This window comes from Blennius ocellaris (assembly GCF_963422515.1).
Source record: "Blennius ocellaris genome assembly, chromosome: 1".
Classification (NCBI taxonomy): domain Eukaryota; kingdom Metazoa; phylum Chordata; class Actinopteri; order Blenniiformes; family Blenniidae; genus Blennius; species Blennius ocellaris.
Genome location: NC_137650.1, coordinates 29612612 through 29682177, shown reverse-complemented (window position 1 = coordinate 29682177; position 69566 = coordinate 29612612). Strand labels below are relative to the sequence as shown.

Below are 69566 nucleotides of genomic sequence, written 5' to 3'. Positions count from 1 at the left end.
TTTTTTTTCAACATAGTGTTTTGATTGAGTATAACAAAGGCAGCACACTCTCAGCCAACAAACTGAGTCCTGAGTGAAGGCGTGTAAAACTGTGGACCGTGAGTTTCATTGCTGATGCTGAACAAGGAATTGAATTAAGTTTTTCCCACTAAAAGTTACTCTGTTGATTACCTTTACAATATCAAGCTGTTTGGTCTTTAAGCTGTTAGGAAATAATGAATTTCACCTGTGTTTTCCAAGGTCAGATTGAATTCTCGATCTTATCCTCTCTTTCCCCCCCAACTTATGCTAAAGTAATCAGGTTTGTTTCCCCTGTGTCACGTAACACTGGTAATATCCCCAACGGACTCTTTATGAGTGCAAATAAAACTCTTCAACGTCTCCTGTAACTGATTATAAATCAGCACCTTTGCCAGGATGCAGGGTGGACCTGCTGGCTCATCAAACACTGCTCAGAATACTAAAGACTCCACCCATCCCTCAGCACAAGTCCACACTCAGACACATTCTTCTCCGCCTCTCGTTCTGGAGTTAGTATCTGGGGCAGGACGGTCAGGGTATCATCCTCCCCTCAACGCAGCCTTTGATCCCTTCCAGCGTTTTGCCAAATTGCCAGAGATGAAACCCTGCAAATATGTTCCCACACTTTCCACCGGATCCTTTTGCTTTTCCACGATAAAGCCCTTTTATCGTGTGCAAATCTATTTCGAAATCGAGGAGCAGTGGAATCAATTTGATATTAAAGGAGGTTTTTTTTCTCTCTTCTTTTAGACATGATGAAATATGAATATCATCTGAAGGATGGCAGGAAGTGAAGCATCTTCTTTTCCACCAGTGAAAAAGGGTGCTAATAAAGGACACATCTCTGTTTGTTTTGAGTTGTTATGAAAGGACCTGTTTGTTTGGCTATGCCCTCTGTTGTCAAGGAAACAGACACCCCCCCCTCCTCTCCCGAGTAACTGTTCATGTTAATTGTTTTATTCGTCCCACTCTCCTCCTCTCATTTCTGGCTGCAGACACAATCAGGCAAGTGTGGACGGGCTCACATGTTTTGAGTCTTCTCTCTTCATGTCCTTCGGACTCTTTCCACCCACTCTGATACTCCTTTTGTATTTCCCCGTGTCTCTTCGTCTCGTGTTGGAAGAATCTCTCCCATCCCGCACTTCTCCCCTCACTCATCCCTCGTGGCCGCGAACAGCTGTTTGGCAAAATGAGAGAACCACAGAGGTCTTCAGAGAAATTATTCACTGTGAAATCTCGAGGTCAACACTGCGCCAAGTTTGAAGCTCAGTGCAGAGTCAAAAGGAAGATGACACAACTGTTGGCAGGCATACACAATATAAACGTCTGAATACAGCTCATAAAAGATGGTAAACGGTGCACTTAAATAAACTTTCAACTCTTTGTGCTGAGAGCATTCCTGGAATAATTTTCTGATGAAGTCTTCTAGTTAATAAGTCTTCATTTCCCTTGGACTGAATGTATGTCCCAGTGGTATTTACAGCTTTTTTTGTTTTTCCACATACCACAAACGCCATTCATGGTGAATGATGAATGCAAATCACAGTCACTGACATTATTCAATCGACTCATGCTGTGCCATTGAGGTTTACAAGGCCTTGTTTTTCTACACTGTGTTAAAACTGTTCAGAAGTGAACATATAATTTATTTCTCCTGAAGGAAATGTATGCAGTAATGATGTAAAAGCGATTTCTGGCATGTCAGTATTGGACTTTTTTTTTTTTTTACTTACTTATCATCCACAGTGTACACCTGAATCAATACTACGGATTTGGTAGAATCGTGCCTTTTTAGCTGCAACACGAAGTAACATGTCAGTGTTTTTTATAAACCGTGGCAGACAGCTTCCTATAGCTTTAATGTATTTACAACAGCTGCACTTGCATTAGCTGTTTGTTCACACACATACTCCGAAGTTTGATATCCATTATCACTGTTCGCTTCCATCTGCTGTGGCTTTGCTGGGTTTCCCAGCTGCCACTAGTTGCTGTTAAGTGGAGTAACAAATTGTGTAACTGGCACACTGTGTAGCGCTAAATGATGTCACCAAGGCAAATGTTGAGTATGGCGAGAAGGTGAGAAACTCCAGAAACATAGTACGTCACAGCCGACATGTGTTAAGCCAAGAACATCTTTAATGTGAGGTGACAATGTGACTCACAGTTCTACCACCTCAATTATCGACTTAAAATTCAATAGAGTTTATATATATTTAAAAAAAAACTAAAAATAAATACTCATCAGACTCACCCATCTTGCTACATTTCTGTTTTACAGCAGCTTGGTGACTTTAGCAGTAACATGTGATTGTTCTGTTTATTCTCTCAAGCTCAATAAATTGGATCCAAAAACATTAATGTCTCAGCAGCAGCTGCATCAAATGTAGAGAGCCGCACGCTGTCTGACCTCGTGGCCGCTGTTCATGGTGTTCGGCAGCGAGCCGTCTAGCCGTCATTTGGGCGGCCGATTTTCGGAAAAGATGGCCAGAAAAATAACGGCTGGGTTGCTCAAAGCCGTCTAAAATATGTGTAAAATGTCCATCACTACTTGTCACCATCTAATTTTGCCCAAATCCAGCTTTTTTTTTTGCCAAAATATCGAATTATTTGCTCAAGTACATGACTCACAACTGAATTCCAGATTGTATTACACCCAGTAATGACCAGCATGATTAGTCAATTCATATTATGTGTCATATACGTTTTGAAAGGCGGCTTCTGAGTGACTCGTAATTCTCTGACTCATCCTGATGCATTCATATGCTCGTGCAGAGGGGAGGAATTTGGACTAAATTTCCTTCCAAAATGCTGAGGAATTACATCTGCAGAATCCACACAGGTGAGACCTACGATCAATCTGATTTTTCATTTGGATAACTGCCCATCATTCACGCTTTTTATTGAAGAATAAAATATTCTTTCTTGTGATAATGATAAATAAGTATTGACAACCATGCTTGCTCCATCAGCAGTTTAATAATGTCTAACTGTGGCATTCTAAGGCCTTGGGACTGAGCTATAGGCGGAATGCAGATAACAAAAATCATCTAATATTAGATTCAAAACTAATGAGAGGATAATGAAAACTATTTCAGAGTTCAAAGTCTACAAGTGCTAAGTTTAGGGGTGCAGATAGAAGCAATGTGAAACTACAGGGTGCATAAAAAAGTGCACGTAGTGACGTTTGGAGTGAGGTGAGTCAGGTACAGGTCCCGTACAAGTGAAAACCATTGCAAAATCTACATGTCACAGTGTAGTACTTAGTAGTCCAGAAACATTAGAATGCACCATTTAAAGTTTATCCATATGTATATTTTTTATAATAGGACCCCCCCATTCCCCAAAAATGTTGGGCACCCTGACTTTATGGAAGACACCCAAAAATCAGCATAATGCCTAAAACCATGACGTTTTTTGTGCTTTCACACATAAAGAAATACTTTTTCAATCCCAGAAGGAAATTCTTGATATCTGCAGGTTACCATTTGTTTAAGCCAGATAATCTCTGGTTGATGGACGATTTCATACATGCACGACATGCACTGCTAATAGCCTGCTTTAGTTTCCCGTCGGCAATCAATCTGACAGTAAAGTCACTCGGCTGAGTAGAGCTCGAGGTACCAGCAGCATCCCTTCTTTGTTCAGATGCTGGTAAAGCAGCTTTGCCTTTGTTCAAGGGCTTAGTTACTCTTCAAAGACTCTGTTCATGCCACAATTAAAAGGGGTTTGAATGACAATCAGTGGTTGAAAGTTTAAAAAAAGAAATAATCTTTTGCTGGCACGTGTGGCACGGGTGTTTCAGAAGTCTGCTTGCACCTGTAACCACACCTGGCAGTGATGTGGTTCAGCACACCTCTGCTTCACAAGGACCAGGGAGGAGGTAAACTGGACGTGTGTCGTCTTGTAAAGCTGCAGGAACATTAAGACAGTGTGCTTTATGAGTCAAATATAAGTGTCAACATTATTAAAAGCAATATGACTTAAGTATAAGAATTTCATGTTTCTTTAGGTGTTTCTTGGACCGGTTTTGATGATTCCAAAAAAAATGCCATCGAAAGGTTTTTAGAGAAGAAGGTGCACTCAGATAATAGTAATTCCAAGAGAAGTGAGAAATATGGGTCAGGCTCGCCTCCTTTGAGGGTGGAAGTTATTCCTCCTACATTTTGAAATCTCCTTTGTCATATTAGAAGCAGTTCATGGGGAATGTCTGACAGTCCACTGAAACCTTCAAACCTGCTCCGGTTGCACTTCGATCACAGAGAGTTACACCAACAGAGGGCAGCGATCATCTGCTTGGTAGTCATGTCTTTTATTGGGGTCACTTTTTCATTGAGTCAATCACAGTATGCACTTTCAGAACCTGTCAAATTAAAGGAAGCAAAAGAAATGAGGAATCGTGATTACAAACTACACACAAACCGTTGTCAGTTTTTTTTCCCAGGCACAACATTTCTTCTCTCCCTCTCTGATCACAGAGGCTTCTGATGACTGAGCTCTTATGCAGGAAAGCTTTTTCTTTTTTTTTCTTTTTTTTTGGTAAACCCTCTGGCCTGGAAAGACATGTGATATTCCAGCTTAATGGAAAATGACTCATGTCCATGTGAATGATATGACAAAACATTCACGATGTCCTGCAGGAGTTGAGGGTTTTCCTCCTTCTCCTTTTGTGTTTTAAGAGTCATTTAATATGATGTTCTAGCAAACTTCATTTTGGTCACTCAGTGGGTGATTAAAAAAAAAAAGAGAATTTCTATTAAGAACTGTCCTCTGGAATCATTTCTGACTCACAGGAATAGTGTGTACAGTCAGATCAAAGGTTAATTCAGTCAAAACATTTAACATAAAGCAAAATCTGTGAGATCTTTCCCATCAGTAATGCAGTTGTTGCACAGATATTGAGTGGCAGACTGGTGACTTTCTCAAGCGTGTTGAAGCCCTTTATGTCGAGTGAGGTAATGCAAAGGTGAAATCACGTCACCGATACAAGGGCTGGCTGTAATACATTTTTTCGACGGTCCACATCGTAATTCACGAAACATGTTTGGGTTGTTCCAAAGTACTTGTGTTTTATGGGACTGCAGTGTTCCTGACATAAAGTTATTCCCACTAAATCATGAGTGATGCAGAGTGAGTGGCTGGGCAACCGAGAAGCAGCCGACTTCAATAACTGCAATGTGGGTGCAGTTTGTATCTCAAGTTAACACATCAAAAAGTGACACTGAGTTGACTGACAATGTGCTAAAGAGTACTAAAGCCTCAGATTTCTAGGTTTATGGCATTTAATGAAATCATTCACTGACTGGTTGAATTATTTGGTCTGTGTTTATGTTTAAACATCATAAAACACAATTCAAGACTTAAGAGTAGGGTCAGGGAAATAAAACTACCAGACAAAAAAAAGTTTTATTTTGTAATGACTATTAAGTGTTTTAATCTCACAACTCAAATTTTATTTGATGGATGCATTAATGCAAGTGTTTTGATTACCTTTCACTCCTTCAAGTTATATTGGTACGTTTTGGGTCATGCTTACCAGATTATCCATGAGTTGATTGATTCTTAGCTACAAGAGTACAAAGGAATTTCCTTTATTCCTTGTTTTGTTGACATACTTTTCATTGTTTTACATTTCTAATGATATTTTCCACAATTTAATCTCACCTTTCTTCATTTCAAGAAAGTTGTGTGTTTTAGAAAGTGTAATTTCTCATAGCTTGTTTGATTTAAGAACAAATATGAGTGTAAAAATACTTTCCTGTGTGTTTATGGTCGTGATATTTTCTTTGCTTTTGCAGTGTGTATATACATATTTTCATTAATCCAGGTAGGCACTATCATACCCCAACATTTAGTCAGACTAGCCAGCCTAAACAAGCAAAAACAGATGAAGCCACTTGAATAAGAAGTGCAACATCTTCTCAGACCAAATCCAGAGGACCTGATTCAGAATTGTTTTGAGACGACTTTTAACTGTGGTTTTCTGGAATCTCAGCTGACTTGAAAGTTTCCCTCAGAAGATATAAAACTGGAATGAAAAACTTCCTGAAACACAAGAAGTAATTTTAACCATTTAGTTTGGGCCATGTTTATACACACAATACACCTTCCTACAATTCAAATACATGTATTGTGATAAATCAGTATCTTTAAATCGACTGCATCTGTGATTGTCTGCCTCTTTGCCCTGTGATTGATTGTGATTTTTCTCCACTGTGAGCTGTGATTGGCTCCAGACACCTGCATCCATAAGTTGGACAGAGCAATGTGGAAGATGGATATTTAACTGTCAGGGCTTTTCATCCAACATACAGTAGAAACATTCAGATAAAACCTTGACGTCAATTATGCTTCACGACAGTAAATGTGTCTTTGAATACATCTTATTTATTATCATACCATTCGCATGAATGTTCACTAAATTCCAGCAGCATGATTCTATTCTTCATGTGTCCAGCCTGCCAAAGGCCGCTGTGACTCAGACACGTACCTTATGTGCTTGAATTTGCTTCCAATCTGATCCAAGTTGAGTCAAGAGTGCGTCCACCCATCCCCAAGAGAGTAACCACACACTGAGAAAGTGGCAGCCTGTCAGGCACAGATAGACACCAGATTTCAAGAATGTCTGTGAATCTAATCCATCTTCACATTTGTATAGAGAAAATGTTTGGGGCTGTCATCCGGAGATTGTTTCACTCTCCTCATCAATTATGGTGTGATTATTGGAAACTGGACTCAACGGCCAGAGAACATCTTCAGCCAATGTTTTGCCCAGCAGCTATTCAGACGAACAAGGGGACTTTTCCAGGAGCCACACGTGGTTCAGTATGTGGTACAATGTGTGGGGACAGAGGAGCATGTGCTGCCCAGGAGACATCAGAAGTCTCGTCAGAGCGGCGGGGACATCGTATCTTCATCCTCAGTCGCCCTCTCTGCGTGACTCAGATAAACCAAAACACCAAACGCACAATGGCTGTTATTCAGCCACATTTTTCCCGTTATGCCGACACCTCAGGCGTGTCAGCAGCTTCTTCTTTGACCGTCTCAGCCGGCCTCCGCATATCTGATGATATCACGGCTGGAAATGTCAGGGGTTAAACTCCTCAAGCTCTGCAGAGATGGTCTGACAGCACAGCACAAGCTCCAATATGGAGTCTGTCAACATACCAGTAGAACCAGCCCTGACCATAATAAACACCCAGTGGACCACAGTCGACCCCCTCTGCACTTTTGATGATGAAATGATCTACGTTTCTCTGGTCCAGGCCCAATTATCTCCACCATCCCACAGGGAGGTTTTGTGTGTGTGTGTGTGTGTGTGTGTGTGTGTGTGTGTGTGTGTGTGTGTGTGTGTGTGTGTGTGTGTGTGTGTGTGTGTGTGTGTGTGTGTGTGTGTGTGTGTGTGTGTGTGTGTGTGTGTGTGTGTGTGTGTGTGTGTGTGTGTGTGTGTGTGTGTGTGTGTGTGTGTGTGTGTGGGAGGTGAGTGGGATGTTAATGATGGGGTTTGGTATCTGGGACTTGTGAGTCACTTCCAGGTCACTGAGCTGCTCAGACTGCCTCCCCTCGAATGCATGACATAGCATTTTTTTTTCAGTTTTTCTCAATCTATTGTTGTAAGTTTTTTTTTTCTCCTGTGAATATTTTAATTCTCTTCCAAAACCCAATGCTGGGGTTTCAACACCTGATCTTAGATAATGAACCTGTTAGGTAAGCACTTAATTTAATTTAATTTAATTTAATTTAATTTAATTTAATTTAATTTAATTTAATTTAATTTAATTTAATTTAATTTAATTTAATTTAATTTAATTTAGTTTAATTTAATTTAATTTACTGTGATTAAATTAAATTAAATTAAATTAAATTAAATTAAATTAAATTAAATTAAATTAAATACATTGTTTTTATAGATGTGATTTTTGTACAAAATTAATGAACCTTCAGTCAGCCCAGAAAGTCACTCTGGTCTGAGATCCTGATTAATTTAGTGAGTGACGACTCTCAAACCTGATCGGTAATAAACTCATTACACCTTTGCAGGCCCACTGTAAAGAACTGACTCAACAATATCTATCAAAATATATGCAAAAACGTTTTGTAAAGTTTCCAAAATAAACTATCATGGATATAATGTCACAAAATAAAAAAGGTTGAGGCAGAAAGTAAAATGCAAATGAAAACAGGATGTCATAACCTGCAATTCTCAGTTATCTATGTTTTAAATGCAATTGAACATTTAAACAAATGAGATGCTGAAGATTGGAAATCTTTCATGAAAAAGTCTTTTTTTATATATATATATAATAGCTGCAGCACCTGTCAAAACAGTGAGACTGTTGCATTTTCCTTTAAATCCACTGTGGGATTTAAAGAGTCCAGTTGCAGAAGACAGATTTGGTCCCACTCGTCTCTGATGTGGGTAATTACTGCTGAACCATCCTTAGTTTTCTTTGGAAGACATTTGTAAACAGTGAAAGTTCTGCAGTCTTGAAAGAGGTGTCGAGAGGGGAGCATAGGTTATTATAAAAACACTTTCCAATGTATAAAATGCTATTATGTGTGAATGCAGGGGTGTCCAGACGTGGCTCAAGTAGGCCTCTGTTCTATTAGTTCGGAAAGACATGCTGGACAGAAGGTACGATGACATCTCAACTTTTCATTGCTGATAAATCAGATCATACCTTTCCTCATCGGTCTTCAGGGTGCGATATTTGTGGTTTCCAGCAGGTCCTATATTTCTAATGCCCTTTTTGTGATTTCTACTGCGCCTTTTATACATTTTTGCTTTAATTCTGCTGAATAACATTTGACGTGTGCTGTAAGCCAAATACAGTACAAGTTTTTTCAGTGTCACCTTATACAGTGGCATTTAATGGTTGCAGATGTGCCACTATTCATGTATTTCTTAATATAAGTCACATGAAAAGCCCAATAACTTAAAAAAAAGAAAAAAAGAAGTGACTTATTATCTGTAAAATAAGGTATTTGAATTGTTCTGGTTAAAGAACTACTGTGTACTGTGTTTGCTCAAACAAAAGAGACAGTATTTCTGGATTATGTTCACATATTGCTTTTCCTTTGCTTAATCAATAATGTAATGACAACTATAGATATTTGCTATGATTATTTGCAGTGTGAGGAAGGTGTTCTCCATCTGGGCCAGTATTTCCATCCTACCTGTGTGAGTCAGAGAACCCGGGGGACTGATTTATACATTAAGTGTTGTTCAGCTACAGTTTCCTGTTATGCTCCGGTCTTTTACATGGGGAGGGGGTAAGAGAGGAGAGTTTTGGGTGTGTCAAGTGATGAGTCATATGATTGTAAACAGTACGTACCAAGTACGAAGGTATTTTTTTTCCGATATTGCAGTTACATTTCTTGCATCGTTTATAAAATAGGAATTGTTTGCATGTTTGCATATAGGCCGACATGAATGAGTTAGGAACAATGCATCTCACAGCACGTCCTGCCTCTGCGACCTCCCCGGACATTCTTCCCTCGGCAGCCATCGTCTGACCTTTGACCTTTGCTTCCACAAAACAGTGGTCGCCATAGAAACCTCTTAACCAGGACACAATCAGGAGGAGCGGTGCTTTTTTGGGGGGGGGGGGTTAATGAGAGCTTCCGGATGGCGTCCACAGCAGGAGGGAGACCTCGGCGTCATTCTGACAAAAGGGGGTTTTCCATGTTTTTTATGACATTGGGCGTATTGTTCCAGTGTTACTCTGCTGATTTGTACATTATCATGCTGCTGAGCTCACTGCATTTATTTTTTCCTGTCAGAGGCTCTGACTAGTTTATTCCGTCTATTGTGTGTGAGAGATCTGGAAAATATTTCCAAACACCCAAAATGTGTCTTAGTGAGGTATTAAAGTCAAAACTTCCCACAATCCATGGAGGTGAACCTCATTGGGGTCAGATTTCACAGAGTTCATTTCATTTCAGTGTGATGCTGCCTAATTTGATTCTATATATTTTTGTCCTGCTGAATAAAGACCTTACATATCTCACATTTATTTATTCAATTACATTGTATTAAGTTTCTCTAAAACTATTGGATGTTTGTAAATGTTCAACTGCTGTGCTCTTTTATCAAAACAATTATAACTTTTTATTTAAAAATGGTAAATATTATTAGTAAAAACAAGGTTCATGTCACAGTTTTGTAATTTTTCCTATGCACTTCAGAAACACTAAGGATTTTTTTTCAAAACACTAAAAGTTCAGTAAGTTGCACATGTTGTTGCTTTTGATTGTGATCTGACTGTTTCACCTCTGGTTGGTACCATAGCCCTTTTTTCTGGAGTTTGCATGTTCTCACTATGCCTGCAAGTTTTCTCTGGGTACTTTGACTTCACTTCATAATCCAAACACATGCTTATTTTGTTAACTGGAGCCTTTTGATTACTTGTACGTGTGAATATGTGTTTGTGAAATTCTATATTTTCAAATATATGAAATGCATACATACAGTCATATTTATTAAACTTTTTTTTTTTTTAAACACAATATATTGTGGAACATGAGTGGTCAGGAGTGTATAAAATGATTTCTTTAAGGCTGATTTTTGTTCTGTTTTAATAAAAACGACAAGGTTAGATGATTCAGTTCCTATTGAAAGTTATAGTTAGTGTGAGGTAAGGGTCAGGGTTAGCCTTAGAACCAGTTTGAATAGGAAATGTTAGTGAGAACACAGAGTAACCACGCAACAGCAGCTGCTCAACTATGAGATCAGTATGTAACAGAGCATACTCGCTAACTTGAAGTCAAGCCAAATTGGAAAAAAGCCATTTCCTGCTGCAGGCCCCCAGACCGAGCTGTATGCATCCAATATTACAACATTTCAGCCTCAACTTGACAGATTATGGTGCAAAACATAAGCAAACTCCAATCATTATTCTTTCAGAAACATGTGAGCCATGAATCCCCTGATGGAAATGTTGGATTACATCTGTGTCCCGAGGGAGAAACTGTAATAATGAACATCCATCTTGGTCAAAAAGTAGTTGAAAATTCTGATCCCGAAAGTGAATTATTCTGCAGGTTGGAAATGTGACGGGTAAAACACACACACTTGGCGAATGATACCTTCTGGGGGTGTTGAGGCATTAAAATGCTTGGTTTATTCCAACTGCTTGAACAATACTGACACAGTGTAGTTGTGTTGCTCTTCCGCCATAATGATTTCTATTTCCAAGGAGCGGGAAGGTAATGGATTGTGACAACGTGAACAGTAAGTTGAAACGTGTGGGAAAGGGAAGTTGTTGAAATTATTTGAAATAAGTGTAGGCAAATATGAATCGGATGCATGTGCATGTGTGTGTGTGTGTGTGTGTGTGTATGTTTCCATTTACTGTATTTCAATACATTTACTCTGATCTGCTTGCTGCTGGATTGTAATGAAATCTCCAGAGGCTTTTTCCCTGATTTGCCAAACAGTTCCTTAACAACCCGCCAACCTTTCCACTGTGCCACAGCTCCTCGAGGCCATATCCTTCTCGATATCGCTGAGTTGTTAAGGGATGCAGTAAAGAATGTGGGGTGATTGGAGAACATGCGCTGCAGCAGATTACCAGGTGATGACATGGGGAGCGGTGTACATGCAGTGCGATGACTCACACAGTGTTTGTGCAAGGGACTGAAAAGGAGGATGGGGTGGTTGTCACGTCATGTTAGTGAGCTGTTCCAGTAGTCATGGTTGTAGGAAACTATTAGTTTTCATTTTATCATTTGACAACATCAGTACATTTGACCCATTAACGGAGAACTGCTGTGACATATTGGTTGCACATTTCAATGTGGGTGATTTTAGTTTGGGGTCTGTGAGTGACGTACGGTAGTTATTTTAGTCTGCATGAGATGAATTTAGTATTATTATTAGTATTTCACAATGAAGATAACCTCAAATAACAAAACTTAAAAATTATAGACCTCAGAAAATTACCTGAGAGCCGTTGTGGGAGAGACATTATGACAAATGACTTTAAAGTATTTTGTATGTTTTGAGTCGAATATTCCATGAATAATTGCGAAGTTGTTGTTTGTGTCAGGGTGACACACTACTGAGGTGAATTGGTGCCATGCAGGGAAATGATTATGGAATAAATTTTTAACCTTGGCAGGTTTATGTGTTATGTCTAACATTTTAACACATATTTTTGGTGAAAGAAGATAAATCTGCCTTTAAGGCATGCTGTGTTTTCTTTTTCTCTCTCCCTCTTCACTTTGTCCCCGTCACTCAATCATTGCTTTGCTTTCTTCTCGTGCCCCCTCGCTGCCCATTGGATGACCCCGCAAGCATATTTTGACCATAAACAGACATAAGATCTTGATAAATTCCAGATGACTCACAGAAAATGCATGCAGATGCAAAAATATTTTATCTGATTAGTTTAAATACAATCTCCACTTCTTTTCGCCTTTAGGATGTCTGTAGTCTTTGTCTTTAGTCTAAAACTCTGAGTGCTGCATCTTTAAAGCTGATTTATTCTTTTCTCAATACAGGCGTTGATTAACTCAGTGCAAATTGCTTTTCACTGTCTTGACTTGAAGTATTGTGAAGTCATTGTTTTTGTGAGAAGTCATTTTTAAAGACACATCAGGCTGTTGCAAGCCAGTTTAACAGCTCTGCACTGAAACGGCATGTTTTGGCACATCAGATCTGATCTCGCTCGATTCCTGTCAGGACAGACTCCCTGCAGCAGCTGTGTCTTCATGATCATAACTGAAGACATGTGTGCTGTGGTGATGTGAGCAGAAACCGCCGCTCGTGCACCAGGGACGGTGCAAATGCAATAGGTAGAGATAGAAAAAAAAAAAAAAAAGTAATCCTGTTGAACAAGGAGAGGTGGTGGATGATGAAAGGAAGCCAAAAAGAAAGACATTAATCAAAGTCAGAAAATATTTTCAAAATAGAGAAAGAGAACCAGGCTCCAATGAAAACATCAAACCTGATCTTCGAGCTGGTCAGGGAAAAAGACCAAATGCAGATGAAAAGGGAAGAGATCAGAGTTCAAAGGGAAGGGAGGGGGAGGAAGGGAGGATGAGGAGACGGGGGGCTTTAAGTCAAGGCTTTGTGAAATGTTATGTCCAAGTAATAATTAGAACTACAGCTACTCTCAGGCAACGATGCCACCATATGTCCGTGTGTTTCTGCGTGTAAAAGGGTCGAGGTTGTTTGGGTTTGACCTGCTAGGATGTACCTATGATGGGAAGAGGAACAGGAAAGGAGGAGACTCCAATGTATCGGCTCAACTATATTGTTAGGAAATGAAATGAACATTCCACACCTTACGGATTTGTGTGCAAAGTTTGTTTGAAACTCTTCGTACGCTCACGTGTTCGCATGTAAGAAACGCTGTTAAGGGGCCGAGGGAGCAGGCGGGGTTGTTTCTGAGATCTCGGCCGAACAGCCTCCGGTTCTCAGTTGTGCTGAACACGACCGTAATTTTTAACAGACCTTACTTTTGAAGATGAATATGATCTTCTTGGATCATCGTCATTATAATCATCACCATCGTCTTTGGCGTTTCCTCACGCAGTCATCAGCCTCCTGTAGACATTGTGATTTTATTACCGGTACATGCAACACTGTCCAACAAGGCTCTCGTGAACGCTGAGACCACCGTTGATCACGAGTGTGCTTAATAATATCCCAAACACAACCAGAAAGACAAGGCTAATGAAGAACAGAACCACAATATAATATATCACCACTTTTATTGCTCTTTAACGACTTCAAACTTGTCAAATGTGCACTGACCTTCAGAGGGAGCAGAATTTTTCTAGTCACTAAACAATGACCTCAAACTTTCAGTCATGGCTTCCCATTCAGGATTTTTAACCTCCCGAACAGAAATTTCTGCACAACCAACTGCAGAGCATCCTAATGCATTTACAAGTTGTGTGAATGAATGTGGGCAAATGTATCAAAAATATCTTAATTAAATGCTCCTCAAAATATAATGAGACGCTATATTTTTGTGTTTTGGCTGCTTCCATCCCGGGTCACCACCACAGAGGGTCATGTAAAAAAATTTTAAAAGACTGTTGGATGAACTACTGCACGTAGTCATGGATACCAACAGACCAAAAAAGTGCACGTGAGGATAATTAGAGATGATAAATGGCCTGTAAATGTATATTTGTTGTGTTGACTGTCTTCCTGTGTTTGCCCAGTTATACACCGGTGAGCCGTCCAGGGTGAAAACTGCCTTCACCTTTAGTTACATGGGATCAACTCCAACCAGCCATAACCCTAAACATGACAAACTAGTATCCCAGATGCATTGGATTAATAGTGACTTTACAATTTATTCAAATTGACACAGTTTTGGCAGACCTGCTGTGGGTTTATTGTTGAAATAATCATCATCTGAGTGATGAAAGCAAGGCTGCCATGATCCAGTGAACCCTGTGATTCAGCCAAATTGATCTCAGAGCACCATTGTCTATTAACTATTGTCATGAATATTAGAACTGCTTGAATGCCCCATGCATGTCTGTGTAATATTCACTTATTGTGGAAAAACATGCCTTTTCTTTGTCATGGATGAAACTGATGAATTAAAACCGAGATAATGGTTGCTTTGTGCTGCAAACGGTAATTTTATGATCCATTGTGCAAGAGGAGCCAAGGGTGAAAACCTTTAAAACGGTGAAAATATTAAGAAGACATTTAGTGCGTTGCTCCTCAAATCATCCTGTCAACATTGAAATCAAAGTTTGCCAGAACCTCCTTTTTCCTAACCACTAAGTCGGTTGAAATCTCAAGTAATCAAAGTCTGTCGAGGAACACTAGAACAAAAAAACATAAAAAAAAAAAACCTCAGATCTGTTTCACAAAGAAACTTTCTGAGGCCTTCATATCAATAATAATGTCTGCACAACATCATGTTTCACAAGTAGCATTGTAATTTTCTTTACTTATTAAAACCATATTCCACAAATTACAGCTTGCCTTACATCACACAAAGAGACATTTTCTTGATTTGTTTCTCTCAGAGTGAAATCTATTGATCCTGTTTTGGCCGTCACTCAGCGACACAGCCCGCCTGCTGTCATGATGTGTTCGGTTTATGGAGGTTGCGCTTTTGGTCATCGAGGGATGGCGTGTGGGCAGGGTGGGAACATCTGGATCTGAAACGAAGTTTGGACACTGTCAGAGAGCCAACCGCCATCTGGCTGCCAGTGAAATAAGGATGAATATCCATTAGATCGACTCCAGCCTGGGGATATGGGAACAGTGGAGGACAGGACACACATACACACACACACACGCGCGCGCGCACGCACACACACACACTGTAATTCTCGTTTATTTTTCATTATAAACATTTCTGAGATTTTAGCCAGAGGAACTACACTCTCATTTCTATGAGATGTTGTGACTTCCTTTGTAGTCTTCGCCAAAGAAAATTCATCCTTACGTGACCCATTTTCAATTGCTCCCGGTCATCATGAGCATGACAAACATTACTAAGTCTGTTGTCATTGGTCCCCTGCTGCCTCTTAAAGGGGGGCAAGGAGGCCTCAAGAGGCGTCGCCCTCCACCCCTCTGATTACTCCCGAAACACTCCAAAGACAATAGAAACTCCATAATGTTTTAGGTCAGTCACTAATGCTCGTGTCCAAGTCCTAAATACCCGTGTTTCATCCAACACTGATTTCCCAGAAAACCGCATAAGGATTAAATCTGTGCAGGAAACAGGACTGATAATAGAGATAATAGACATACACACACACACACACACACACACACACACACACACACACACACACACACACACACACACACACAGATATCAATTCCGTCCCGGAAAACTGAAAAACTCACCATACGGGTGTAAAATGAAACTAATTCCTCACTTATGTACTTCATTACTGTACTTAAAAAGTTTTTGGCATTTGTTTGAATTTCATGTGTCTTGTGTCACACTCTTGAAACAACCACGTTCCCCTTTTTCACTCTTTACACAATCATAATTGGTGGTTGCTTCAGTTTCAGTGTTTCCCAAGCATTTCTCAATCTTGTGGCGACTGTGTCTCGGTCGGTAAGAGCGGTCGTCTTCCAATGAGAAGGTTGCAGGTTTGTTTCCCCATGTGTCCTCGAGCAAGACGCTGAACACCAAACTGCTCCCAGTGGACGGATTGAGCACTTTGCATGACAGTGTGTGTGTGAATGTTGGTGTGTGTGAATGGCTGAACGTGATTAACAATGTGAGGCGAAAAGTGAAATCCATTTTGCTTTTTTGCATGAAAGACAACATTTTCCAACAACTTGAATCCAGGAAAAGTTGGGCATCTTGTCTCTGCAATTATTTATACTGCACCTTCAGAAAACTACCACTTCATGTAATAAACTGTGTTTCACCTTGTAAGTGAGAAGAATTTGAGTTTTTGCACCAAACACTAAACATGATCGCATATTGATGTGATTTGAGGTTGTCAAAGCTCCATTTCGTTGTATGTATTTGAACTAGTTCTTTAAAACCTGATTCCAAAGTGCTTCTAAATATTTGGGTTTTTTTGTGTTTGTATAAAGTAAAGCTGCCTGTTTCCTCTCACTAACTCCACATGGACCATACCCACACTACCCCAGCATAGTGATTAAAATTTAAAAAAATTTAAGAATTACCACATTCCTGCAGTGAACAACATCACTTGTAGTAAAAACTTTCAGTTGCATTTTTCTTTCTTTTTTCAAAACTATAAATATCTTTCCCAATAGGTGAGGAATGCCTGACACTTTTCCCACCTCAGCCAGGAAGCATGGATCATTTGAACATCCCGTGTGTGTTTCCTCACTTCCTTTTCCGAGGCCGTTCTCCACGTGAGATTTCAGAGGGATTTGTTTATTCACATGTCGACCTCACCACAACACCGTACTTTGCAGGGGGTAGGGCGGTTCAAAACCAGACGGCACCGACGGCCACAAACAAGCACTCAAAGCAGAGTTCGACATAATGAATAACTTTTGTTTTTGACTTTGGTATTAATTTCTGGAATTTCCCCACGGTTTGCTTAAAATAATTTATAGTTATTTGGCTTGTGCGTCTTTGAAACTAAAATAATATGAACAAGGAACAAAGCAACTCTTGCTTTCATGCCAGTTCTTGAGTCCTATGGGATGTTTGACGCAACTATAAATTTCTCATGCCGCTTATTCAAACATCATTATGTTTGCAGGGTGAATTCTGGGAATGGATCCCTCTTAGTGGCTCTATCCTGTGATGCGTTGCATCAGAGTTTGTTTCCATACAACCACACAGCACACAACACACACACACACACATCTCTTTGTGCAGTCGCTAAATTAATCAGCCAGATTGTGAGCGGATATTTGACGTGCATCTGTTTCACCACAAAGGCGTCCGAAATGCCTCCATGAGCTCATTAAGTGAGTTCTGGCTTCACAGGGAACTGGGACCGCAGCCAGAACAATATTCTCATTTTCCTGCAATCCGACATTTATCATCTTATAAACACTCCCCATTGTAGGAACCCACCCTCCCATTTCAATGACCCATATTTTCTCGAGCTCTATCTCTTTTTTTTAATTTCTTAAACTTTGATCTTTGCGTCACTTTACTTTAATGATTCATGGAGAAACGTGTAAATAACGACTTGTGTTTTCTCCCGTCCTCACTAACTTGTGAGGCCCTGTGGAGGCCCTCTATAGCTTTTCATCTCTTTGTCAGTGATGTACTTCTCTGTATTGTGTATTGTATTGTGTAACAGACAACTGTCCACACTCCCTGAGTTCAGATGCAGGACAGACACCCCTCATAGTATTTAGTGCCCAAGGGACAGGGACAAGTCAGCACAAGCAGGCTCTTTTACTCCTTTTCATACTGAACACTGATAAAAGACCGTCACTGTTGTGTGACGGTAGCCTAGATTAGATTGGCAGAAGCCCAAAAATACACATATACTAGTACACACGTACGTTTTTTTTTCCCCAGACTGTGTCTTTTCTTAAGAGAATAAACTCACATTGATTATTTTTAATTGCATTTATTAGTCCGATTAACATTGATCAACAAACCAACACATCTTTAATCAAATAGCCTTTTTCAGAGAGAATAGTAAGAAACTCAAAGTGCTTTATGAAAAACACTAACTATTGCATGATTGCATACACATGCATGCACAACAGCTGGATATTCATATTTGCTTGCATGCCAGCCAACTATTAAATAAATAAATTACATAAATAAAAGCATACAAGTATGATTGCATGTGAAACAGTAACAATAACATGAAGCTTTATTCTTTCTCTAAAGATTAGGAGAATCTCTTTGACTTACTTTGGTTAAACCTGCAGCACTTTCATTAAACCCACCGATTGGTCTTTGTCTGGACTTCACAAGAAAGGAGCGATAGATATGTACTGTGGAGGATGTTTGAATAGGTTTGAATAGATTCTTATGTAATAAGCAAAACACAAGGGGAGTTGTGCTGTATGCTGAATGTTTGTGCTGTAATTTTGGAAACACAAAAACTATTGCCTTGATAGCGTACACCACTTTTTAATTGCAATGTCAACCGTTTTCAGTGTTTTCAACTGAGATGTCAATAAAATACTGGAAACAAAAAAAAATCAGGATGTGAAATTTAATAAGTGGTTGCTGAGTTGTCAACTTCACACACAGCAGTGACAAAATACAACTGATATCTCATGTTGAGAGAGAGAGAGAGAGAGAGAGAGAGCGAGAGAGAGAGAGAGAGAGAGAGAGAGACAGAGAGAGAGAGAGAGAGAGAGAGAGAGAGAGATGCTATATTACTGTTGTATGGGGCTTTACTATGTTATAACAGTCACTTTAAAAGACAAAGTTGATAAAAGGACAAACCCACATTTTTAGACGTTTCTTTTTCTTTTTAGATTAAATTGAGGTACCATTAAAAAATGTGGGTTTGCTGATCAGTAATTACAGTAATTATCCATCCATACATCTAACGATTTGGTGATGAAAGCGGTATGATTCATGTGTGTGTGTACGTATCTGCACCTCAGTATATACAGACTATACAGTCTGGACAGGTCAGCCATCCTTCCAAATGGAGAGAGACAGTCACACAAAATTTTATGACCCAAATGTCAGGATCGAAACACTGGACTCCGCGTCATAAAGCATTACGTCTTTCTCAATGTTAAACCTTCCATTTAGGGTCTGAAGTTATATCTTAATTAAGATTTTAGACACTCAGCATGATGGGTCAGATCAGGCAATTATTCCAGGAATGAATATGTCACTGTGCGAATGAATGTGCTATGTATAACCAGCGAACAGAACAAATAAGAAATACACACACACTACAATAACTCCCTGCTGAATCAGAAAATCCAGCATACTAGGAATTAGACATCTAATGAACATAGATTTCCATTATGAAATGTAGAGAGGGGGGGGGGGGTCACATTTTGAGTTGAGAGTTTGAGGTCTTCTTCAGGCTTTGAGGTATCGACGCTGAAGTGATTCACTGTTCAGATCATAAACTGTGAGCCAGAGAGATAATTAGAGTCTTTCCAGATGTTGGTTTCTCCCAAGTTGGTGGTCTTCCTCTTACACTGGCAGCAGCGTCGGTACTCCGCAATTTTATCGACCAGGAGCTGACCTGCAGACCTGATCACAGGGACCACAATGAGAAGACACACGAACGAGCTCAGTCGTTTCTCCGGATGAAACCGAACCTTCATCAAACAAAGCACAGCTTGTGAAAACAAGGAGAAAAAAACATATATTGGAACTAACGTGGGCTTTCCTTCATGTTTTCAATGATGTAGCTCAAATGAAATATTATTGTAAAGTAGTTGTATTAATCATTTAGACCGGTAGTATTTCTCATAATAGCACAGAAAGCTCAGTGGGAGACCACTTTGCTTCAGCAAAGGATCTTATATAAAAACCAATTTATATTAAAAAAAAACAACATAGAAATGGAAATGGTTTAATCTATTAATATTCTAGTAAGAGGCATATAAATGGTTCAGGTATTATTTTCCTTGGTCATTGTACAACCAGATGATGTTTAATATGATTAATATGTATATGACATGACGAATTTGTGGCATTTAAAGTGGCGTACAATTTGAGGAACTTTGAGTGTCTGGTATACTACATCAGCACATATTAAACATTTATTTGCTCATGTGCATGTTTCTATAATGTAATATGTGAGATGATTCATCTTCATGGTTTTCTTTCCACTGTATTTTGTCTGATGTCATTTAACTCAGCCAACCAATGGGGAAAAACCCGAAATGAAGATGAAGATTTATATAGTGACTTGTATTTTTTCTTTCCGTAACTCCCCTTTTCTCTCTGATGTTATTCTTACTTTTAAAGAACAACTTTACAGTTTGTGTTAACCGTCAACTCCACGCAGCAGCCTCACATTATTTTATTATCGGTTAAGTTTCCACTGAATGAGCAGATACACTGCGAGTTAACGCTGTAAAATCAGGACTTTTAAATGCTCCTTTGTGTCTCTATACATATACAACCCCACAACTTCTGTTACATACAAAGACTTTTATGAAACACAAGTTATAAAGTTGTTGCTCAGTGCTCACGATAGCGTATGGTGAGTGTGACATAAGAATTTATCACGTGAGTCTTGACTGAAGCTTGACAGTTTGACTGCAGCTTTCATCGAGCAAATCACATCCTGATTATAACAAAAAAAAAAAAAAGGTCTGGTGAGGGTAATCTCCCGTCCTCCACACACCTCAGAAAGCGCCGCTCCTCTTCATCCCGCATGTGTTTGAGCTTAACACTGCGACACCACTCATTCTTCAGAGACTTATTGATATCCCGCCTCTTCTCAAAACGATTGATGCGATCCAATATTAGTCTGAACAGGAAGAAAATTTGTATTTTTACTCTCTTCACCACATGACAGTAATCAAATTCTATCATTTGGAATTGTATCCACTTACTCCTTTTTGCTGTGTCTGAGCATTTCACTCTCTTTCTCCAGCTGAAGCTGGCGGCTGTGCAGCTCGTTCTTCTTTCTCTGAGTCGCTGTACCGAAATTTACCTGGAAAACCTGCCGGCATATGGAATGCATGGCATTCAATTAAATATGTAGAAAATAAGTTTTAAAATGATACGGTTGGAGAGACGACAGTTTCTGTAATACAAGGCAAATCGATGATAAATGAAGAATAACACCATGAGTGGTATCACACACAACACAAAGAATAACTGATAAAGATATAAATCACGGTGGGCCTGCATAAGAAATTAACCTCACCATGGTTATCGCAGCATCTCTGCTGATATCTAACAAGACAAGCCTGATATTTCATGTTCATGAAGGCAAAAGTAGTTTTTCTTAGATTAAATCCTCATTGCATTCTGTTCCACACATTTGTGCACACAATAACAAGTGTATGCCCGTTTTCCACAACACTTGGAGTTTTGCTGCATGCATGAGATCACTGCTGAAATGCCAACGTGGGCGACATACAATACAAAGGTGACCTTTTGTGCTCGGTCCCGGCTCTCTGCAATGTCGGCTGCTGTCTCACATCGGCTGAGCCTGGATCCATCAGGCTGGCACTCGGCAGGCTTCCAGCACTTCTTCACCCCAACCTGAGGAAGTAGAAATCAAACGGGCTCATTTCAGATCGAATGTAGTTGGTGATGCCGAGGGTTACAAGAAAGAAAAAGTGAACACGGGATTTAGGGAGTTTCTGCAGCACAGCCTGTCTGTAATCAGTCCCTTGAAATGGCATATCTGTCTTCCTCTGACCTATAATCTTCCTCAGTCTAAACAAAACAGTGCATTTCAAGCTGAGGATTTTTCATGAATCCACAGAATTGATTTGCAAAAGAAGTATGGACTCAGTATGGAGAAATTAATTAACTTGTAATTATGAAATCCTGAGTAACCATTTATAATTAAGTTCATTTAAAAATGTTACTAAGAAGACATTTAAAGAATCATTCCTTAAAAAAACTAAATATATAAGAGCTCAAGGGAGTAAAATGTTTTTATTTTTTGAGTTGAATCCAGTCCACTTCTTTGTTTTTCTGCTTATTTGCATCCCATCAAAGCATGGATCACTTGTCATGCCTAGACTTTCTCCATTCATAGAGAAATTTCTGTTTATAGAGATTAACATAGACGAATAATAGTGGTTATTGCCGTAAAACATCAAATCAGAGGTGGACAATTAAAGGGGGCTGCGTGAAAGACTATAATTAACGTGGAAGGCAGATGCATGAGTCCTACTAAAGTCTACTCAATATGATTATAGCTATCTAACCATCTTTTATATTATGTCATCTAACTCAGGAGAGGGGTGGGGATTTGATAACTCATATTAAGCTTGTTACATGGTTCTCGGCACATTCTTTGTATGTTTTGTCTGATAGTGGTGACACCAATTGAAATCTTTTACCAATGCAAAGATGAATAAAAGCACCGATACAAACACAAACTACATGCACTCAAACAATAAACACAAAACCATCAACATAAAAGCAAAGTTTTGGATGTTTATGATCGATTTGTAATGTGTCTTTGACCTCACGTTGGCCTGTTAGTGATTGAAGGGGTAACTTCTTCCAATATGACTGAAACTGCTTGTTTTTTAGTAACAATTTTACAATTGTCAGTAGAAGCTCATCAAAGAGGCAATGATATTTAGATATTAATTAACATATTTCTATTGAAAAATTCACTAATATACAGCATTTTCAGCTTTTCCCAGTCTGTGTTGCATAATTCTGTGTTTTTTACGATGATCATTTTGGACTTATTCAAGAATAGCTGTGTTTATTTGGAGTTTGATCCACAGTGTAACACAATATTATTAAAGTACATTTTGTATGCTAAATATCTCAGTGCCCTTACATTGTCAAAAGTGTTAGTCGGTTGTTTCTTACATTCAACATAATTGATTTAGAAAATTTTTATTTTTACTCATTCATCCCAACACTGACATAAATGGCTGTTTCTGCCATCACAATACAAGGACGAGGAAGCGTTTTTGAAATCGTATCACTCAAGAATGTTAACTACTGTGTTGTACTTTCTTGCCTGAGCATCCAAAGCCTTCTTGTAATGGTGTGTTTTCTCCTGTTTCTGCTGAAGCTGTTGAGCCTTCTGCGAAGTAATCCTGTGACGCACACACACACACACACACACACACACACACACACACACACACACACACATACACACACACAAACACACACACACACACACACACACACACAGACGTGATTTCCAGCAACACAGCCCTACTTCACACTCCCGGCGGTTCACCACTGTTACTCACTCCTGGATGAGCTGGACCTGGTCCAGTCGCGCCACCAGGAGACGGTTCTGTTGGTCTTCAGCCTCGTGTTTGCGGCGTTCTCCGATCTGCCTCTCCAGATCGTTCATGTAGTGATGTTGCTGGACCCTTCGGGGAGGTGTGAGGGGGCGTGTCGGGAAGATGAATGAATTCTGAACGCCACCCAGTGAAGATACTCAGCGTTAATGAGGTGTTACTACAAGAACGTAAGGGAGAAATTAAGTGTTTGTTTCTAACTAAAGGACAGACTTAGCAAGAAGTACACATGCGTAATCACTTTTTATTAGTTTAAATTGTACTCAAATGTAAGTTGGAGTTTTGGTTTTTGAAAATGCTCAAGTAAAAGTCATTTCTCAAAGACGCTTTTTGTGAACCACTTTTATAATATTATAAATAGCAGGAATTCAATTTTCTATATCTGGATGAAATACACATTCAAAGGACATTTGTTTAACAATGTATTTAAAAAAATTACATTCTGGCATTTTGGTTTTGCAAATAAATAAGAATTAAATTCAGGACTACAAAGTCAAAATGCAACAAATATTGAGATTGAAGTGTGTGAATCTTAATCCAACGGTCGAAGTTCATATTATGAATGTAAGACGGTAGATTTTATGTTGTAAATCCTAATAATTACAATGAATGAAACAAAGGGAAAAGGTTTCGCAGCTCTCGCTGGTACGTCCCAAATGAATGAAGCCAAACATACAGGAATAAATAAATAGTACAACACAGGCAGAAAGTATTGGAGGTTCATGGGAATCGTCCCTTGTGTCGTGCGAGTGTGTAAAATAAGTGTATTAAGTGTCAGCAAAACTGCACCTCCTGATTTATAAGTCTTTAATCCTTTCATTCTTCTGCATGTACATTTAGCAGCTGCTATCCAGTGTGGTATTTTTCATTATTTGCACTGGAGTTTGATATTCTTGTGTCAGAGAAGGAAGTGTACACACTAAAAATTCAAACAAGGTTCACAGGGAAGTCACGCTGCTGTTTCACATAAACATCCTCCAACTTATTGTGGAGAAGTATTGGGAAACGCAACCTCAGACAGAGTTAGCAGGTTCAGCAGAGACCACAGTTAGTCGGCAATGAGCTCGACTTGTTATTCAGTCATGGGTTTATCTTACATCAGGGTAATGAGTAACTGCCTTTAGTCCAGAGAATCTGAAGAAGACGGGGGAACTTGCTAAAATTACAGTTCAAGGGAAATGGCGTTACAAAGGTTATACCGCCACTTTCACATTCATTTCTACTCACCAGGCACGGAGGGAAGGGACCCTCCTCTTTCTTCTCTGACATCTGAAGGTTGAAGGTGGCGACCTGCTTTGCATGCTCACGTTGTTCATTCAACTTTGCCTGGCAGAAAAATACATGTGACAGCAAGAAAAATGAAAATGTGCTTTTTTACTGGGTTAATTATAATAATTTTAAGGCAGTTTAATTGCTAGTGTCTTGTTTCTGACTACTGTTTTTTTTTCATAGATTTTTTTTGTTGCTGAGTATTTTAATGAACATGAAAACATTTGAGGAAGAATGTTGCACAAGTCATTTTGAGTTTGTCCATCTTCAAGTACAATATCGCAAATGTCCCATGGTGGAGCACATCAAATCAAATAAAAGTGTTACTCAGCTGTCTGGCACCAAACAGTCTGGGAACATACTTTAGTTTTTTTTTTGTTTTTTTTTTGGAGGGGTGGGGTATTTTACAAGTTTTATTGCCCTATTACTTTGTCGTGTCCATTGTTTTACTAGGATCCCACTTGTTTACAGAACAAGAACAGTAATGTTTTATCATTATTATTCTTGAAACCACCGAAAACAATTGCTCTCTGTATTCCAAAGCAGATATAATCAATGAAAATTGAAAAATTCATGGGTAAAAGACAAACAATGACGTGTTGTAGTGGTCTGCACCGTTTTATCATTGTGAGAATAATCCTGATTCTATTTACATGTCCTCTCTGTTCATGATTTCTGTGCGCCCTCTGGTTTGCTCCCACAGTCTAAAGACTTGCATTTCGGGTTAACTATTGACCGTAAACATTCCCATCGGTGTGATTTCGAGGGTGTGATCCTGAGTTGGGGAGCGTGGTGTAAAAGATAGATGGAGGGGAGGAATATGGGATCTCATTTCAAGCTACATTATATATTGGTTATTACTTGTAAATGAATTGATTTTACTGTAATCAAAGCCTTTTCACTTTATCGTTGGGACACTCGCTGCAGCATCAGGAGATGACGGCCGTCATCTCTCACTAAAGTGAGACGTGTCGGTCATCAATCATCGACCTTTGTCGACGGGAGAGTTAAAGGCTGCTTGCTGAGTTTCAAATCACGTTTCTCATACAGATTACTTTTAGACCTGTGAGCACTGTGATGGACAGTCAATATAAGCAATGGTTGGATGGCTCCCTCTTTTAGTTCATACTCCTTCATTCAGGGTAAAATGGTGCTATAAGTGCACACCTGTTGCTCCTCCATGTACTTCTCGTCTTTCTGTTGCTCCTTGAGCAGCAGGAGTTTCTCCTGAGCTTTCTCCTCGGCCTGCTGCTGCTCCCTCAGGTACACCGGCACGTTCCTTTGGGCCCGCTGCATACAAAGATAACACAGCTCCTACAGGGAGCAATGCAGCAGGACGATGGTACAGAGATCCGATCAGGTCACACTGAAGAACTACACATTGCATGTCAAGACAGTAAGTGTAACATTTAGCCACAGTCAGAGCTGAGAGCAGAAGTGAGCGTCATGTCAATAAGACCGACAAAATGTCATTTGATGTCAATGCCCTCTTTGCTTTTCACCGTGACTCGACACAAGTTATGCACTTTGCACTCTCACCTGTCCGGCACGGGTGTGACCAGAGCAGGTCGCGTTCCCGTCCTGGTTCTCCAGCTTGGGACTGTGTTGCGCTGAGTTGGCCGCGGTGCCACTGCGAGGGAAAACAGATTCATTAACTTTGAGTCCATAGAGTGAACTCTTAATGCAAGTTTTATGATGATATTTCACAGTGACCTGTGTTATGATTCAGTAAGATATTATAGTAAAGAGATAAATTGCGGCTATTGCATCTACACTTTGATTTCTCTTTGATGAAGCTGATGTGTTTACAGATGCTCTCGGTATGTTTTTATTCTTTACTCAGTGGCTCTGCCTGCAAAAAAGGAGTTGCCTTATTTCTTTAAAGTCTCAATTGATCATTTTAATGTTTGCTTTTTGTTTTATTTTGTTAATCGAGACAATTGTGAGATTTTGGTTATTTCTAGTAAGTTATGTTTGTAAATGGGCGTCTTTTGGGCTAGAACTCATTATTTTGTATGTTTTTATGTTTTAGGGCACCTGGTTTGAATTCATTGTGGTCATACCTGGAGATTTCAACTGTGCAATATGTTTGGACTGTTTGTAAAGCTCACTTGATACAAAAAGTTTAAAATAAACAACAGATTTTTTTTAAAACCATAAAGAAACACGATAGGCTTATAGCAAGTGGTCTGAATCCACGACTGTAAGCCAATCCAACTTACCCAGAAGCAACAGGTACATTGATTCTGGGGTGTGTGCGTGTGTGTGTGTGTGTGTGTGTGTGTGTGCGTGTGTGTGTGTGTTTACGGTACTGAGAGAGGAGGAATCTGTCCCATGGCTAGTTTTGCATCATTAATGCATCTGGAAGCCGCTTCGGGGGCATGGGGACAATACGAGACCACCACTGAGCTCTCGGCTGTCACTGACTCACTTTCCTGAATGGACCTGCAAGCTGAACCACTTCACAGTGTGTGTTTGTGCTCGTCTGTGTGTGTGTGTGTGTGTGTGTGTGTGTGTGTGTGTGTGTGTGTGTGTGTGTGTGTGTGTGTGTGTGTGTGTGTGTGTGTGTGTGTGTGTGTGTGTGTGTGTGTGTGTGTGTGTGTGTGTGTGTGTGTGTGTGTGGAGTACTTGTCTGTGGCCTCCATAGGGGGGGTTGGAGGAGGTTGTTCCGACAGGCTGTCAGCTTTCATCTTGGCAGGCTGCAGAGGCTGGTGGGATTTAGATCCACTCTGCTGTGGAACGTCTGTCGACACACGAAAACACTCTGCGTAATTTCACAGCTCATCAACGTGATTGCGCCTACCTCATTTGTTGTGCCGGCAAATTCAAATCAATTATTATTCTTCAATCTATAGCCTGTCTGACCCTGTTTTATCTACTTAATGTTGACAGAGCTAGAACTAAAAAAATAAAGTTTGCTGCTTTTTTTTTTTTTTATAGAGCCCATTAACAGAGCCTTCAAGTAATTTTGTATAACATGATAATAAGAAGTCCACCTCAAACTGTTGGTACAACCATGTAATCCGCAAAGGTAGCAACAAAACAACAGAGCTCTGGAAACAATGCTGACAAGCCTGTCTCACGTCTGTCTGGTGAAAATGACGCTACAGGAAGGAGCTCATTGCTTTTGCTTTGGATAATCATTGGAGACAATCAAAAGCAGTTGGCGTTGTCGCAGAATCACAACAAGCGTCATGTTTATGCAAAACAGAGCATAAATAATGTGATATTGTTGATGCCAATGGTGAGAGTTATATTACCTTTTGAAACGGTTTATCACTCCATCTTGTATAAAAAGAATCTTTTTGGCTAAATATAAAATGATCCCCATTCAAAACCGATAATGATTATGATAATAATCATAATCATAATAATCATAATCATAATCATAATCATAATCATAATCATAAAAACCAACAACACAACAATACCTGTTACATAAGTAAAATAAACATATGTATGTTTTGGAAGTTTGGTCCAGTTCTATTTTTTTTTTCTTTGCATCAAAGATTTGAAAGCGTTTTAATTTAGATTAATTAAAATACAGTCAGACCCCCTGCCCCGACTGTCAGTGAACTGTGAGAGCGTCTTTCACCTCTTGCATTCCTCTGGCCTGGAGCTGGAGAAACTCGATGTCCGTCTTTGTCCCCAGCTTTGTTGCATGGAGGAGGACACACAGTGGGCAGAGTGATGGGGTTGGCAGTCTGTGGCCTCTGAAGTCTGGAAAGTCCACCAGACATTAGAGAAGCACTGCTCCCAGGTCTCTGGTGGGACACAAGTACACATAGCTCATATACACTGTAATAAACATGTACAAATAGAAATACAAAAAGAAAATCACTTGCTTACTCACCTTGTTAAAGGCTAACAGCAGCTTACCGCTTCCATCCATGGCTTTGATAAAGTCTCTGTTGAATTTCATCTGAACCTTTGAGGCACAGAGGATCGAACCACATAGAATTGAAAAGGAGCCGATACAAACCCCCAGTGTGAATCACAGGATTAGACAGAAACGAGCTGACCTTGTTGTTCTTGAACGAAAGCACTCCTATTCCCTCGAAAGGGAGGAGCACATATTTTTCCGAGGCCAGAGTTCTGAGCAGCATCAGGAGAGTCTCCCTGACACAGCCCTCCACCGCGTCGCGACTGAAAGGCGACTCCTTTGACACGGCTGCAAAGTTTAGTTGCACCACTGGTATGTATGTTGCTACAACAGAAAACCAAAACACAATGTGAATTTTAGAAACATTATTTCAACGTGCATCTAAGTCTTGTTTAAGCTTCATAGTTGCATAGTTTGTATCTGATCAAATGAATAATCAGAGCACAGCTTTCACTGAAGCAACACGTGTATTTTCTCACATATCCAGTTTGTCATAACAACTAAGCACCTCCTGATGTGTAAAACTCTTTTACACAGTTTTCTCTTTCTCTTTCCAAAGTTAGTGATGGCACGACAACAAACCGTAAAACTGATTGTAGATCAATTTTCCTCCAGATGCTTCCAAGGTGGACAATTTCTCCTTCAGGACAATACTTGAAGAGGATTTTTCCCATCTTTGGGAGTTGTTTTGGGCTGAAAACTTTAAATTATGTATTCTAGCTGTGTGAATTAATTGAATACAGCTTATGAAACATTTAGAGCTGGCACCTGATCAAAAAGTGTTACCTAATTGTTGTTGACAGATATCACAGCCTGTCCTTTCTGGGCTCACCTGCAGCCAGCGGCCGGGCCTGCTTCAGACCCAGGGACTGCATCAGTTTTCCGGCCAGGATGAAGACGGGTCGTTGGACGAGAGTGAACTTGTGTCCTATGTCCAGCTCCTGCTGGGAGAAGGTGAACGTCCCCAGTCCTGCCAGGTGGACCCCCTGTTACCACAGGCCAAACCATGAGACAGATGGATGGATAGATGGATAGATGGATAGATGGATAGACAGCTAGACAGATAGACAGACGTACCTTATTTAACATCATTTGACGCTCAATGAACGCTGATACATCGGCCCAAATACAGTGAATATCTGGAAAACAGCCATACATGTGTCGCCACGGGATTATTTAAACACTTTATCAACACAGTGTGTGGGAAAATTTAAATATGCATAAAACTAAATAAAGGACTTATCCCCACCGTCTTTAGAGAGCTGTGACAGAGCAGGTGAAGTCTGTCTGTCCTTCTCTGACACCAGCCGCAGTATGTCCGTCATCTCTGCTCAACTTTCCAAAGAAAAAAAACAAAAAAACAAAAAAAATAGTGGAGGTGGAAAGATTTTTAAAACATTTCTCTAAATCCAGTCGTCACCAGTCGTTGCCCAGCGCGGCTGCAGCAACTTTCAGAGATCAGGACGAGCCAGTGGTTGCCCGTAGCGATACCCCCCCCCCCCCCCTCGCCCCTCAACAGGGCGCACAGAGAACCGGGTAACCACGTGTCCTGCACAATTAAAAGAAATAAACAAATAACCTCATGTTTTTGTTTTCCATTTCTGTCAATGATGTGAATGATAATTACTGTGAGCAATAAAGCTGTAATCTCACCAAAAAAAGCTATAGTTTAACAAAATAATTTACACCCCCATGCTTTTCGTCGTCGTCGTCGTCGTCGTTGTTGTTGTTGTTGTTGTTGTTGTTGTTGTTGTTGTTGTTGTTGTTGTTGTTGTTGTTGTTGTTGTTGTTGTTGCTGTTGCTGTTGCTGCTGCTGCTGCTGCTGCTGCTGCAATCATTATCTAGTTTCTCTGGAAAAGTATATAACGTGACAGGGAACATGTCCTGGCAAAGAAAAGGATTGCGCAGTGTCAGTGACGGGAATCTATTTATAAATATCGGCAGTAGTCCTCCTGACTAATTCATAAACCATTAACAAGCTGATTTACGTGTCGCGGAAGAATTTTAAGTGGAATGTTTACGCAGTGTTTATATTGTACTTCTGCTTTCTGTTTCAGTTACGACACGCGGCCAGTGCAGCTGCTGCTGTTATATATAAAGATCCCTCGAAGACCACGTTCATTCATAACTCTCGTTCCAAGAAGACACCAGGATGAAGATGACACTCCTCCCGGTCCTCCTGACTGTCCTCCTGACGTCACTGGCAGGTAAGACCAAGATACCATCATCTCAATATTTTATATACACTTTCTAACTCACTTGACTGTAAACGTCAGTCCAGATTTCTGGTTCAGTTTATAATGCAGTACACGGAATAATTAAGATCAGACTTTTGTTGTGTTTTAAAAAACTGCCTGATGCAATCACAACAACTTTAAGTACAACCAGAGATAAAGTTCATACTTTATCTGTGTTTGCTTAAATTTTACAAAAATAATACAATTCAATATACTTTAAATCAGACAAACAGGTTGATACCATACTTTTTGTTTCCCTATATACATTAGATATGCATTATAAATGAGAATGCTGGATAATGTTTTTAAAAATCACATTTTCATTAAGCTATAGGTGTGGAAGCCACCTTCCACACAAGAGTTTAAAAAGGCTTTTGGTTTTTCACTTTATCACCTTTGTATCAAACATTTAACAGGAAATAATATATATTTATGTAGTAAACAAAAATAAAGTTTTGAATATGATTTCTGTTAATCGATCTTAAATCCAATCTATTAAAGGTTGGAGCTTTACGTTAACGTGTGAAGATGAACCTTTCCTTTATCCATGTTACGTGGAATAATCAAAGGTTATTTTTTCCAAGCTTTGACAACTTAAGTACACACATTTCTGACTTGGTACTAAGCCCAAATGTGAATTATACTCTTCTTGAAAAACACGTGTCCAAAAAATTTCAATACATGAAATTAAAGGTCAGCACTGGTATTATTATTTCAGTCCTCCTAGTGTTCTATGAGTCATTTTATATGTAAATGTCACACACCCATTATCATCAACCCTGCCATAAAGAGCAAGTTGCACGTTAGGACGAGTAACAAACAGGTTGTGGAATTCAAAACTACTTTTCAAACGTGTCCCTTTGGGGAAAGTATTCCTTAGGCTTTACAGTCCTTTACTGACTGAACATTGGGGCAGTAGGCGACTGCACTGCAGAGCACCTCTGAGCTTCTGGAGGTCAGTGACTTTGCTCAAGGACCCACAATGGTGACCTTCCAGCACTGGGATCCAAGCCTGTGAGCTTCTGCTTGGTGTTCTTACAAAACCTTCCTAAATTAATGGCCTGAGCTTTTAACTAATCAAAATGATTGTCAGCTTTTTTATTGATTCGTCTCTTAACGCTCAACTGAACCAACAAGAGTGTGAAACCACAGACAATGTTATTTTTAAATAGCAAATATTCAATATTCAGTTCAGTTTTATGTAGTTTCAGGGTTTTTTTTTAATCTAAGTGAAGAAAAAAGGAAGGGATGCTTTTAATAAATGAATCATGTTAATAATCAAATGAGGTCAGAAATCAGAATTTGTATCTCAATAATTGTCACTGTGTAATAATAATAATAATTATTATTAGTAGTATTATAATTATTCTTATTCTTATTATCAACAAACACAATAATAACAATATTAATAATAACAATATTATTATTATTAATAATAATAATAACAATAACAATAACGATAATAATAATAATAATAATAATAATAATAATAATAATAATAATAATAATAATAAATTAATTGAGTTTCATTATATTCCCTTGAAGGGCTTGTTGTGATTAAACATGCACACGTATGGCACATGTATGTACTGAATGTCAATGGAGGCCACAAACTGTCATAACTTGCAGACGTTTGGATGTTTTCAAGCTGCTTGGTTCCTCATTCATCACAGATGTGTCTTGTGTCATGAGGCAGCACGGTCAATATGCATCAGGCAAAATACCTGAGAAGTTTTATGTGTTTTTTTTTTTTTTTATTGATTATAAATATCTCTCCAGGATATTACAACAGTTCTTTTTTTATTATTTTAATATGTATATCTGTTAATTGTACCATTGTTAATTGTAAATGTATTTACCGTCTTGGTCATCGTCAGACAAGAACTTTAGTAATAAGTGTCTGACTTGTTTTCAGCTTCGTTGTAGTCACAAGGTGTTTCAATGACAAAATCAACATGTGATATTTCATTTATCCTGCCTGATAAAGATACCAACATGTTCTTTCCACGACCCATCGACATACTCGGTTCAAAGTCATTTACACGATACGTTGAGCTGAACACGTGTCCTTCACTTGCAGGTGTGCGTCCACTGACACCCCAGGTTTTATACGTCAGGACGGGAGAGATGGTGGCGCTGCAGTGCCCCCGGCCGAACCAGTATGACGGCGCTGGTGCCGAACCGTTTTGGACCATCCAGGTCACGAACCAGACAAATAACAGTTCATCATCAGCAGAGCTGAGGCAGATGGGTGTGCTGCTTTCTGGGACGAATCTCATTATTCTCAGAGCTTCTGAAAACCACCAGGGCAATTATTCTTGCTCTTTTGGGTGAGATTTTAAAAATTCTTTAAAAAAAACATTCCTGGTTTACAAGAAAGTAATTTCACTTGTGGATTTGTGCTGCGGAAGCTTTCGTGTCTGCGTAAATAGGATAAATATGATGCTTTGCAGTACAAAAGACCGTCCCCTTGAACTGCATGTTGACATAGAAATACAGAAAGACATGTTAATGTGTTAATTTTCATGATTCCGTTTTACAGTGAAACTTTCTTAAAAAACCTTTTTGACTGGTATTACAGGAACAGCAGCTGCCAGTCCTGGTTCAGGCTGACTGTGTACCCGGCGCAGTCCAGAGAGTTTGAAGAATGGAGGCAGTACCCTTTAACGTGTTTCACCCATGAGTCCTGCAAGCTGACCTGTCCTGACGTAAATATTCCCTCAGTTGATACCCCAAACATGAGCGTCTCCACCGTCATCTGGCACAAGGTAATTCAACAGGACTTGTTTGTGAAGTTTTGTAAGTATATTTTTTGTTAACTGATTTGCTGCTCTGATTCGGCTGGATTTTCGTGTCTTTTCAAGGATGGCGACCCATCGCAGAGAGTCAGTTACTTCTCCAGTGTGGATGAAAAAGACGGCGGCGTCTACACCTGCACCAGGTCTTACCTGTATCACGGTCAGACATATAACATCACCCTCAGGGTGGTGCTTCAGGTCACATCGAAGAGTAAGACAAACACTACTTGAGCACTTTTACTGTCACGGATATTAAAGTCATCAAGTGAAAATTTTAATTGTCTTCTTGGCGCACAGAAAATGTTCAAGAATCAAGAATCACTCATCCACAGAAAAACCAGGTGCTTTATGTCGATTTAGGTGAGTTGTTATCTTTTTTCTTTTTTGTTTGTTTGTTTGTCCTTAATACATTTACTGTCGTTGTACCAATGTAATGTTCATTGCAGAAAGAACATATGGCACCAGTTTTCAGTTGTAATTTTTTTATTTTTTTTTGTGTGATCTTTGCTTCTTCCACAGACACACCAAAAGTCATCAATTGCACGGCCGTTCTGTATTCAGAGTTTGATGAAGTGTTTTGGTTGAGAAACCACTCGTTTGTGGAGAACAACGACAGCCTGCCAGTTTTCTCCAATTACACACGGTAAACATTTCAGACACGCCTTAACTCACGGCCGTTACATTTGGAAACGCTGATGCATTCAATACACACATATCGTCGTCATCTTCATCATCATCATCATATTTTCAATTTTTTTTCCCCTCTCTCCACACAGGGATCGTGGTTCAGAGGAAACGTGGATGACAGCATCTCTCGTCTTCAGAAAAGTTTCAGAGGAGGATCTGTCGGAGCTTTACACCTGCAAACTGGAATCTGACCACCAGTCCCCGACATTCGTCACCATCACCCTGAGAGCAAAAGGTACGGTCCTCTAGATATACTGGAGGTCGGTGGTTTGCGTTTGGTCTGCGGTGGTTTGTGGAGATTTGTAACTTTAATCCTTGTCAGCGCCACAGAAATTTACGTTTTGACAGTTTTCCACCTCAAGAACATATCGGAATCATTCATATTTACTCAATTATAGAGCATTTTTCCATTGGAATGACGTTCAAATACATTATGAAATGATTTTGCTCTTTTCATAAGCTTTTAAATAATGTATTCATTTTGTATTGCCAAACTAGGTTTTAGTCTGTTTTCTGCTTAGTAATGTTTTACTTTATGGCAAAGTATTCTTTTGTGCTTTCATGTCTTATTTGTATATTTTATATGATACTGACTATTATACTTTACTTAGTAAGCGATCATCTAAAATTTAATTTAATTTAATTTAATTTAATTTAATTTAATTTAATTTAATTTAATTTAATTTAATTTAATTTAATTTAATTTAATTTAATTTAATATTTACCTCACATATAGTCAACTTATTTTTTTATTTATAAACTTGAAAATTTTATGTTTTCATTGACTTGCTTCATTAAATTTTTCAACTGCACACATGGGAAATTTAACTTAATATGTTAATATAATTGCACGGATCTGAGTACCTGTATGAATTTTAATCAATCAAACTTTATTTACATATCAGATGAGAACTATTCAAAACGTGGATGATAAACACATAAACACATTTACTGTTCTAGGAAAGCACTTTATAAATTTTTTTTAACCAGCTTAAGAGATTCTTTACAAATAAAGACAGATGATTACTAACACGAAATTCAGTTTAGACATCTATTCATCATTCAATTGGTGATTTGATTTCATGTTTATTTTCCTACAGGCCGTACTTCCTCCTTCCACCTGGCTCTCTGCATCATTTGCTTCCTGGTCGTGATCATTGTAGCAGCAGCTCTTTATCTAAAATTTAAAATCAACATTACTCTTTACCTTCGGGACACTCTTGGTTGCTATCGCAGCACTGCAGGTATGATTGTTTCGATCATAACTGTTGTTTTATGTTGTATGTATTCACTTTTTTCTCCACATTTGTGAAGTGGTCCTCATTTCTGTTTTCTCTACGATCAAGTGGACCTGTAACCTGCTGTACGCCAAACAATGTTAAGAGGTTGTGTTTGTTTGTCGCTTGCTTTATCAGAAGGAAAAATCTACGACGCTTTCTTGATGCGTTACAAGACAGACGTCGATTCAGTACTCATGGAAGAAGACAGGAAATGGTTGGTGAACGTTTTGGAAGAGCAATTTGGTTACAGCCTCTGTCTCTTCAACCAAAACATTGTACCAGAAGGTAAAGTTTCATACTTTGACAGAGGCTCCTAAAATGACTTGTATATTACATCAATTTATTTCATCTCACATTTTATCGCCAATGCAATGATTTATACCTCTAAGTGCGTGACTGCATGGTCTCAAGCAACGCATCAGAAATGATTCCCTGTCAACACAGTCCACTGTACAATCAAAAAATGCAAGTTTAAGCCGTATTAAGCTTAAATGTTGTACGAAATTAGATCAAGTCTTCACTTAAGCTTTACTTGTTGAATTTGGGTTGTACGACTGATAAATTACAGTTTAACGTGAGTCTCTGTTCGTCTTGCAGCGGAAGCAGAGGCCGTGTTGGACTGCATTGAGCAGAGCCAGGCGGTGATTCTGGTTCCCACCTCACCGGAGTCTGAAACGGACTCTGACGTGCTGACTGACCTCCATGCGGCCCTTTTAAAGCGCGGCACTCGCTTCATCTTGATCAACACTGAGACCACAGACACGCTGAGAGAGAGCTCACTACCAGAGACTGTCAAAGTCCTCACAAGCCCCGGGGACTGTGTCACCTGGATGGGCAGCAGCTCAAAGCGGCCCTCTTCTTCTTTCTGCAAGCAGCTCCGCTATCATCTACCTGCCCCACAACATGCGCCGAGGCTTCGCTCTCAGAGGAACAGCCACGATGCCAACTGTTGAAATACGACGTTCAGCACGTAGATAAAGTATCACAGTGCATTCTTTTCAGACAAGGGCAAAACACTGATTTTTATCATATTTACAAAGAAGAATATGTGTTGATTGTATCTGTTTATTGGTTTTTATTGTGATACATTCGTCACTGAGTTGTTTGAACCTTTGCCACTATATATTTATATTATTATACATTATTTGTATTTATAATTTATCTGCAGAATAATTTAAAGATCATTGCTGGGAGCTGTTGTTTTTACTCTGATACGCTCCTTTTTATGCTTCCAACATCTCAATTATCATGAAATGCCATGCACTGAGAAACCTGAAAGTGAGTGAAGAAGCCTGGTTTGAAAATTAAATATGAAGTTCTTAAAAAGGAATGTGACAAAAACAAGTTTCATAATTTACAAACATTTGACTTCCATAGGGCAAAATGCTACTGAACTGGTGATAATGCACTTTTCTGTCATTTCTGCTATGTCACCATACATGTTAATTATTTATGAAGGGAAATGTATCCAAGCCAATTATTTTCCATATATTCTTGCAGGATTATCTGTCTTCTTGGCTTCATAAGTCTGGTCGTGTTTCTTGTTCTAACTTTGTGTTTTTCTCATAACAAAAATAGAAATAGGTTAATTATTCAGTATACCTTTGAGGCTTGTCATTTGTACTAGGATATACAAATAAATAAATAAACCTTCCTATACCTTTGCAAACCCTTCTCTTCCTTCCTCAATCTGTTTAGTTTAGTTTTGTTTGGAATAAATGCATATATTTAAATAGGTGTTGTGGTATCATTACAAAATAACAGCTTTTCACAGCTCAGGTGTTGAATTTGAGAACTCAAAAACACAACTGTTTGTAATTTGCACAATCATGAATAGATAAAGGATATTTGCTTGATGGTCAAATATTACGATCATTATATTATTTTATTTATTGCAGATACAGTTTGCCCCAATTCTTTCTGGCTTTTGCTGCCATCTACTGGACACTAATTGGTAAGTGCATCTATCGTCAAAGAACTCATTACAGTAAAATATCGCAGAAATTATGTTTTTTACATTGTCAAATGTGTCTCATCACTCATACATCAATGTTAAAGCAGCATTTTACTGCCACGGGAGTTACTTTACTTGTGAACTACTTCACAAAGTTCTGTTTACTAAGGCAAGGGTGAAAACCCTGAAATAAGATCTGAGTTTTGGGACTGAAGACACACATGATTATCTGACATTGCAATAAATATGCATACCAGGCACTGCTTTAAATGTACATGTCAAAAAGGCTGTGGATAAAATGTCATATTATGCCACCCTGTATTTACGTACATCATATTTTTGCTCTGTTTCACACCCAAAATCAGGCGTTTGAAATCTACAGATAAAATCCCAGTATTGAATGGAAACATGAGCTTTGTTTTTTTTTTTTTTTTCCTCAAAGGGAAATTACCATTACTTTCCCTTATTACCATTACTTTCCCTTAAGAGTAAAGGTCAGGGTGTTTTAGAGAGAACCTATCTGTACAAACAGTTGCACGGTGCTTGCTGTGGCTCTGAGGAGCTTAGAGTAATGAAAGTGACCTCACAAAGCAAGAATAATTTGGCCGTTTTGACGTCTTGAATATTTAATATTGGGTAATAGGATTAGGATTAAGAACATTAGGTTGTTTTGTTTTTGGTGGTTTTATAAGCCTGAAGAAGTAACAACCCCGTAAAAGGGAACAAGTGAACAGATTATCATCAAATAAGGATGAGTGTGCTTCTGCCCCATGTTTGTTACACTCTCTTTCACAACTGTCACATAACTTTAGAAGTAGCACTTCCACCTCCAATGCTTGCTGTTGGACTGCGGAAGGAAACCAATCACATTCAGAAATCACATATATATATATATATATAGTTAAACATATTGTGCTCATTAACAGTTTTGACCCTGCTGGACAAGGAGCAGTGGGCCTTTCTTTGTGGAGTGTGCACATTTTCCATGAGCCTGCTTTAGTTTTCTCTTGTTTCCAACCATAATTTTAAAATATGTTTGTGGATTAGCAGATTTAAGGATAGGCGCCAACTCCCCGTGGCCTTAGTGTGGATGCAATGATACACATCATGCACTCATGAGACTTTAATTTTTACTTTATTATTTATTTCAATTTTGATACGATGTCTTTCCTGCCTGTATTTTTCTGTATTTTAACTTGTCCATCCATTCTTTACACCTTTATCCAGTTCAGGGCGGCAGGGGGCTGGAGCCAATCCCAGATTAGTATTTGCAAAGGCAGAGTACACCTGGGAGAGATCACCAGTCCATCACAGTAACCAGAGAGAGATCAATCACACATTTATGGAAACTTTAGGGTCCACTTTGGACTCCACATGCATGTTTTTGGCACCAGGTACCAGGAAACCCATGGAGAGAACATGTAAAGCACACACACAAAGATCTGGCCTGAAAGAGCAACCCACTACACGTAATGATACGTTTTTGCTTACAAACGTTGTTTATCGGGGGGGTTTTATTAGGCAAGGTTGACCGATGCCTCAATCTTGAAGGACACTGGTTCACATCAATAAGGTGGAACTGCTTCACCACACTGTCTGCAACAATGGCAATATGTCAGGATTCTCCCTCCCTGTGTGGTGGTAAGAAGGGGGCTTCCCTCAGATGGTTGACATTTGGTCCTTCATCAATAAAAATCTCATCAGGTATGATTGTCTGTCTCAGTGTATTTGACCCGTGGTGGACTGGAAACCTCACTCACTCAAATCCAGCAGGCTGTGAACCCAATGCTGGATAAAGTGTTAAGTAAATCCGACAGCTCATACAGGAAGAGTATATTAATCCACATCGCAGTCAGATCATAACCTTTCCTGCTCGGTCAATTTTCTGGTGCCGCTTCTCACTTTTATTCATCTCTCTTGACGTACTCGCCTGCAGCGTGTTTCCTGTGTGAAGTTGAGGCGGCTCACCCGGGGCTGGTGGAGTCCCACACAGCCCCTCACCACCATCCTGCCCAAAAATCTGCTTCATGTACTGACGTTTCCTGAAACTGTTGTGAAAACCGCACTTGAAGGAGCATCACTCATGTAAACGTTCAAATGTGTTCATAACATTTCATTGCATGTGTGTTGTAACAATAAAGAAGATTCAGAGCCAGGATGTCTTTTTCATAGAAAGGGCACATTATTATTAATGATATTAAGATAAGATAAGATCGCCTTTATTAATCTCACAGTGGAAAAATTTACTTTAATATAACACATAATATATGATTACTTTACTACGCAGTGATGAACTATTTGGTCAGTCTTATTATAATGAACAAAGCTGAAGTTTTCTTTAACAGTATTTAGCCCCTGTAGGAAAATTTGGTCCAGATTTGAGAAGTCTAATTTGTGGTTTCTGACCTGGATGTGGTCCAAAAGGGTCTAAGTATGAAAAATATATCTATGATATCTCCCCGCAAGCATTTCCACAGAGAATAAAGATTTTAAAGATTCAGTATGTAGGAGTCCCCGCCTCAATCGGTTAAATGCACTTGACTCCTTCCTCTTCTGCTCTCATCCTGCCTTGCTCACAGTGTCGGTTTCAGGTGTGACTGAAAAGAAACTAACTTCTTTCCCCCTTTGTTTTCGAGTCCAGTCCGAGAAGAGAAGACGGATTTTATCCCTCATAATCTGATAAGATACTGTGTGTGTCAATCTGAAGATTATCATGAAGGTGTTTTTGCTCTTCTTCCTCACAGGTAAGAAAACATGACGATATTACTGAGGGGGGAGGGAGGGGGACATATTAGAGCTGCATTAAAATACTGAGTAACTCAAAATCATATCCTTTTTATTGAAAAATAAAACAATCATCAAACTGAGAAGATGAATTTCCCTGATTGCCACTGGCACAACTCAAGTGTTTATTATCAGTGAGCAAATTATCAGTTACAAATTTTACAAATCTCTGTCATCGCACCCTTGTTTATCAATCCTGAGCTGAAAATTAGAGAGATTTGTTCAGAACATCTAAAGTATTTTTGGAAGTCTACACAGATCGATATCTTAGGAATTGTTGATGTTTTCTTGCAAGTGTGTGTGAAATGTGTGTATTGAGGAACGTGGCTGTCAAACACTGACATTTACACATATTCACAATATTCATATTTGTACAATTTCATTAAGCACAAACTCTTTCCTGGACAGAAAATGAGAAATGTCCTCTAGGAGTTTCGTAAAGCTGACTGATTCATACTGAGATAACAAAATTGTTTCTTATCTTCCAGTTTAGTGAAATCAATTTGTCCTTTTCATCGTTTAGGAAAAATCAATGGTCATAGACCAGATTTGTAATATTTCACACATTCTTATAGCAAGTAAGTAAAATGGATTATTGGATTATTGTGTTACACCCAAACTTTAAATGTTTCATCTGTTGGACAAAGATGTTATGAATAAGCGTGTCTCGGACATGAATTTCTTACACCTGAAGGTCTTACACTCTTCTGCAGGAGCGTGTTCTTTGGAAATGAAGGCTGTTTCTGTCATGGAAGGCGAGATGGTGGCTCTTCATTGTAAACACAATAGCAGTGAGACTGTCTGGAAAAGTGAAGCCAGACAGATTTACCTGCACAACATGACAGCGGCTGAGCAGAGGAGGAGGGATTTGCTCCTTCATGGGAAACATCTTGTGATTCTCCGCGCATCTCAAAGTCATCAGGGGAATTACTCCTGCTCTAGCAGGTAAAGTCCAAACTTTTTTTTAAATGAAGAAACTGAACAGCTACTCCCGTGATGATCCAGATTTCCTGATTTCATGAGAATGATGCATGCTTTAATTTTGACGACGTGTGGATGTTTTCTTTAATGAACATAAGCATAATCCCACATAAAGGACTTTGGATGCTGTTTGAAACGTATGTGCAAACTATTTAAATTGAGTAGTTAATTATCTAGGGGTATTTCCACACTAAAAATATAAAACGAGGATTTTCAAACTTTGTAAAACAAATTGAATTGAGATAATTATGGCTTCTGAGTTTTAAAAAAAAACCCGATATTAAATAAAATGTAATGTAATGTTTTTAAATTCTGAATGCAAAATTATGAAGAATAAAACAAGATGGGCTACATGATTTCTTTATATATTTTTGTTGTTGTTGTTTATTTCATATGACAGGGGATCCCGCAACCTGTCCTGGTTCATGCTGAACGTGTCCCGAGAGAATGAAAAGCTGTATCCGAAGATATGCTACAAACAAGAATCCTGCCGTTTGTGCTGTCCTGAAATGTATATCCCTCCTGAAAATGCATTGAATTCCACCAGCATCATCTGGCAAAAGGTATTTAGTTTGAGTGTGAATGAGCCCTACAAATATAAATTATCCTGTACGGATTGGGTTCAGTGATCTTCTCCAGTCACTTCAAACTTACAAACCGTACCCTTCAGGTTGAGTTTCATGGTCAGTAATGCTTACAAACTGTATTTTGTAATTCTCCAGCCAGATGGTGGGCGTGAGCATTCACCGGTAATTCACATCTCCAGCGTGAAGGAGACACACCGTGGTAACTACACTTGCTCCAGGTCATACCGTTATCATCATCAGATGTACAATATGACCTTTAGAGTGGAAGTTGAAGTTCGTCCTAAAGGTAAGCAAAGCAATCCCTCACAATATCCAACTATCTCTGCAGAAAATCAGCATTTGTTTCTTGTTTTTTTTTTTTTTTTTTATGCACAGAGAGAAGTAAATCTGTAAGAATAATTGAACCAAAGGACAAGGAGGTGTTTTATGTAGATATAGGTGAGTTGTTGTCTACATTCATATTTACGTGCACACTCAGCTGAAAATATACAATTTTATTGTGGTAAAAATTTGCGGGAACTCTCTTCTCCTCCCAGATGCACCAAAGGTGATCGATTGCAAAATCGTTGACTATTCAGAGTTTGATGATTTGGATTGGATGGACGTGGAGCTGAATGACAGCCTACCGGTTTTCTACAATGTCACACGGTACACATATCAGAAGCGGGTTAGATCTGGAAAATTACATTTGAAAACACAAGTATCAGAACACACACGCAAACATTTGCTCCTTTGCCTTCTTTTCAGGGACGAGGAAGAAAAAAAGATAACGGCATCTTTAGTCTTCAGAAAGGTCTCAGAGGAGGACCTGACAAAGACTTACACCTGTAAACTTGAATCTACCCACCAGATTTCAAGCAACGTCAGCATCACATTGAGCCGAAAAGGTTTGTTGTTGTACAGCCGTTGTTAAGGTTAGAGAGAGGATATTTCTTTAAAATTATAGGACATTTTTTAAATTGTTTAAATTCTTCTTGTTTATATTACAATTTATGTTGTTTATGCCATCTTGTGATATTCCAAAACGTATTTCCTTTTCCCTCCTGCAGCTCGCCCGTCATACTTTTCCCTGGCTGTATGCAGTGTTTGTATCGTGTGTGTGACGGCTGTGACAGTCGTGGTCTACGCAAACTTCAAAGTTCATGTCGCACTTTTTCTGAGAGACACCCTTGGCTGCCACCGCAGTGCCTCAGGTGGGAGTTTTTTTCGTCTCGCTCTTTGATTTGTCTTGTTGATCTCCAAGATGTCATCGTTTGCATATTTCCTTGCTAATGGTTGTCGCTTTTGCTTAGATGGAAAGAGCTATGATGCATTTTTGATGAGCTACAAAAGTGAAACAGAAGGAGAGCTAAACAGTCTCGACGGGAAAATGCTGGCGAGCGTTCTCGAGGAGACGTTTGGTTACAGCCTCTGTCTTTTTGATCGCAACGTCTTACCAGGAGAAAGTAAGTGTTTAAAATGACGCGTGAAGAACATCGAACTGAATCAAGTATCAATGCGTTTTCTAATCTGAGCCCTATTGATCTGCAGGTACCGCAGAGGCCGTGTTAGAATGTGTTGAGCGGAGCCGCACTGTGGTTTTGGTTCCCACTTCTCCAGATCCAGGTTTAGAATCGGGACTGCTGAGTGCGCTGCACGCAGCCTTTGTGGAGCGCCAGACTCATTTGGTTTTCGTCACCACTAAGAAAACGCGAGCATTGAGCACGGGCTCAATACCAGAGGCCTTACAACTTCTGAGTGCGGCTGGAGATCATGTCATTTGGAAGGGCAGCAGCTCAGCGAGTCCCTCGTCCGCCTTCTGGAAACAGTTACGCTATCACCTACCTGCCCCCCATCGTCCTCCAAAATCAAAGCTTTTGCTTCAGACGATCCAGGATGACAATTCATGGGGAAATGTTTAGTCAAGTTGGATGTATTAGCTCAGGTATTTAACATCAGCATCACTCTGTGGGTTTTGTAACATGTCTTTAAACCCCACACAGTATGTGTAAAACATCATGCAGTTGTGGTGAATCGGCTGCTGCAGAAACCAAGCTGTGACTGGAAGGCCAGGGTTACAATTCTACTGATGCCCCCTAATCGCACTGAGGGTCAGGGTTGCCAGGTTTGAGGCACAAAGTCAGCCAATGTGCCACTCAAAATGAACCCCTGACTTAAAGTTGAGCTCCACAGAAGGCCGTCTGTAATTACAAATTGGATTTAAAGCCTTGGCATATAATTTTGTCAGTTGAATCAGACTTGGCTGTTCGAGGTGAATATTTGACAAATGTTTACCTCGTTCATATTTATGGACTTTCAAACTAAAGTACAGGACATTTGCATCGGTTTTGATGAAGCGTTCAGATTGGCATAACTGTTCTTGTTCTCGTATATTGTTCATTTATCTGTATTCAAATTACATCGACAGAGACAACAAATATTACCAACGGCAAACAACTCCAAAGAAGCCCAAATATGAGAGAAACTGTATTTAAACCTGTAATTTAAACATGAATCTAATTTAAGACTGTGAAATAGCATCTTGCATGAGTGTTCACATTGGTGCTACTGACGTTTCATTTAAAGTAATGTAGTGTAGAGATGCATAAAATCACATTTTTGTTTCTACTGATGATTCCATCATTGTGACTTCTGTACTTTTTTATTTAATGCCATAGCAGTGTTTTTCCTATCCTCATTTCATTAAAGATACTACACCACAACATGCCACAGCTTGTCATGTGATGCATCATGGTTTTTTTTTGTCTTCTTTACAAAAGATTGTAAAACACCACAAAAACAAAAACAAAAAAGTAATGAATACTGTAATCCACGTGTGTATATTTAGATTGAATAATTGTCATATTTTTGGATTCTCAGGTTGGACTGCTAAACACTGCATTGCTTGTTGGGGGGACAACACATGTAGATTCTACCAGCATTAAATCGATGATGATGATGATGATGATGATGATGATGATGATGATGATGATGATGACGTCATGTCATTATATCAATGCTATTTTTCACAGCTTGGTATGAAAGTCAATCAAGGTGTTCAGTGCATAGAGGAAGTGGAGCCCCATCACAAAACCCTGTTCCACTTAAACCTGGTTCGAGCAAAACCACACAGGAAACTGTAGAAATACCAAGAAATCGTTTTGCCCTCTCTGAAAACTTAACAGAGTTAGCATGCGGAAGAAGCGGCGCACACACACCAACAACAGAGAGGAGCAATGATGCAGTTTTCACCATCAGCCACTTTTTTACAGATTAACAGCCGCAGAATGCAAACCAGATACCTTCCGTCGTTTTTGCTCCTTCCCATGTTTTTGCAGGGATGCTGTGTGACGAATCATCAAAACAGAAGCACAGGTATATCTCATTTTCTCCACACCTCATATTTGAACATTGTTTACATTCACTTGCGCGTTTTGTCATTTGTGGCGCTTCCGACCGATGATCTCGTGTTCATGTCCAAGCGTTTCAGCAGGACACTACACATCAGTATTACAGAGCTGTGAAGGGGGAAATGTTTGCCATGCCGTGTGTTCAGTCGTCACACGGCCATATGGAGACCCGGTGGCTCATGGAAGGCAGAGAGTCAAATGAAGACTCAGCCATTAAGTGCATGACAACATTTCTCACTGAAACAAAACACTCTGGCAACTACACAAGCCACACAAGGTAAACACCTCCAAATTTTGCATTTCTTTTGAGACAAAACATGTGTAACTGGGGATTTTATCACAACGCAAGCGAGAGTTTTACCTCTTTTGAGCTGCCTGAAAATTGACCCACACACTTTACTAAAGAGAAGGCATTTCCTTTAAGTAGTAAACATTAAATACTTGTATAAAAGGTTGAAGCTTCTGCTCCGCTCTTGCAGCAGCAAGGTCCTACATCTCCAGGTCGTGGAAGAAATCCACGCCAGATGCTTTGAGTACAACAAGAGCACCGTGTATCTGATCGTGGCTGCTGGCGGGACGATCACCTGCCCTCGTTTCCTCTGTGGCACCTACACAGACGTCGTTTGGTACAAGGTGAAGCAAATAACGAGCACGACTCACCATTTTGTCTCGATCTAAGAATTCACCGAAAACGTCTTCCCCCGTGCAGAAGAACAAACTCGTGTCTAAAATGCCGAGGGATTTGTGCGAAAGCGAGGGGCAGCTGAATCTCAGCACGGTCAGCGAGTATGACACCGGAGTATATTTCTGTGACAGGCTCGTGACTGAGGAAGGAGTCCCATGGACCCTCAGGAGGGCTGTCAATGTTACAGCTATTCGTAAGTGCCATGTTTACTTGTGTGTTTGTTGGGGCAAAATTTGTAATAGCACACATCTCAGTGAAATAACACGGAAACGACATTTATAGCACTCATCCCATGTCCACGAGATATGAGCAAGAGTGCTGTACGCATGCCATACTTCTTCTTTTTTTCCAGTAAATCTATGACAATACACCTGAAGTCTGAGATATTCTCAACAATCTAGAAATCCCCCCCCGTGGTTAAAGTTTTCGTTCATCCAGTGAATCATCTCGACATCAGCCACCGTGCTTGGCTGGGAATTTGCTTGGTTTTGAGAGAAAGTAATATAGAAAGTAATTCAACTTTTCTTTTTCCACCACCAGAGGATTTGTCACTTATTTTTCTCTTTTCTCTGTTTGAGTGAAACATCCATGACAGGTGTATTCACTATTATTAGTTTTGAGTAGACCTTCTATTTGTGAGATGACATGTGACTATTACAGATTTGAACAGGCTTAACTTTAAAAAATAAATAAATCAGTTAAAATGCTCTAAACAACATCATTCTGCACAATTCTTTCTTTCTTTCTTTCTTTCTTTCTTTCTTTCTTTTTCTTCAGCATTCGAAACAGCAAGGGATCCTCCAAGGATTCCTGAGGGCAATAAGACAGAGGAGGTGGAGCTTGGTAAGTGTGCCTCAATGTACTGTGATGTCGCTCTACCACCAACTATTAGGGTTATGGATTTCCTTTATCGTGTCAGAACAGTTCAGTTTGTGACTGCAGAGAGTCTTCCTTAGCGCCAGATTCAGTTTTTATGAATGGGCGAGACACTCACTTTCATCACACATCAGTAGACGTGACGACATCTGAAAATGAAAAGTAAAGGCAACAGTAAATTCTGAATTTCATTGATAAACAATGTCTCGAGGGCATTCTGGGAGTTTTGTGGTGATGATGATGTTGGGGAAGCTATGCTTGTGAGCACCTACACTGACATATTATGTAATATATTATAACTATTATAAGTATGTTTGCCAGCATCGATACGCCAGCATCATTAGAAATGACAAAGTAATGACAAGCGCCACAAAAATGGATTTATTTTATGAACAAAAAAAGAACACTTTTTTTTTTTTATTGACTTATTTTAAGTAGTAAAAATGTCCAGCATTGTAAGGCTTCTTAAACTGCACCAGTCCAAAACAAACATTATCTGTAGAAGAACATGTCACCCCAAAGCAATATGAAGCTGAGTTATCTAAAATCTAGTTTTGTTTTTCTTTCTTTTTCACACATAGTCACATGGGGTTTTATTTATGTGACACGTTGTGACATTCCCCAGGACCTGTTTTTAATTGTGTGTTGTTGTTGTTTTTCTTTCTAACCTGTTTCAGGTCAGCCTCATAATCTGACATGTGAGGTCTATTTTGACTTTGAACTGGAGTTTTTACCAAAGGTGGCGTGGTACATGAATTACGGTGGCAACATGAAGAATATGACTGAAGAAGAACATGAGTCGTCGCCATTCCTGTGTGAAAGTTTGATATTTCTGTAGCAAAAATAAAACTGTGTAATGCGACGGCAGTGTTTCCTCACAGGGTTACTTTAGGATGCAAGGGTGCTAAATTATTTACATTTTTTATGTCTGCTTCAAACAAAACAGTGTGAAATCTGAGTACAAAGTCATACGGACAGCCGTCATTAAAGAGGTGACACTACAACACCTGAACCACACCTACACCTGCGTCGCCAGCAACACAGTCGGGAACAAAAGCATCACCGTGAAGCTCAAGAGGAAAATCAAAGGTATTATTGTTTCTATTGCTTTTGTATGTCTTCATGTATTCAAAATTGGAATCCTCATTGTATTCAATTATCATATCACACATTGACTGGTTCACTTGTGTGAAAGCCTAAGAATGTTATGACTTGCATTGGGTCAATTTAACCAAGGGAGCTGTTTACTTTATCGTTACAGGCCAAATCAATGGCAGTGCCAAGCTGTGACTCCGAACTCCTTGCTGCTCTGTGTCCATATCTTATACATAGTTGTATTCATATATTCTATTTTCAGTGACATGGCCCTCACTGGTCGGCTATCCCATCATCTCTGTCCTGCTGGTTGCTGTGCTGGGAGTCACCTTGCATGTAAAATGGTTGGAAATACAGCTTATCTACAAATCCCATTTCAATCACGGAAAACAATGTGAAGGTCAGATGAACGTAAAGATATATCTGTAACAGTCACTGTGAATCCTTGTGTGAATAATTAATGCCATGATCTCCCTCCAGATGAAAAGGAGTTTGACGTATTTCTGTCATATGTGTGGAGCGCTCCCTCCGCAGAGGTGGCAGGAAGTTCAACTTTTTCCTCACGATCGGGACTTTCCAGCGATGATGAACGTAGGCCCACAGTTTTCTTTCTTTCTTTTTTTTTCCTCCAATTTTATTTCAATGTTTCATAGCCAAATTCAAACTTTCTTGACATTGGCAGAACTTTTTCCCGTCACGGTGGATAAAACCTCTGAGATCCCACTGGAAGCCCTCCTGCCCCACGTGCTGGAGGACCAGTGGGGTTATCGCCTCTGTCTGCTGGAGAGAGACGTGGTACCTGGAGGAGGTCAGATGGAAAGCAGTGTGTCTGTATGAGTGCTTCCAGTAACAATTCCTGATGGTTTCCACTGTTTTTTGTTTCTTTTGCAGCATATATGAATGATGTGGTGCTGGCCATAAAGAGAAGTCGAATGCTCATCTGTGTCCTGTCGGCTGAGTATCTCACCGACAGCAATGCCGTGTTTGTGCTCGAGTCAGGAGTCAAGGTACACAAACACTCACAGGTTTGGTTTGTGTCTTATCACCTAAAAACAATTAAGCTTATAAATCAAATCCATTTATGGACTTTTCTTGTGTTATTCAGGCAATTCTGAGCATCTCGTCCACTGTAAATATATAGATTATAAGAATTAACTCATCCGGACATCGACTTTAAAGTCAATTTAATGTGGTTCATAAAACAACTGATATGGAGTCAAACTCAATATAATATAAACATGTGATAGAGAAACAGCAGTCGCTTGAAAAGTATTTATTAAAATAGCACATTATCTTTTAGTTCATCAGGGACCGGCGACTTTATTCCTCACTTGCTGTTTGTCAATTTGTGACCGAGCACCTCTGGACGCATTATTAAAATTATAGCAATTACTTCAAATAATCTACCACTAAAAAATAATGATTATATGTCTGTTCTTTTAATAAACTTGATAAACTTTTAATAAACATTCTTAACAAGTCAAATGTGGTCAAATTCACCGTGAAACCAACATTTCATTCATTTTTAGAAACAGGAAACCAAAAGGGGAACACAACTTTCCCATGTCTGACTTATATCATGATTTGCTCTGATAAAGACCTGTAAAGGCTTATTCTAAGAAGCACAACAAGAGGATTTTCTTGAGCTTATATTGAACGTCATGCACGTACTTTACTATCAGTTTTAATCCATGGATGCCTTCCAAACATTTCTCCTATTTTCTTAGGATTTTAAGAAAAGTATGACTTTTCTAGATTCTTTATTTGACAAAGTAAAAAAAACAAACAAACAAAAAAAAACCAACCTCATCTACTGGTTACAGTTCCCAGCAACGAATATTTAGGTCAGTGCAGAACATGAAAAAATATGCGGTTAAACTTTCGTACCGGCATTGCTGCACTGACACAAACCTCAACTAGTAGCTGTGGTTTGTTAAGAAAATCATTCCATGTTCAGCACTTTGATCTACACGGCTTAAAGCAGCTTCATTTCTTTTATGTGATGTTTGTTTCCAGTGATGAACCAGATTGTATATCTTATCTCGATGCTTTCAAAACAGATGATTTTTTTTCATTGAAATTCAATTCTGGATTTTAAAAAAAAGACTTGCTACTTCTACCCACATTTAGGCTTTGCTGCAAACATCTGCCTTTAAACTCGTGTTAATTTGGACCAGTGGAGCCTCGACGTCACACATCCAGCCAGACCCCCCACTGCCCAGACTTGTCCAAACGGCCTTGAGGGTGCTACCCAGTCTGGACTGGAGTTCGGGAAATCCTGCGAGAGGCACCGGCAACTTCTGGAGATCTTTGAGGAAGACTCTGCCCGTTCAAAGAGAGTACAACTCCTCTGAGTGACTTCACAGCGAGGGTTTAGATTGTGTTAAATGTGATATTTCTCAAAGACGGTGCTCGTTTATTGACTTTCCAAAGCTGAGTTATGCCACTACTGATAATGCTGGGTGAAGGAAACACCCATGATGATTCTATAGGCATGAATGAGTGTCTGAAAAGAGATACGATGAAACTAAACAAAAAAACATGAAATGCTCAAGCATCCTTTATAAGGTTCAATATAGAATATTAAATCAGCTATAAAACATGCTTCTTTTATGTGTCTACACTAGTACTGTTTAATTTTTTTAAAAAGACATTGAAGCTGTGAATGTTTTAGGGTTTATTTAATTTCAGGACGTCCATACAACAGTTAGGTAACTCAAAAAGCGATGGATGAAAACGGGTTTTAAAAGCTACCGCTCGTACTCTGCTCACAGTAGCGGATTTAGGTTGTTTTTTCTTTTCTTTCCAATTCCCATTTCAACTAATAATAATAAAAAAAATAAAAATATCACACACACAAAAAAAAACCCACATGCTCAGTTGATACAAAAATCAATACAACCACTGTGCCACCATGTGTTTGCCAGATGCAGCGAAGCACAAAACAAACCAGAAATACTGGCACAATGCTTGAACAAACAAGAACCAAACAGGAGTCGGCCTCTGAGGATACACAGCCGGTGAAAACAACAGGATTGTAGGCTGACGTTGACGAACTAAAACACAAAAAGGACAAGTTGTGGATCTATCGAAATCACTCTCATACCAACTGGACACTCAAAACTCACAATCCAATGACTGGATTTAAAAGTAAAACCTGCGTCACTTCACGGGCGATTTGGAAACGCGCCAAACCACCTTGGGAGGGGAAGAACAGAAACACCACATGAACGCTGTGTGAAGCGAGATTTCCTCGTTCGCCCACAGATTTTAAATTGTCGTAAATCTTATACAGTTTGGAAACAATGCTCTGGATAATGTTCGTATCTCATCTGTCTATCAATGGACTGCACCTCCTCCTCCTCCTCCTCCTCCTCTCAGTTACAATCAACCAGTAGTTCGTCAGGAACAAAAACCAGCCACAATCACAGGAGGCTTAAAATATTTCACACAGCAGGTCCTTAAAGCTCGACTGTACGAATCAACGGTGAGGAATATTTTAAGCCTTTGCAGATATTTGACTTGGTTAACCTGTACAAAATTACTAATAGCGACAAAATCTCTTGACAGTTATTTACAGCTTGTCTGCTTGCGCCTTCAGCTTCCTCTCCCAAAGTTTCTTGTGGTCAGAGAAGCCCTGCTTGCCCTTGTTGAAAGAATTGGGTCCAGCAGACGTTGGTGTCTCTCTGAAAAGGACGCGCAGACATCGTCAACGCAGTAACTTAAGTGAGACATTGAACTGATTTTTCAATAAAAGCCGAAGCTGAGGAAACACCTCAATACCTGCCAATGTTCTTCATCCTCATTTTCGCCTCCGGGGGCATCTCCTCTGGTTCACTCTGAAAGTCACAATAAATTGAAGGTCAGACTCCACAGAACTCCTGCGTCCGTACGACCGTCCCATGCTAAGTTCACGTGTACTTACATCATCACTCTCGTTGAACACCGATGCCAGGCCTGCCTTTTTTGGAGGAACTGATGGAACCGGCTCTTTAGGCTTCTGCAACAAGTCGAGCAAATAAGAAGAAAATGTCACCCCTCTCTGTTGTTTTAAGAAAAAACAATTAACTTAACCATCAAATCAAGCATCTTAAGCTGACCAGGGCTCAACGTTAAGGTTCCCACACAAGAGGAACCTTTTTTGTTTTTAATACGAGTAAATGCCTTGAAGTGTATTTATTTCTATTGAGGAAGGAAATCTTTACACAATTAAAATAATCACAAGCCATTGAATTTACAACACATTTTCAAGTGATTTGGTTTCAGACAAACAGCAGTGGGGGAAAAAAAGAAATCGCTGCCCAAATCCATGAGTGCAATGAGATCCAGGCTCATGGATGTGAACGCTAATTGTGTTTCAAACACTACTGACATTGTGCTTTTCTGCTAAAGTTCATAAAACTCTCATATTAACAATTAAGGGTTAGTGAACTCTCTCAGAATACGTTTGTCGTGGATGGTGGCTAAAGAAACGACAGAAGGGAGTGCGGGAAAGTTACAAGGGGCAACAGAGCTAGAAATTAATTATTTAATTATGTAAACAAATCCAATCTTTTAGAGCATAGTAAAAGATTAACGTTCATGAACATCTATAAGGGTTGTAATTTGTTTCGTTGCTTAGCGGTAACACAGTAAACAACTTCAGTCAGATTGCAGAATTACCCCACAAATAAAAGGTTGCAGTTAGTTAAAAACCTGGAGTGGTGACTAGGTTTTGGAGCAAATAATAATTCGTGTTGAGCCCAGGTGGTAACGCACTTTACACTGTGTTGACAATCACAGTCATTCTTCAACACCCCTGCATGTCTGCAGTAGGTTTCAATGTAACTTTAAAGATGCCAAACACTCACGGTTGCGCCAAGCTTGATAGATATGGGGTTTGATTTCTTCGCCACCTGACTGCCCATGCTAAAGCCTAACTTGGAGACTTTGCGTGGAGCCGCTGGGTCTGCCGTGAAGTCGTCGTCATCTTCGAGAGTGAGATGCTGGGATGTGCGTTTGACTGCTGTGCCTTCTCCTCCCACATTGCTACAAGAGACAGGCTTAGTTTTCACTCTGCCTCCCTCCTCCTGCGGCCCTGCTTGAGGCAAGACAACTCACCAAGGTGAAAAACTGGGCTTTGGGAAAAGGGAGTAATGAATGTTATCATCTTTACCTGTGTGGCTATGTTTCAAGCCATTAATGAAACAAAAAAAATTCATAAATGAGGTTCCGGTCTACAAATTAGCTTTCTGTGTTAACATGAACAGCACTGACAGTGACCTCTCATTAAAAGCCTTCTGGTTTCACAATAAAAGGAAAAGCTAAGGCAAAAATACATACAAAATCATTTTACAGCATAATTTCAAGCATTTCAAGTTTTTTGTTCATGCAAGAGTGAGCATGCAAGTTCCATTAGCAAGAAAGACTGGCAAAGTATCTTTCAATTAATAAAATCACAAATGTCTTGTGACGACAGCAGGGCTTGGACTTAAATTGTCTTTTGGGCCACTTGGCCAAGGGTTCGCAAGAGTTAATATATAATATCAAATCATATCAGTCAATGTTGCTCTCCAGAGACCTCAGTACTCTCCGACGTGTATTTTCAAGTGTGTGAAATTTCAAAAGTTCTATTCCAAATTTAGACCATGCAGTCCATGTTGAAATATAACCGGGTTTGATCTGCTTCAGTGAAGTTCGCGTGTGGAAAAATAAACAACAGAATGACAGTCTTTTTAAGCCGAGAGATGTGTTGCTTGTGATTCTGATCAATCTGGAGCTTCTGTGAAATATTTTTTATCCAGCTTTGATCAGTGCAGCTGAATTGGCTTTTCCTCTGAACTTAGTTTAGTAGTAGGATGTACATTTGGAAAACAACACAGCACAGTTGCTGTTTTGAAACGGTCACGAATGATTCATCCATCAAAGACTGATATACCTTCTGGGACAACCTGAGTGAGTTTGTACTGGTATGAATCACTGAAATTGGGGGGGGGGGGTTCTAACAAACCAGGGAAAATGTCTTTAACCCCTTGCAGTAAATTCCATTTTGTCCATGAAACTGCAGAATCAGAGGATTAGCTTAATATTGTGGGCGTTATCAGGTCTTGGGGAGTTACTCCATGGTAAACAACATTATAATATAGTTGTTAATAGTGTATGCATGAGGTGCTGCTGGGAGCAGTGAACCAGTAGTGACCTTTACAACTAAACTAGATAGCTTTGATTAGTAGCTACTGGTAAACTACCCTGGCTAACGCTAGGCTAGTAGGCTCTCAGGCAGTAATAGAGACGTCACCGATAGGCTTTACTGTTACATCTGGGGATAACTTGCTGTATAATTTCCCATTACAAGCAAGGACGCAGCTTAATTTGTAATGTTATTAACAGCTAGTTGGCTAGGAGTAAACAGCTAACATGAAGTCATTTTCACGGTAGCGTAGCCGCGTCGTAATGAACACAAGTATTAAAAAGGCGGTAAAGCATACTAAATTCTAATGCATGATATTTTTCACCAATTACAAAGGGTAAAAGGGCATGAATATCACCTCCGTCGTCGGAGCTCCCTCTCCTCTTATGCTCGTAATCCGCCATCATTTACTTGATCAAACTGTGCCTCGCGACGTCGCTAGTGTTATTGTGGCACTGTGGGTCAAGCGCACAGTTGGGTGCTGCCGCATGAGGAAGACACGAAGAAGAAGAGGGCGGCAGTGGGCGGAGCAACATGTCAGCGAGCTAACTTGGTAAACAGAAAAAAAACTGGTGAGAGAAAATAACCCAAATTGCAGGTTTTGTATTGTGTTTGACACTATTTTCTAGCCCGGCTTGTAAATTTAAACTCACACGGCGACGGGGAGTAAAGCGATATAGTGAAATGTTGCGTTTAGTTTTCCCCTGCTGTTTTTAAATGGCTTGTCAGAGCTAACTGTGTTAGCTTTTGTAACTCACTGTGGACTTGCAGTTTTAGCTCTTTTATTTACGTGTGTTTTTCTACATCGGGTTTGACTTAACTATTACTTTAAAAGTACGTGTTTTGGGCTGTGACAGAAATGTGCATAATAGCTATTTTGGGGCGATATGCTGAGCTCTTTTGGTCTATGTCGTCCCGATGTGAGGACTCATTCTCACTTTGTGTCTGCTGATGTGAAAATAACTCGTTATGCCTTCAGTGTGTGGTCTTCACTCTATGTTATGAAGATTTAAAATACAATGCTTGTCAAACGTAGGCGTTTAACTGGGTCAAGTATAAGGCTGCAGCTAATTATTTGCCATACAGAAATAAGCTGCCTTAATACTAAACTCGCTGTTTGAGTTTTAACATTTCAGGAAATTGTTAACCCTTATGTGTGTTTCCGTCAAATTTGAACTATTTTAAAGTATTATCTCGGAGAATGTAGTCAGTGTGATCAGAGCAGCAGCATTTAAAGGGACCTCTAAGTGTACATTGAAAACTATTTGTCTTTGAATAAACTGAATAATCAAATAAAATTGATTTTCTTTTTTGCTGTCTGCTCAACTTATCAAATAATAGTTGCAGCTTTAAACTTTAAACACGATATAATTGTTTGAGTATCTTAATTTTTATCCGATATATAAAACGAATCCAATATTTGACTAATAGACACTCCTGATACAGTAAGACATAATTAACATCATATATTATCCACCAGGCGAGAATGTTCATTGTATGTTATTGCTGTTTTGTTGTTGCAATGATTGTATAACGCTAATAATGTGATAATATTATGCATCAGTTGGCCATAAGATCTCATTACACTCAGTGAGTTGAGTTCTCTCCCATTTCAAATAACTTCAGTTGTTCTCTCTCCTAGCCTCCTGAAAGCTTGCTGCTAAACAATGTACCAGTCAAGATGGGGCAGGCCCTGTGCATATGTTCCCGTGGCTCGATCACCATTGATAACAAAAAGTATTACTTTGTCCAGAAATTAGATGAAGGGTGAGTAAACAAGTTCACTGACATCTGTCTGAATTACTATTGCAGCACTAATTTCAGTATTCGTATTAGTGTTTGTTTTGTAATACAATGGACATTGACCATTTTCACCCATAATAGATTTGTATTAAGGAGCTTTTCCCACAGTCTATTCTCTCTGTGATCTCTCCCCAGTGGGTTCAGTTATGTTGATCTGGTTGAGGGAGTGAAGGATGGGCACTTCTACGCCTTGAAGAGGATCCTCTGTCATGACCGTGAAGGTCGCCAGGAGGCTCAGACCGAGGTGGAGATGCATCAGCAGTTTAATCACCCAAACATCCTGAGCCTCATTGCACATGCCTTTGTTGACCATGGAGGAAAGACTGAAGCCTGGTTACTCCTGCCTTATATCAGAGTGAGTCGTTGCGGCAGTGAGCATGACTGGAATCTTCAGTATGGACATGATCTGACCCTGATAAGTTTCTGTGTGTCCGAACAGAAAGGAAGCCTGTGGTCTGTGCTTGAGAAGCTAAGGGATAAAGAAAGTGCAATGCCTGAAAAACAGATTTTACAAATCTTGCGTGGAATCTGCTCCGGACTCAAGGCTGTTCACGAGAAAGGCTATGCACACAGGTAATACTCGTATACTCTCTTGTGGTAACGTATTTTAAATGAAGAGCTGTTACGTTTTTGTTCTTAAATGTAACTTATTTTAAATCTAAAAGTCACCTAACGTAGGTGAAGAAAGTATAGCCAATTTCATTCATGTGTAAAGTTTTATTTTACATAAATAATTAAGTTATTCCAATGATAATCGATTGGCCACTTTGCAGCCTGTCGTCACCTAACAATAATTTTAAAGTGAGAACATGCACATAAACATTAACGCTAATGCTGAATGAGTAAACATCAAATTTGTGGTTTGAGGTAAAACTATGTGGAGTATACAGATATTCAGGTCGAGTGATTGCTACTGTCAGAAGTCAACACATATTTGCTCAGGATCAGGGTTATAGCTTCTATTAAAGTATTCAACATGTTCTCTTTAAATTCATTTTTGAACAAGTACACAACAGAAAAGATAATAAATAAATAAATGAAGCTTGTTTTTAAAACATACACCTTTTGAGCTCTTTACTAAATGTATACAATCACAATCAGTTATATGTACAAATCGCTATGTACCCCATTACAATTATACATAGTTATATGTGCATACTGTACATACACATGTTTATACATATAAATATATAGACACACACGGATATATCTATAAAAGATGGATCTAACATCATGCCCACTGATTAACCTCCTCTTCTACATTCCTCTTCTCGCCTCAGGTTGTAGCCATCTTCTATTTCTGTGAACATTTAATGGTTATTGCTGGAATTATACATAATTTGGCAGATCTTATCTTAAATTTATTCCACTCTCTACATCACAAGGAGTTTGATTTGAAAAACAATCAATTTGTTTGTTCTTCATGGCACGTGTAAAAGTGTGGCAGAGCGTCGTATATCATTAGTGTGGATTGTAAAGATTGACCTCATCAAATGTATTATTTGTCAAAATTATACCATTGACCTGTCTTCCAAGTGGCAGGTTTTTTCTTTTTCTTTATATATATATATAAATTAAATTACTCCATCTAAACCAATGTTATTCACGCCTTTCTCAGAGACCTGAAGCCCACTAACGTACTCTTGGATGAGGACAACCGGCCGGTTCTGATGGACCTCGGCTCTATGAACCGGGCCAGGATTGAGGTATGAGGATGTTTGAAAGTGTTGGATAATCAAGCAGGAGGCATTGATATTTATAGTCAAATAGACAATTTTCACCATCACTAATGATGTGTCACCACCAAACAGTAAAGTAATGCGACCAAATGTAACGTGGGCATAGTGTTACATCATGCCTGCTCAATAGTTCTCTAGATTGTTGTTGCTCAGGAGATCTATAATTCCACCACTGGATGGCAGAGTTGCGTATTTAATGCTGGTGAACTTCATATTCAAATTCCTATGCTTCCTTGAAAACATTGTTGAGTGTTTGTCTGATTGCAGTGTCTCAGTTTCACGATGATATTTGATGGTGACCTTCCATTTATCGAAAAAAAAGTTGGATAGGGTCCTTGTTTACGTTTGATTTGGAAAAGGAAAAACACACTTAAGTGTACATGTTATGGCAACGAATCTTTATTGTGGTTATTATTTTTATCACATGTGTTGCTTGAGCTTCCCACATTAATTTAGCTGCTTGAAAAACTTGGTATTTTTCACTTATCGTCATGTCCAGGCCTCTGAATGATCCTAAACAGTTTGATTAATAAAAAAAAAATAAAAAAAATACCCTGACTTGATGACAGGTGAGAGGATCCAGAGAGGCCATGACCATCCAGGACTGGGCGGCGCAGCGGTGCACCATTTCCTACAGGGCTCCGGAGCTCTTCAACGTGGAGAGCCACTGCATCATAGACGAGCGCACCGATATCTGGGTATATCGCTTCTTCCTTTCCCGCCGTTCATGTTTCCTCCGTAAAGTCTGTAACGGTGCACCGATCAGTCACTGACCTGAGTGCTGTTTGTTGGGAATGTGGTCCTCTGGCACGCCTCCAGTCACTCGGCTGCGTGCTGTACTGCATGATGATGCTGGAGGGGCCGTACGATCTGGTCTTCCAGAAGGGGGACAGTGTTGCTCTGGCCGTCCAGAACCCCGTGGTCATCCCACAGTCCTGCAGGTCAGTCTTCACTTTGATTTTCTTACTGTTGTTTTAGAATCTGTTGCATATTTGCCTTGATCCTCTTGTCTTCTTGTTTGCAAAGCAGTTTTTTTTTTCATGATTTAACGAAAGGCAACAAAAAGTTAGGACTCTATTTTCTGCAGTGTTGTGAAAATGTGAGCATCCACTTGAAAAGTAAATGAATAACTCGATAGTGAAATCAAATGCTTTTTCGTAATTTGATTCACAAAAGTAAATCAATGCAAAAAACACAATTTCAACACAATAATTTGTGACATAATAAGTATGTATTTGAATGACGTGAAGCTTCAAGATAAAGGTTCAAAACATCCATATATAATTTCAGATTTAAAAATATTAGGTTACAAACAAAAATTACTTTGAATTTACTATATTTTGTCAGCATGGAGCTGCAAACAGCTGACTTCTCAAATACGAAACGTTAATGTGTTGATCAGTTGTTGTGTTTTTTTGTGGAAATAACAACAGTGAACCATTTCTTTAAATACGACTGAAACTCAAGTTGTAAATTCAGCGTCCATGTCTTGTGCTCAGGTACTCGGAGGGCCTGAAGATGCTGCTCAGCTCCATCATGGTGTCTAATCCCCAGGAGAGGCCAAACGTCAGCTGGGTTCTTGACCAGGTTCAGGACCTGCAGAGTCGCAGCCCGAACACCCAAACCAACATGGTCTGATCTTGCACGGCGCACTTGACGAGATCCTGGAGACCCTTTGCACACTAATGACCTTCCCTTATTTCCCAGCTTGACTTAATTTCTCATATTTATTGACTGTTGTGTTAACGCCTCGGTACTCATCGTCACTCATCACGGGGAGCTTGGCAAAAGTTTTTTTTTTTTAAATCCAGTTAAAGGCTGTGTGTCACAAAACATATTGTAGATTTTATATTCTTTCCAAATAATTCGAAGAATTGAAAAGCCTTAAATATAATTGGGATACTGGTTCTCTTTGTTGTTTGAGCTGGAGCTGGCATTCTGTTTGCTTATGTTAGTATTGGGGTTGGAAACCAGCTTCAAAATGTTTTCTAATGTTGGTGATAATATGAAGTTGGATTAATCTTCGAGCTTCAGAGATGCTCTTAAAAGAATCACATTGGCTGTTTCTGCCTCATCCGCTAATAATGGCGTCTGTTTTTAACTCCACATTTGTGGTGTCGTTTCAGAACAGCAACTAAAATTGTCACTCGAATTTGTAACGACAGAGAAGCTTTGCCAAACTTTCCAGTGGATGAAAGCTGCCTGAGTTCAATACATATCAAATCACATTCTCTACCAAGAAGGAATATGTTCCAGTTCCCTTTAGTTTTGACCGGATTCCTTAAGTTTCTTCTGTATAGGTGTGTGTGAGTGTGTGTGTGGGTTACACATAATGTTCTGTCATCATCAATACACTTCGGTTTTTCTCCACAGAGTCACTCACACACCGTTTAGGCCTGAACTGTAGATTAAAATGAAAAGACAGCGTGATCTTTGGATGCAATACTGCGACTGAAGGTGCTCCATTATTACGGTTCTCTTCTCTGCTGCTTCACACGATGGTTTGTCATTGTAACTGTGCAATTTGGCACTTAGTAAAATGTAGAACTGAGCTCACACGAAAAGAGTAGAAGAAAGTGGTCACATTTTAAGACACAAACCACAGAGGATTACTTTTATATTAGCTGAAAAGGTTGGACTTGTTTATATTACCTATGTGTTACTATCATACTTTCGTTGTAATTTAATTCCTTTGACTTCAATTTTCTCTGTATTTCTTTTCATTCCACATGTATTTAACTGAATGTCGTCTCACACTTTTGTTCTCTCAGGGTACACACACACATCTCAAATGATCGGATGGTCTTTATTCGCAGACCGAAGTGGTACCTTTTAAAGTTAAGAAATATTTTTGGGGCATTAAGTTAACGCTTTTGTGACTGTAATGCAGTTATATAGGACAATGTTAGAGCTCAAATATGTCCTTGTACACTTGAGTTTTTTGGGGGGGGAATGTGATGGAATAGCAATTGACGCATTGTTTAAATACACGTTTCCTTTTGAAGTCAGTTAAATAAATTTGAAGATTTGTGTAGTTTTTCATTGCTAAATAATACCGGGCTGATGCTACAGGTCAGTAACTTTGTAACGGTATTGATCGAAGATCCCAGAGTTAATGATGTGCTCTTTGATTATGGGAGTTTTTGTTGAAATAATGTGTCATCTCTTATTCACTGCACAGTAAAGGATAAATAAATATTAAGATATGGCATACTGTCTTGAGTTTTTATTGTGATTTGTGACAGTTTTAACTCAAGATTTCATGCCCAGACCAAGTAAAGTGAGAGCAAAGGTACAAATAATGATTTTTACTGCTTAAAATAGATATTGTGACATCATATACTTGTAAGAGGAATAAGAGAAATACTTCCTCATCAAAACCTTTTTTTTATTCACAAGTCATTCTGCATGTGAAAGCATATTGGGAAGAATACCGTGGTCTAATTCAGGTGTACTTTAAATAAAAAAAATAAATAAACAACCTCTAATTGTTATCTAACAATGCTTAGTCAATATTACTTATGAATCATTCCCTATAAGTTGCAAAACCCAAGTATAATAGTTTACATTTAATGCTTGACTTTTAAATGTTTTTTTTTTTTTTGCATTACATGAGTTCAAGTATCTTTAAGTTAGCATGCAGACAATTTCCGGAATTTGTTGCAAGACGAATAATTGAAATTCCTCCTTTTATTTGTGACCCAAAAAACAATGTCCAAAATTAATAGTTATTGTTTTACAGGTTTAATCAACAGGAATTAAAATGTAATTACTGCGTTCAGTAATATACAAAAAAAAGTGAACCATATTAGGTGTACACTCGTTGATGTAATACACTGAATTAGTGAATCAGTCGGCATAATTCTCATAGATTCGTGTGGGAGATGTCATACATTTGGCCCATGGTAGTAAAAATTACATTTTTGTTGCCCATCAATGTTTGAGGCAATCTCTGAAACAAAAATATCAAACTGCATGTGCAAAAGGATTTACAACTCTTGCATCCACTCAGATCAGTGCGATGTCTCACTCCGCTGCCACCCCAATTACTTTCAAAGGTAATTTCTACCTTACCAGGCACGAATACACAAATGTGAAGAGCCATAACGTGAAACAACGCGTCGCATACCGACAGTGCACGTAGGCCTTTTCCTACACAATCATCGAAAAGAGCGATTGCACTTGAATTGATGACATCCCGTCTGATTTTGTCTTCAGCCCCACCGACGAACCCCAGACTCCCCTGGGATCGGGTTCAGGATGGAGTTGTGTTTATGGGCGGCATCGTCTGCCGGCGAGGCGCTGAATGATGTCATACCACACAAGTGCAAGGTCAACTCATTGTTTGTCTGAGCCTCGGCACCAAATTCCACTGGCTTTCGCTTGTCGTTCGGTCAGGAGACGACTGCACTGTGGCAGCTGCTGGGATCCTCTCTGTGTGTGTGTGTGTGTGTGTGTGTGTGTGTGTGTGTGTGTGTGTGTGTGTGTTCATTTGCGGCCCAACTTCAGGCATCAAACATATAAACACACTTTAGCTCTCACACCATAAACCATCCGCAGCCTTTATTGATTTGGCGATGAATCAATTAGTGAATTATTTAATTAGCAGAGCATTATGGGTCAGTGCAGAGCGGCTCTCACCCTGCAGTGTTTCCAGGTCTCTCTAAATCACTTTGCACATATGCTTTGGACCCCATGAGGGTGTGCGCATGTCATCCCATCTGTGCACACGGTGACACCCCCCCCCCCGCCAAAGTTTTTAAAATACAGTAAATTCTGCTGCGACCCTGCAGGAGACCTTGTAAAGTCGTCCGGTAAGTTTCAGCTGCTAGCCTCCCCCACCCCTCTCCGATGATGGATCCATATTCCTCTAAAGCTTTATGTGTTTCGGACTCAGAACTTTTGCTGTCACTCAAGTCCAAATTAGTCTTGGCTGCGGCAGAAAGCGGGAGAAATATGGACATTACGTCTTTCCCCGTTGAGTGGATGAGTTATGTCTCGTGCTTGTGATCGGGGCGTTGTTTCCATCCAGGAGCTTTCTCGGCACTCATTAATTCATGGGAGTGTTTGGGTTAAAATGCATAATGAGTTCATTAAGGGGGATTGGCGTAATCAAGAAAGGTATTGGCTTAATTACTGGCACATCGCCAGAACTATCCGGTCTGCGTGGGATCTGCAACCCGGCCTGTCCTCGGAGCTCACTAATTTAATTAAGTGTACAAAATGCTACACCCTAACGTCGCCCTTGGGGGCAATTATGGCACTGGAGATTGAAAGATCTCCGCCGGGGGTATTTTACTCACTGGCAGGAGATTGCCTGTGTCAGTTAGCTGATTGCATTGATTATATTGATTTGTAACAGCTTTTCGGGTAATTTCATCTGCAAAGGTGAGAGCAACACGTTGGCCCGGGGACTTTTTTATTTATTCTTTCTTTATTTAGACGCCGGACTCTTTTGCCAAGTGATTAGATGAAATGGAGCTCCACAATAAGTCTTTTAAAGTGGGAGTTGGGGAAAGAGGGCGATCGATAGTTTTTATTTGTGGTAGAAGGTCAGTACAGGTTGGATGTTGTGAATTCTTTCAAAGGCATCACAGCTCCTTTACCTGCAGTGTCGCTCTGTGGTGCTGAAACTGCAACAAAAGTGGCCTCGATGTGAGGAACTAGAAAATGTTCATGTGGGGGCAAAGGGAGTGGGAAGTGTGAGACTCGGAGGGCTTCTGAAAGTGATGAAAATGGAGGCTGCTCCTGCAGTTTGTCTTTAATAACTAGACTATGTGGTGTGGGATATGCTTTTTAATCATTCAGTTTGTGTATTTGTTTCTTTATCTTTGCTTTCTTTTGGTCAAGTTACTTCTTTTCTCTGTGTGAAGAGGGTGGCACGGGACTGGTGAAATGTCAGGGTTACATTATCCTCCATCTGGTTCTTCGGTGTGTTTCATAAGGTCTAGAACTCAAATGAGCCACAGCCTGGATCTGCCATGTCATTGAAGGGCCATTTCAATATTTGATTTGTATAAAACAAATGCACATTTATTTCTCACATTGTTTTTTTTTTTTCTTCTGTCAGATATTGTATTTGCAGTTCATTCTCCTGATTCTCAAAAAGCCGTATTTAAGTCTTTCAGTAAACATAGATTAAAATAAAGCTATTCATTTAACCTTGAAATAACCTAAGGCATACGTTGTTTCTCAGTAAATATCTGAGAGGACCTCTGCTCACATCGCTCATCATTACTGCTGACTGGACGAGTTCCACACCAGTCAACAGAAAATACCGCAGAATCAAATTTTTTTTTAATTGATGTGTTCTTCATCAACTTTTCTTCAAGGTTTTTTTTATGCAATCTCTCCTCTGCCGTTACTGTTATACTTTCTCCTGATGCTGCTGATTTTTTTTTTTCTTGGTGCATCGTCTGCTAATTTCCCCAAAAGTGTGTTTCATCACTCTCCAGGTTTGGAAATTAATAAGGAAACCAAATCGCATTATATCTCACACATCAAAGTGATTTTCGATAGTAAAAAAAAAAAAGACAGGATGAAAGAATAGGACAGGAGTTCAAGAATGTAAGCGGTGCAAATTAAGATAAATCACAATTTGAGTATTGTCCAGACATAATTTATTCAAATGAATAATAGATATTCATCCATCTATCTTATATTCTGCTTATTGATCCCAGCCGACTTGGGGGGGGTGAAGACGCTGTACACAGTGGAGGGTTCACTGCTCCTTCACACAATCATCCACTTTAAAATCACCAGTTGACCTGAGAAATGCATGTTTTTGGATTGTTCGGGAACTGAAGTATCAGGAGAAATGCTCACATAGGAAGAACATGCAAACTCTACCCAGAAGGCTCTGGAACAGAGAACTAATAGGGTTCTAAAAACTTCCTCTCAGTGGAATTGATATAATATGTGTGATCCTGCACTTCCTGCTCAAACCTTCTGGCTTCGTTTTTGTTTCAGACACTGTCAACCAAAGTCCATGCAGACTTTGAATGAATACTGAGACAGTACGTTTAGATAAACATGATGTATGATATAGCTTTTAGAAATATACAGTTTTAAGTTGTGACATATTTCGGCATAGCAAATCGATCCAGTTTTTTTTGTGGTGTTTCCAGTCTGTGGATGTGAGTGTGTGTGTTTTTTTTGCCTGAATTGCCGTAGCTCAGTGACCTGGTGTCTCCTGCCTTTCACCCTGCGTTGGTCCAGAGACTCCAGTCTCCTGTAACCCTCATCCTGATGATATGGAAAAACTAACTCATCGGTGACAACTTCGTATCAAAAAACAAGTCGTTATTTTTCATTTATTTGTTTGTGTATATTGCCTTTTTTTTCCCTTCTTAAATTAAACTTTAGTTTTCTGTCAACTCAAGTTTCCCTAACTGTGATAGCACCTGGGCGATGTTTGGAGAAAAATGCAAATAAGCCAAATAAAGAAAGTATCATGTGTATTATCAGATCTCTCATGAGATTTTTTTCTTCTTATTTGCTTCTCCTGAGAGTTGAGTTCTCCTGACCACCTCCAAGATGTCATTAAAAAAAAAGAAGAAAAAAAAGATGGTGACATTGAAAATTGACATAAAGAAAACTGCCCTCGCACTTGACCAATAAACAAACGCTCATGACGCGACTTCTATTCCACCAATTAACGAGAGAAATGTGCCCCCGGCGGATCAGTTTTAATTACAGGCCTGTAACCTTTGCTAACTGTGGGCAAAGGTAAAACGGGGCTAATAGTTTGATGAGCAGTTCATCAGCGCTGATTAAGAGGATGGGATGACAAGATAATCCAAAGGTGGCACGGCCATTAAAGGTGGCCAAAGAAGAGCAAATTAGCTGATTAAACAAGTTCCCGTCGCAGCCGGTGCCAAGCAGGCGGAAGGGAGGGTCTCCATGAGTGATGGATGAGGAGGCGTGGTGGAAGCGTTTATGTCGCCTGCCGGTGGAGTTGTCACTGAATGAGTGAAGTGTCTTCATCAATTTGGGGCCATTATCATGTCAAAAGGAGAGGATAGTGCTCGGAGGAGGGGAACAGGTTGGGGGAGGAGAGAAGCAGAAAGCAATCTGCATACTACAAGCTCATTCATTTTCTCACACACACACACACACACACACACGCACACACTCCTCACCCCTCCTCCCGGGCAGGCCAGTTTACCGTAAGGCTGTTTAATTTTCCTGAAATAGGGCTGTGACAGCTGTGTCATGCTGATGAGAAGGCGCCGAAAAGAGTGGCGGCCTGTCACATCCCATCTATCTCAGCCACTGCAGAACCTCCTCCTCCTCCTCCTCCGCCGCCTCCTCTTCCTCCACCTCCTCTTCCCCCTCCCTCTCCTCTTCTGCTTGCCTTCACCTCCCCATGTCTTTTCCACTGCCTGAGATGTTGAACTTTTTTTTTTTTTTTTTTTTCTCCTCAAATAAACACAGCAGTCCCAGTCTGTTAAACCGCGGCGTGTCGGGGAGAAGCAGTGGCTGGCACAGGGGAAAAAAGGACAAAAGTAATAACTGGGAGCTGTTTTTTATTTCACCTGCATTGATTGTTATAGGTCTCTTTATCATCTGACCCAGCTCAATTATGCCGATTGGATATCACAGTGACACTGTGAGGTTGTGGCGACAGTAAAGCAAGATACGGAACAGAGGGAAGGGGGGGGGGGGGGGGGGGTCGTCGGAGAAAGATGGAGTGAAAGCATTGAAGATGAGTGCAGAAAGTAGCTTGTTGGTAGAAAATGCATCACTTAGCATGTATTACTTTGAGAAGAGAAGGACAGCAATTTAAATGTTCGTGATGTCATTTCCACCTGTCAGTCATGTCAGGGTGCGATAAATGTGGAGCCATTACATAAATGAGATGTTGACATGACCCCCCCCATATACATGCATGCAGACACACACTGGTATCTCTTTGGTTTTATGTAAATAGAATACAAATCCAGCAAATAACCGGAGGGCATTTTGTCAGCAGTAACCATCAGGTCATCAGTGGAGCACACACAGGTTTAGAAAAGATCTTTCAAAGACATCCGAATGAATTTGCTCACAGTAGTGTGCAAGGTAAGTGGCTGGGATTTTTCGTGCACGTTGGATTTTTAGTCTCACAATATCAGCTCTTAATTATAAGCGCCTGAAATAATGTGGATCAAAGAATAGGATCTTCACCTTCAAAGTACATTTGTGTTTATAAAAAGGGTTTTTAATGACGAGAATTTAATAATTAAATTTTTTTTTTACAGTGATGTTGTATTTTGCCCCGTTGCTTTGGAAAAGTACTTCCTACCCTGAGTTAGTGCACAATGTCACCAGAGTTATACTTTTATTTAGAAAAATATAGGATCATTTGGAGTACTGTGATACCGTAGTACCTATAAAACAAGTAATTTTAGTTAAACTCCATGTTCAGCAACCCAGTGCATGAGATACATCAACAAGACTTTTTGAAATAAATCCCCTTTAGATAAATATTTAAGCTAGGAATCATGAATTATGTGTGATTTTAGTTTAGTCTTACACGTATCCCTATACGTTTCATTGTAAATAAATTGCTGATTGTTTTATTTTTATGACTTTAGAAATGGAAACAGCTGACACTGAAGGGGTTAACACGGAGCGTTGTAAAACGTAGGGTATGAAGAAATTATGATTGAAGTGTGTGTGTGTGTGTGTGTGTGTGTGTGTGTGTGTGTGTGTGTGTGTGTGTGTGTGTGTGTGTGTGTGTGTGTGTGTGTTTTGCGGCCTGAAGGTTGTAGCAGATGCACACTGTTTGATGTTGTTTCAGCGCAATGATTGAGCCGTGAGTGATTCACTCGTAGGATTTTCTTTAATAAATCGGTTCAAATGATTGAAGCCCTGATAGAAAAGGGGGAAAAAAAGGAAAACTAACAAAAAGAAAAATGAGTGGAGTGGCTGTCTGGGAGTGTGTTGCTGCCAGGGGTCGCATTAAAGAGAAAAGTTGACTGAATGAATTGTTTCGACAGTGATGTAAAAACAGGAAGGCTGTCTGTCATGTTGGCACATCAGATTACTCAGATCGTCTCGGTGCTGCAACACAAAGTCACCCACAACCTGGTGGTCCATCAAGGGAGCGGAAAGCTAGAGAAGATGTGAAATATTACAGTAAACAGGTCAGGATTACATTATTATCACATTGTAAACCATATTTAAAGTGATCCTTTAGTATCAAAGTCTTAAGTAAAGATTTGAAGTTAAAGATAGTCACAGGTTTTTCACTTTGGAGTAGAGAAGTGAGTTTCTCATTCGCACGTCGCTGGTTCGGATTTTACTGCTAACGAGTCGCTATTGTGAATCTTTGAGCGACGCAACTCCTCAGGTTTCATCGGGAAGGACATCCACAACTTGTGCCAAATCAAACACGTCCATCACAGGACCCATTGTAGCAACCCGAGAAGGGAGCAGCCGAAACACACCTTCACCATTGTGATGAAGTTTACTATTATAGTAAGGAGCTTTTCACGTTGTAGCAAATTGTATAGTGATAATGTGAATTCCCTTTCTGCTCGGGGAGCCTCATACTTCCATAAACTGTCCTACTATGCTATTTGTGAGTGTGAGGACTTGTAGAAAAATATCATAATGCAGTTCACAGAGAATGACGAGTACACCTTGCCTGGTTGCTCCCAGCGATGGGTTCTGAGCAACACAATGTCCAGAGACAAACCTTAGATCTGCTTTCTTAACTAACCCGTAAATGCCAAGTGGACTTAACTCATGCAGCACGTACTACCATTCATAGAAACACTCATGAACACTATGTTGGCACTCGTTCTCTCCTGGAAACAACATGGAGGTCTTTGAAGTGATTTGGCTTTTAATCTCTGTATCGATTCGTTTTATAAAGATAACTTTTTTTTTTTTTATCTTTCAAGGATTCAAAACAGTGCTTTCGTAATATTCAAACACCCCCCCCCCCCCCAGTGGAACATTTGTATTTGCTGAGCATCAGTCAGGTGTCCACAGAAACAACAATAAACTGGTTTTGAGTGTGACGAATCACACTCTGTCCAACGGCAACATCAAAATCAATTTAAAAGAGTTTTCCTTTTTTTTCTCTCTCTCTCTCTCTCTCTCTCATTTGTTAATTTTTTTTTTTTTTTCATGCCCACACAAACACAGGTACCAGTGCCTGCAGGTGGACATGCAAAATCGTGTGTAACGTTCACAAACAGTGGATGGAGCCGCTGCGGCTACGCCTCCATCCGGGACGGCCAGTATTAATGATGCCAGCCGCTTTGATGCTGTCAAGCAGACAGATTGCCTTCACTCTTAACCCCGTTTTGAACCCAGCCTGCCACACACACGCACACACAAAAAAAAAGCCAGCTGTACACCTTCATACCAGTGCAAACACTTATTCACATTAGCGCCGCTATATTCACTGGAGGTGGAAGAATGCATTTATTTCGAGTCAGCACTAAGATCACATGTTGAAAACTGGCTGGATTAGAAAGAGTCAAACAGTTTTGTGAAAATACACAAAGTTGAAGTTGGACAATCATTGTGATCATTTGCCGATTAGCTGAACACTCATGGGAAAACAAATATAGCCCTTAGGACGAAGCACTCGGTCACACGCAGACCAATGCGGATTGAGCGTTTGGACTGTTTGGAACTTACAACATTCAGCTTTTTTCACAATTTGAGTTTTCCTCCGATCTGTCCTCCCGTCCGAGAGAAGCCCACTCTATAATTTACGTCCACGCTGGTGCTGGATTTGTCCCAGTAAGGAATATCTATGGTTTTACCAAAACAAACTGCTAACCTCAATTTCTAGACTTGAAACTGTCCTAATGATGTTACTGAAAAACGTATCACTTAAATTATTTGATCCGCCATCAGAGGAGTTACACAAACTTGACATAAATTAAAAAGTTATCATGGAAACGGTTCAGGCGATGTTGAAGGTTGAGGTGTAAAACTCTCATTGGAAATGAAAACTGCCTCCATGTGTCTTTTTACGGT

At 39.6% G+C, this 69566-nt stretch overlaps 4 protein-coding genes across 4 annotated transcripts; 2 read left to right on the top strand and 2 right to left on the bottom strand.

Annotated features, from left to right (window-relative positions):
* Window positions 1-18151: 18151 nt before the first annotated feature.
* On the bottom strand, window positions 18152-29842 carry LOC308131303 (coiled-coil domain-containing protein 81-like; the record flags this gene model as incomplete). The annotated part of the gene is made up of 16 exons (XM_080498000.1): window positions 18152-19643; window positions 20749-20874; window positions 20960-21069; window positions 21507-21617; window positions 23071-23149; window positions 23312-23481; window positions 24593-24691; window positions 25802-25948; window positions 26174-26264; window positions 27263-27377; window positions 28230-28398; window positions 28488-28562; window positions 28657-28841; window positions 29350-29503; window positions 29595-29656; window positions 29767-29842. 16 exons carry the CDS (start codon window positions 29840-29842, stop codon window positions 19505-19507), a joined length of 1908 nt encoding a protein of 635 aa, XP_080354126.1. The 3' UTR covers window positions 18152-19504.
* A 14051-nt stretch (window positions 29843-43893) lies between these two features.
* LOC308131296 (interleukin-18 receptor accessory protein-like) lies at window positions 43894-50368 on the top strand (the record flags this gene model as incomplete). Its single annotated transcript, XM_080497982.1, has 12 exons — window positions 43894-43929; window positions 45295-45491; window positions 45694-45847; window positions 45924-46092; window positions 46677-46742; window positions 47453-47588; window positions 47722-47864; window positions 48133-48270; window positions 48351-48461; window positions 48553-48678; window positions 48762-48877; window positions 50001-50368. 12 exons carry the CDS (start codon window positions 43894-43896, stop codon window positions 50226-50228), a joined length of 1620 nt encoding a protein of 539 aa, XP_080354108.1. The 3' UTR covers window positions 50229-50368.
* A 166-nt stretch (window positions 50369-50534) lies between these two features.
* On the bottom strand, window positions 50535-54473 carry pcnp (PEST proteolytic signal containing nuclear protein). The gene is made up of 5 exons (XM_080499942.1): window positions 54398-54473; window positions 52721-52947; window positions 51796-51870; window positions 51654-51709; window positions 50535-51556 (listed from the first exon to the last, which is right to left on the bottom strand). Exons 1-5 carry the CDS (start codon window positions 54444-54446, stop codon window positions 51445-51447), a joined length of 519 nt encoding a protein of 172 aa, XP_080356068.1. The 5' UTR covers window positions 54447-54473; the 3' UTR covers window positions 50535-51444.
* Window positions 54474-54556: 83 nt separating this feature from the next.
* On the top strand, window positions 54557-60790 carry stk16 (serine/threonine kinase 16). Its single transcript, XM_080496252.1, has 8 exons — window positions 54557-54611; window positions 55682-55806; window positions 55978-56197; window positions 56282-56415; window positions 57461-57548; window positions 58151-58279; window positions 58401-58522; window positions 59081-60790. The coding sequence occupies exons 2-8, from the start codon at window positions 55721-55723 to the stop codon at window positions 59217-59219; spliced, it is 918 nt and encodes a 305-aa protein (XP_080352378.1). The 5' UTR covers window positions 54557-54611; window positions 55682-55720; the 3' UTR covers window positions 59220-60790.
* The last annotated feature ends 8776 nt before the right edge of the window (window positions 60791-69566 follow it).

Excerpts from the sequence above, each read along its gene's own strand:
- stk16 (XM_080496252.1), top strand. The coding sequence starts at position 55,721 with ATGGGGCAGGCCCTGTGCATATGTTCCCGTGGCTCGATCACCATTGAT. Across the intron at positions 56,198-56,281 it reads TACTCCTGCCTTATATCAGA|AAAGGAAGCCTGTGGTCTGT; the intron begins GTGAGTCGTTGC and ends GTGTCCGAACAG. Across the intron at positions 58,523-59,080 it reads GTCATCCCACAGTCCTGCAG|GTACTCGGAGGGCCTGAAGA; the intron begins GTCAGTCTTCAC and ends TCTTGTGCTCAG.
- pcnp (XM_080499942.1), bottom strand. The coding sequence starts at position 54,446 with ATGATGGCGGATTACGAGCATAAGAGGAGAGGGAGCTCCGACGACGGA. Across the intron at positions 52,948-54,397 it reads AGGGAGCTCCGACGACGGAG|GGCCGCAGGAGGAGGGAGGC; the intron begins GTGATATTCATG and ends TGCCTCAAGCAG. Across the intron at positions 51,710-51,795 it reads TGTTCAACGAGAGTGATGAT|AGTGAACCAGAGGAGATGCC; the intron begins GTAAGTACACGT and ends TGTGACTTTCAG.